At 43.2% G+C, this 72,089-nt stretch overlaps 2 protein-coding genes across 3 annotated transcripts; both read left to right on the top strand.

The window, feature by feature from the left end:
• Positions 1-11,634: 11,634 nt before the first annotated feature.
• On the top strand, positions 11,635-21,172 carry htatip2 (HIV-1 Tat interactive protein 2). Of its 2 annotated transcripts, none has more exons than XM_048262723.1 (6): positions 11,635-11,754; positions 17,527-17,710; positions 17,798-17,905; positions 18,554-18,691; positions 20,344-20,405; positions 20,607-21,172. In XM_048262723.1, the coding sequence occupies exons 2-6, from the start codon at positions 17,528-17,530 to the stop codon at positions 20,821-20,823; spliced, it is 708 nt and encodes a 235-aa protein (XP_048118680.1). In that variant the 5' UTR covers positions 11,635-11,754; position 17,527; the 3' UTR covers positions 20,824-21,172. The 2 variants fall into 2 exon arrangements, with proteins under 2 accessions (XP_048118680.1, XP_048118679.1); XM_048262722.1 differs by having other exon boundaries at positions 11,637-11,873.
• A 1,485-nt stretch (positions 21,173-22,657) lies between these two features.
• On the top strand, positions 22,658-71,332 carry prmt3 (protein arginine methyltransferase 3). Its single transcript, XM_048263488.1, has 16 exons — positions 22,658-22,789; positions 23,089-23,206; positions 23,320-23,402; positions 23,487-23,536; positions 23,644-23,752; positions 23,878-24,034; positions 26,097-26,241; positions 28,312-28,377; positions 29,206-29,327; positions 33,993-34,092; positions 46,036-46,114; positions 51,822-52,009; positions 53,201-53,287; positions 63,103-63,153; positions 63,755-63,842; positions 70,930-71,332. The coding sequence occupies exons 1-16, from the start codon at positions 22,759-22,761 to the stop codon at positions 71,037-71,039; spliced, it is 1,584 nt and encodes a 527-aa protein (XP_048119445.1). The 5' UTR covers positions 22,658-22,758; the 3' UTR covers positions 71,040-71,332.
• The last annotated feature ends 757 nt before the right edge of the window (positions 71,333-72,089 follow it).

Here is a 72,089-nt window from a genome sequence, read left to right as displayed (position 1 = left end):
GTCAAAGAAGTTTGAGAAAGGCTGGTTTACATAACCTGCATCAGATTGAGGTTTGCAGTGATGCGCCTGAAGGCACGGGTTGAGGACCCAGTCAGTTGCGTCACAATATGCACATTTGTTTAAATTCATAGCTACGTAATCACCATGACCAAAATTGTACTTTTTTTTTTTTACTTTGAATCTTAAAAAAAATATATATTGATCTACCTACCGACCCATTTTACTGCAAACAAGAATATTTTTAAGGATGGCCTCATGACTGTAAAAATGGCTGACATTGAACCACAGTGCTTTAAATGGGAGCCCCCAGTATCAGTCATCAAGGCATCAAAATTTGCCACAAACACTTACAACACACAACATCACTCATAAACACACACACGGACAGAACCACCACTGTTCAAGAGACCATTTTGGCTTTTTCTCATTTGGTTGTTTTGGCGCCACGAGTAGTTCAAGCAGACGTAGGACTTTCATGTACTTCGATCAGGGGGGAGGGGACGTGGCACTGTGCCAATGCCTCCCCCCCAGAAACAAAGTCTCACTCCTTGAAAACTTCAAAACTTGAGAGCCCTGTTTATGGAACCTTTCTGTGAATAATGCTGTTGATGGAACTTTTCTGTCAACTGAACTATATTTAACTCAATAAACTTGTATCAAACTAGTTTTGTCTATGCTGTCAAACATGGATGTTCCCAGTTTTGATATCGGACGTCAGGTCACTTTATATCATATATCAGAATATTCTATTACTGTTAAACCCACTATGAATATTAAAAATACGCTAAATCATGTGTCCTCTATCATAGCTACATGTATGACCTTTGCAGCAAAAAAAAAACGTGTGAGAATCTGTTCGGTATTCAGTGAGATATGATTGATTAAGTGCGCTGACAGCTCATCGCACCGGCGAAACAGATTACACTGAGTGGAGTGGATGACCGGTCCAAGATGGCGGCTCCACGTCTCGTCAGCGCTAGTAGGGAGTAGCGGTCGATGCAGCGTCTATGTATATTATGTCTATGATTACCAAGTGTGCTTTGTTGAATGGTCTCAATGTTTTATTGTTTTATTTCATGTGAATACTTAGGCTACTAGAGGAGTAACTTATTTCAAGTAAGCTGCAGTTGCAGGAAGTGTGCATTTAGTTTCCATGCTTATTGTGTTTCCACAACAATGTTAGTGAATAAATCTACTGAAATGGCCACCATCTTGATGAAGTGTGATGTGTAAGATCAGAAAGCAGAGGTTGATTTTAGAACGGTAGTCTAGGCGATGTGTTTTCATAGCATTTAAAAGTGTGGGCGGAAGGCAGTGGTGGAGGAAGTACTGAATCTCAGTACTTAAGTAAAAGTACAAATACACAGAGAAATATTTACTTTAGTAAAAGTAAAAGTACCACAATGACAACCCTACTTAAGTAAAAGTAAAAAGTACCTGCTTTTAAATGTACTTTAAGTATTAAAAGTAAAAGTATTTGCATAATGATTTATTCTCTTAATATCTATATTCTAAAAGAAAAATTAGTATGGGCTGTGGCATTTTAATTAAGCTAGTTTTAGGTTAGGCTATATTCGACTAGATAGTTTTAAGCTAATGCAATTGTGCTTACCATCTGTGGCCCAGTTTACATTCTGACCTACAATTCTAGAGACTGTAATTCTGGTTATCTACTAGGGTGATCTGCTGAGTATATCATTCAGCAAAACACGAGAGCCTGAAGTTTAACGGGGTAGACCAGGGAAACGTCGGGTGAATCGTAATGCCAATTCTGCTGATTGAACAGAAAAGTTGCTGAGAAAGGTGTCTTTATGATTAGGTTCAGTTTCACTTGCGCAGACGCACATAGACATTGAATGAGCGCTCACATTTCTACCCCCCAATTGTAGGCTATGCCTCTTTATTTGATCACACACAATTAAGAAATATTTCCTAATCTGGAAAATGCTACGTTTTTTTCGTCCAGCGGTTCTATAATAGTCTACCATTCATTTGTGCCGCAAATGATCAGACGTGTGACAGAAGCATGGGCATAGCCTGTAACTTCGCCGATCCGCGGATAGCAATCTCATCGGAGAGGAGGCCCTAACGCTGCAGATAACAGACAGAGAAAGGCACAGAACACAGTTGCATGTCCAGTGTAGCCTTGGGTCTGGTGAATATAGCCTACCGAATGCAGATGGTAACAAGCTCACGCTTTGCCTGGTCTAGACTAGAAGCTTATGTTTCAAAGATTTAGATTAGAAGCTGGGCACGTAGCGCTCTGTGGTAGCAACCCCGCACCCTGGTAAAACAAACGTGTTTGTCAGAGAGAGAAAAAAATCTGATCATAAAATGTATCGTAAAAAGGAACGATGGTGTTGTAGAAATGTAGCGGAGTAAAAGTACAGATAATTGCTGTAAAATGTAACGAAGTAAAACTCAAAAGTATGCACTATAAATTCTACTTAAGTAAAATACAAATACGTGGAAAATTTACTTAAGTACAGTAACGAAGTATTTGTACTTCGTTACATTCCACCACTGGCGGAAGGTATCAACAAATGGCTGGGGAGGGTCATGTCTTTATTGAAAATGCTGCTGGAGGGTCGTTGGAAATGTTCTAGCAGGCAGGGGGTCATGCAACTTTTGACTGAAGCACTCGAAATCCCTCCGGTGGCCCCGTTCATAAATAACGAACAGTCCCTAAGTTAAGTTATGCAATCAAGCAGTATCTCAAAGCTAACGTTAGAATACTGTTTGGATGTCGAATTTAGCATGCGTAGCCTACTTACAGCTGCTTGAAGGGCTCATTTTATTGACTGACACTGAATGTTTACAAAATCCCAATGTAAATGGAAAAGTGTTTTCCAAAATTCAAAAGTGCTTGTCCCAAGGAGAAGTACAACCTTTATTTTAAAGGGACACCAGGCAAGCCTGATGCTTTTTCTCTACGAAACTCCCCCCTCGCTCGATCTGAAGCTCTTTTTTTTTTTTTTTTGCGTCTTCCGTCAAGGTTTTTCGCTGCTTCTTTGCCGGCTCTGCCATTATACACACGTTTGCAACAATCTCTAGCGTTTTGTTAGCCTGCCCCTGTGCTGTAAACTGATCCTGCTTCGGTCGGCGGGTAGGATACACCGAACTTGCAAATGGGATATTCTTCCTACAGGCAGTAGGGGCGGGTGAGAGAGCCTTCATTCGCCCCGTAATGAGTCATTTAACCATATACCGACTTACGAAGATGATTAATTAACACGAAAACGTTGCCTGGTGTCCCTTTAACTATGTAGAAAATGTTATGAATTGCATCCACACATCAGCAGCCTTTTAACTGTGTTAGCCTACTCACGAACGTCTTATGTGAGGCACTCAATTAGACCTATACACTACCAAGACGATCTTAATACCCCCCCCGTTGTCCAAGTCAGCTACCGCCACAAATTTAATCCAATTCTGTGGGAAACACTGTATGCAAATGTGTTGAACTAGCTGTCATAACTAGTTGTCATAGTCTGCTTGTGACCTGACAGACGGGAATGTCAGGATGTATAGAAAGGTGTACAGTGGTGCACAGCTCTGACCAAAGGGTGTTTTATGGTAAATTGGTCATTTTTCATTTGCACAATGCTGTAAAAGCCTTGGTTTTCTTTAGTCACAATGTCTGTCAACAGTAAAAACTTTGAAACATATCCACTCTTTTGCAATCAACCCCCTCCACACACAATGTGTAACTTTGTAGTTTTGAAATAGAAAATAGTGCTGCCTTGTGCATTGTTCATTAGAAAATACTTACAGAGTAAACTGTCATAGGCAGGCCTTGCATGGGATAATGTTGACGTGAGTCAGACTGGTCAGTCAGAATTGAAGAAAACTGGTCAGAAAATAACTAGATGTACCGCATAGCGGTACAAAATATGACCGCCGCTCAGTCCTGTACATCCGTTCCGCGAAAATAAATCACACTTCAATTTGTCTCCATAGTTTACTCCATCCCCACTCTTGAAACTTTTGTGTATGCTTGTTTGGCATGCCTGAGTGTGTGTGTGCAGCTGCACAGAAAGTACCCTACTGGTGCTGAAAAGGTGAATAGATTGTAGAATAGCCAAAGAAGATGTAGAATTGTTATAAAACCTTTAAAATCTCTAAACAATCACAAGTAGGGCAGTTCATCACAGTTCATCCATTGCAACTGGATTGATGAAAGGTCACTTACACCTGTAGGCTACATTGTATTTGGGAAAAGCAAAAAGGTATTAGCATAATGTTATTATTATTTTTTTTTTTTTTATGTATTTTTAAAACAAAAACATCTCTGTCAGTTCCATGCCGTTTTCAACAGCTATCAAAAACAAAGGTCATTTTGGATGGATGGATTTTTTGTGAATGTTTCTTCTTCTACATAAGATTTTAGTCATCTTTAGTTCATGTAATACTTTATTGTCAATGCACAAATTAAGTAACAGTAGTCTGAAACGTTATTGTTAATGCACAAATTAAGTAACAGTAGCCTAGTCTGAAACGAAATGCTGTTTTTACATCTAACCAGTGGTGCAAATAACTGACATGTCCAAATGGGCCTTGATGAAATGCGTCGCTAGACTGTTCATACACATTTTAACGGGCCAAAGTTGAAGAGCTTTTTGTCCGTTATTGTTAGTGCAAATATAGGCTGATTCATGTTCCCTTGCATTGTTTAACTGAGGTCCATGGCTAGTCTGGCTTTCATCAGACCAAGCTCAATCTTTTAAGAAATCAAAAAATAAATAGCGGGCAGATCAGGCTGGGTTCACCCAGCCTAGTCCATAGGCACCGATATTGTTTAATTTTCGATTGAGATATATACACACTCTGGCTATTCTAAATGCAAAAAAAAATGCATCAGGGAGTTATGACAAAACGGTAACTAACAAACTAGATCCTAATAGAAAGCTGTTAGCTTCCCTAAGCTACAGGTAGGATTATAAGGTAGGCCTATTTACAACATAAATTGTCAATAGGCTATGCTGGCGACACAAATAAAATCTCCTTTGAAACCAATGGCTTCACGCCTTACAGTATCAAGCCGGACTTAAACTGTCATATCGTGGCTTAAAAGTTGTAATAACATTCATGCAGCTCCATGAGTCAATGAAAGCGCGAATGAAGTAGCCACTTCTAAATGGGACCCACTACACAGTAGCTTAAGGTGTTTTGCTAAAGCAGCCATAATGAAATGAAGGTGTCATTGTTTGGATACTTCACACACACGCTTTTTTTAATTTCACAGACTACAACTACCAAGCTGTAATCAAAGCACATCGATTCCCCTCTCACACCCTGCACGCACTTAAAACAAAATAAACAGGCGCCTCAGTCTCACGATGTATAGGCAAAACTGTATCAGACCGGGTGTAACGTTGGTAAATCTTCCATTGCACAGAATGATTTTGTAGCACGTGCAATAAATGACAGTCGAAAGATACAAACAGTGCTGCTATACATTTTGCTTGGTATAACCGCATTTATAGTTTTCTACAAATGCAATAAATCAAATGCCTCCATCACTCAACCAACGCTTAACGGTAACATTACCTAGGTCCTTATTGATATTACAAGATTAACGTACCTGTAGTAAAACCAAGCATGTCCGATAAACATCCTCAGATTTATTTCGCTTCAAGAAGAAATGGAAATTACACTTCATGTGAACATTGTCCTGTCCTTATTAGATGTTCGCCATGTAAATTACAGTCCTTGTATGAAGCCCGCCCATTTTTTTTCCAACCCACTTTTAACTTCCAACAAAATTACGCCTCACTGCAACGATGCGCGCCATCTAGTGGACAAACGACTACTTCTCGCCAATACTGAAAATGCAGCCATGATGATGATGATGAATATTTATTTTGGCTTTCTTTTTAATCCTACTGATTTTCATTTTTTTTACCGGGGGGGGGGCAAATCACAAATGAGTGATTATGAGCCAGGTTGATGTGGGCCCTTGAGACCAACATACCATAAAAAAGATTCACAGAGAACTGTGTCTGCCCTACCCTCCTTTTCTGGGGTCCAGTCCAGGGGGGGCTGCAGATGAAAACGAAAAAAATGACGGTTCCATGCTATCCATGTGGGGTACATGCCCACCAAGTTTTGTGTACCCCGGTCTTTCAGTGTCCCGAATCCTTGTTGGTGTACGCCACTAAATGTACACATAAATTATTTTATTGTAAGGCCCCCATGAACGAAAGTACACAAAACTTGGCATGCATTCAGAGGGTGTCATAATGATCCTACACTTTTAATTTCATGCAGTTTTGACCTTGTCAGCCAGAGATATTGAGATGAAAACACCTAATTTTTTGCTTTTAATTTTTAACTAGGTGGCGCTATACATGAAATAAGTGGTAATGGGATGGGTTGACATGCCCCTTAAGACCAACATACAAAAAAAAGGTGGACCTCCCAGGCCCTACAGTTCTCGAGATATTCACAGAAAACTGTCTCCGGCCACCTACAGGCCAGTTGGTGTATAGTAACATAAATTAATTTATTGTGTGGCCCCCCATGAACGGAATTCCACAAAACTTGGCGTGCATACAGAGGGTGTCATAATGATCCTACACTTCCAATTTCGTGCAGTTTTGACTATGTTAGGTCACAGATACCTTCAATTACACCACCTCATTTTTTACTTTTTTTGTGTTTAACTAGGTGGCGCTATACATGAAATGAGTGGTTATGGAATGGGTTGACATGGCCCCTTGAGATCAACATACAAAAAAAATGGTCCTCCTAAACCCTACGGTTTTCGAGATATTCACAGAAAACTGTGTCTGCCCTATCCTCCTTTCGGGGTCCAATTCAGCGGGGGCTACAGATCAAAACGAAAACGATGGTTCCATGCTATCCATGTGGGGTTACATGTCCACAAGTTTCGTGTACCCCGGTCTTTCAGTGGTCCGGGAATCATTGACGGAAATTTGGGCATGCGAAAAAGAAAAAAAAAGAAAAAAAATCTGACTAAACCTATGACCGCCGCTTCGCTGCGCGGCGGTCATAATTATCAGGGGAGAAACCCCCGAATCCCTGTTTAGCCTACAGTATATCAATGTCTGACCTGATGATTTTGATGAAATAGGTTCCATAGTCCCTGTCGCTTAGATGTTTTTGTCCTTTCACAAAACATACAGGTTGTTTTTCCTCATCACTAAATGAAGAAGAATGAATTGCATTGTCTACTTGTCTAGACATCTGCTACCGTAACTACGACATACAAGATATTTTGTTTCGGTTGGCTGACCCACTAACTGATGCAACTGACGTTGCAACTGCAGTCTCAAAACTAACTTTCTGGTTAGTTTACAACAAAATTAGATGCATTGCTGGATACACACACACACAGAGAAACACACACGCTGCACATGCACATCCACATAGGGATGGTTAATGTGTGTTTTTGGTTTCTGCTCTGGTAAGGTCACCTATAGAATATTCACCCCTTGCAAGTGACGTCACGTTTTGTTCGCGCCACAGCAAAATAGCCTAGTGGACGGCAAGAACACGAATCAAATCAATGGGTTGTAATGGGACATATCGCACAGCTAAGAGATTATAGTGAGATTTAACCGTAGTAATGCCCTTCCACGACTGTTGGCTTATTGTTTGGAATACAACAACATCCCATGTTCTTGCATAGATATATTTTGGTTTGTTTTCTTTGTGTTTCGGGAGTATTTCAACCACAATTGCATGCTTATCTCCTCAGTGTATGAAGCACAGCAGCGGTTGCTATAGCAACCATAGACTCTGAACAGGACGGCAGATAGCACTTAGGCAAAGTCTTTGGCAAGATCTGAATGTAAACAGATAATACCGCTCAAGTTTTTTTTTTTTAAATTTCCTATTTCTTTCAATTCTTTAACTTAAGACATGTAAGAAGTAAGTTTATTCGGCTGGGCAACGCATAAACTGACGAAGTTACATTAGCCCTAGCACTATGAGCTACTTATAAACGCTAGCTAGAATAGTTAGCTTCTAAGTGTGGCAGCTAGTTATTATTTCATGTTCTGATATGACATTCTTAACGCTTTTGACTATGTTACAACTGATAAAAGCAAGACAAATAAAGTAACCAAATCGCTTTTGCAATATTTTAGTCCAGAAATACTTATGGGTGTTCATTTACCATAATGTTAATTACAGTAGCCTAACGTAACGTTATCTCCCCTTGCTGTTACCACCAGTTTTAATAACTTTACATTTGCGATCATGACCCATTTCATCTAACAACACCACTGGCATCTTCTTTGACTATCAGACCCCAAACAGCAATACATTGAACTACAAAGATGTTATAGTAATGGTGTTCAGTTCATCATAATCTTTATGACATAATGTAATTTGCCATCCGTCTCCCATCTTTTTGCCGTCCAGCATGGAGCCGTCACGTGACTTAAGTCACGTGTCTGCAAGGGGTGAATAGACTTTAAGGGCCCTATCATGACATTCTAAAGTTCATCGTCACTCGTCAAAAGTATTCAAATTTAGGATGTCCAGTTCACATTGGGAGGGGTTTCGCTATCAAAAGTGGAGCGCATGGCGTAACAAGGTGTTCCTAGGTCTTTTAATCAGTCATATGGGTGTGTTTGGGGTGTAACATCATTTTAAACCAATGAGAATGACATCTGTCATTCCTTTAACGCTAACGCGATATGTCAAATAAATGCATCGGGTATTTTGGCATTCAAAGGCGATTTGAAGGAGGCTGCTTTATAGACCGTATAGAATAGTCATTCTTAAACCATGCTTTACTAAAACCTAGCATAGCCTTCACGCAATTTGCACTCGTCTATTTGAACTCATTGGCAAAGTGAAAATAACTTCACCAAGGAGTCAGTCAACGACAAGACAGTTATATGCAGTTACTTTAACTATTGACTGACAATGGGTTACCACCGAAAACATAGGCTGGAAAAAGCAACACTTACCCTAATATTGCTCAACTGACTGAATAAAACAACATTTATCCTGCAGAGGAGTTGCTTATATCTTGTGACAGTGCGTCTTCAGCTCCATACGTGTCTCTCGCCTCTCCCCTAATCACTTTTAACCATCATTACCAATTTGCAAATGATGGTGAATAACTACTCATTATGAGATGTACAGTATTTCGTAATACGTTTGTTCTAATTATGTTTCCCATTGTAATCGTGCAATTTGTAATGCTTTGCATGGACGTGCGCTGGTCTGCGTTCATGAATGATATGAAGGATGGTGCGTGCACCTGCCAATATGACTGGTGACATGCGCTCTTAAAATAGCATATGAACAACTCGCCATTGACTTCTGACCAGGTTTAGGTGGTGTATGATAGCGATTTTTAGACAACGCGCTAGGCCCCTCCCTAGGTTGTTAATTGCCACACCCCTGGGCGCAATGCTTAAAAAATAAATGTACAAAATACCGAATTCAACTTTGCGCGGGTGAATAACGAGTATTACGCCATGCGCTTGTGACCCAAAATACAGCCCTAAGTTTAACATTACTCTTGGCACATAATGATGGGTACTTTTCAGAATTGCTGTTTTTCAGATTTCTATTTTTTTTTGTTTCTTGCAAATATAGGCCTTCTGTATGTAATGTGCAATTAACCCCCCCCCCCCCCCAAGACCGTTACCGTTCGCCGCCATCTTGAATTTAATCACGATAAGTTGAGCAATGAGTACGAATGAACAGGTATGACAAGGGATCAGATTCCAAAAGTAATTCTGTGGAAATGCATGGATTCCATTTGCTTCCAGTAGCAGCAACTGGAATCCATGCAAATTTCCACGGAATTATTTTTGGAATCTGATCATACCTGTTCATTCGTAGGCCTACTCGTCGCTCGACTTATCGTGACTACAAATCATACTTAAGTACAGTAATCAAGTAAATGTACTTAGTTACTGTCCACCCCTGAACATAACCCATAATTGTATAGCCCCTTTGTTCTTGATAGACTTTAGCCTACAGTGTTTATTGATGCTGTGTGTGATCCCACTGTCCTTTGAATATAAAACTTTCTACCAGTTTGCTTGATCCACAGAAGACCCCAGACGCATGGCCTTGGCACTTCTACTTCAACTTATCTTTAATAATGCTCTTAATTTCAGCTCTACTATATATTCATATTGGTAATATGTTGCTCTCTGTTTAGCATATCGGCCAGCTCAGCTCATGAGCTGAGAAACTCAGTAGGGGTTAAGTCATTAGGCGTGTTCGACTTGAGGCAGATCTGTGCAGATCTGACTTGATGTGATGCATGCTGGGTTGAACACAATGCATACTGGGATGGACGCAATGCTTACCACCGTGGCCTGGCTTTCTACGTAAACGTGATCTTAAGAGGCTAGCCGGGAGGAGGTACAACAGAGGGCAGCTCATCCCGGACAGACAGGCTACAGTCTGCCTGGCGTGACTTCGGGGAGATATCATGGAATTTTGTTTGCAATAAATACAGCAGAACTTTCATTCTTACTCATTAAAATGAGCATGATGACTTTGTGAAATAAATTCTTATGATGTAGTTTAAATAAACCACTGTTGTCATACAGTTAACAGGCCTGCATTGTAGCACATAAATTCAATATCAAGTGTTTCCCCTATATGTGTGTCTATCTATTTAGCCAACAGAAGAAAATAACAGAATATCCAAACGTTTTCAGTAGGCAAGCCTATTATTGTTGCAGAAATCACGTATAAGAAGGTATCCCTTCGATTTCTGTTTATTTTCGCATATTCCAACATAAGGAAGCAGCATGACACTCCCATCAAAATCGTCATGAGGAGATTCCTCCCAAATGGCCCTATCACGTCTTTGAACTGACGTCATGAGGGCGTGTTTCAGCTCGCACAGCTCGTGGAAGGCAACTACAAGATCTGTCTGCAGGCTAAGACTCCTGCGATATTTTAAGGTCATGTGACATGGTGTCACGGTGGTAAGTCCCTCCCCGGCTGACAGAAGTCGGACAGAATTTCTAACCAGTATGCATTGCGTCCATCCCAGTATGCATTGTGTTCAACCCAGCATGCATCACATCAAGTCAGATCTGCACAGATCCAGAGCCCGTTTACGGAGAGCTGGATCACTCTCTATTAACTCCATTGTACCTGCAATCTGCTGCAGTTCCGCTAGGGGCGATCACGAATAAGTGCAAAAACAATGGGGGACTATGGAGCTAGACGACTAAATGTGTCTCTTTAACTGGTTGTCCTTGAAAAATCGAAGATTGGATTGTATTTTCTGCAAGATCAATATGGATTATAGGTCAAAAGTTGAATGAACGAGTACTTACGTCCTTTCGATTTCTTACAGGTTGGGTCGTTGTTGCCCACAACTCACTAGCTTTCTGCTAATGAATGACGTCATTTACACATTTGAAAGGCTTTTTAGAACAAATAAGTGACTCAAAAAATATCATACTCAGCGGTGTGTATTTTCTCTGCCCTCTCTTTCGCATGCAACATACAACAAATTTCTGGCCAAAAAATTATATCCCGAGAAAAGTGGATTTGAAGGGTACAGCTCCATAGCCCTCCATTCATTCTGCACTTATTCCGAGAGAGGCCGTTCTCCCCTTATTAGACATTCTCTGACAGATCTGCCTCAAGTCGAACACGCCTCCCTCTCGAGAAACTGCACGCAAGCGTTGTGCGCATGCCCAAATACTGAGGCTCACTAACCAGGAAGTTGGTTTCTCATGGGAATGGGACGAATGGGAGTATCTCATGTTTGACTGCCGTGTTTGATTGGAGGTGATGATCCTGTTTGAGAGCATTTGTGGTAGAGTTTCTTGTTTTTTAGCCCTTTTAGTGGTTTTAATCGCCGCCGCTTTACAGATTTTAGAAAATTCAGAATCCATTGACGTTTCAAGGTAAGCTTACCGACGCTAACAACACAGCAGCTACCATCTTTGAGTTTAGCATCTGGTGGAGAGACATGGGACTAGAGGTTAATCACTAGTTTGTCTTTTACCAACGTTTGCTACAATCTAACCGCTGAAAAATAACCTAAATGTATCCGTGTTCAATTTTTGTCAAAGATTCTTTCCCGGTCGGTCAGCCTCATTAGGCGTGTTCGACTTGAGGCAGATCTGACTGGGTCTGGCTTTCTACGTAAACGTTATCTTCAGATATGGAGCTAAATTTGTCTCAATAATATTTGTATATGCATGTGTGTTTTGATATCTACAAATAAAAAAAATCATATTTGTAACTCGTATGTTGATTTTTACAAATATAGATGTGCATTTGTAAATAAAATGCCATTTGTAAAACCGAAAATTTCATTTGTGAAATGTGATTCTGCATTTGTGGATCACCAGCACACGCATTCTTCGCTTTCCAAAGTTACGTGTTTTTGAGACGTTCTTCACATGAAAGTTACACAAATCCACACGTAAATAGGCCTGCTTTAATTCACCGGCACACAGAAATCGCAATCCAGTAGATGGCGACATCCACAAATATTTCTTGACTTGCATTGGTGTTTTGACATCCACAAATAAAAAAAATCATATTTGTAACTTGTAAATTGCTTTTCACAATAAGTAGATGTGTATTTGTAAATGAAATGGCATTTGTAAAACTGAAAATTGCCTTTGTGAAATCTAATTTTGCATTTGTGGATCACCAGCACACACAGTTTTCGTTTTCGCCTTTGTGGATCAGCAAGCCACCCAGATCCACAAGTAGCCTGCTGACACTTTCTAATCCAGTAGATGGCAGTGTTGTTCTATGGGACTCATAACCAAAGATTCTTTGCTCATAACACTCAGAGCTAGTGAACCTAGTTCTTAAATCTAACAAGTTATGCCTTTTACAACAAGCTTTTTGATGGAAAAGTGGTGTTTAATTTCCATAATCTTTGTTTAGTAAACGCATAAAACCGTCAGTTTGCAAGCGAAATCAAGAATTATGGTCTTTGAGTTTGTTTATAGTTACCTAGCAACCGAGGCTTTAAGTGTTAAAACTAGTGCTGCCACTAACGACTAATCTTTCGACTAATTTTTTCAATTAGTCGACTAATATAAACGACTAATTTTTGTGTTTGTTATTTCGTTGTGTCCATTTTATTTTGAACTCAACTGAAGGGGAAACATAAAATATAGATCACTCTACTTTTTTTTTTTAGAAGCTTATTAAGTGAACTGTTCAAAAACATTATGTGTAAAAAAAAAAAAAAATCACCCATTTAAAATGCTACCATCAGATCTAATGTCAGACCTTTGATATACTTTATTTGTATGCCAGTGTTGCAATGGACATAGACAATGTTCAATGTTTGTCAAACTTCTTTGACCTGAGGGCCGATCATGGCACCTACATGAACCCACCCCCTATCAAATTATCATTATATCACATCACAATTATTATTCTTATGCTATATTGTTATACATGCACTTCAAAGCAGCCAATGTTTAAAGTGCAAAAAGTTTGTGAAAACAGAGGACTGCTTCACCAATGTAAAATATAATTACAATAGTTTCATTGCTTTTGCATGGTTGCATGATAAATACTTCTCAAAACAACAGCAATTATATGGGTGCCATTGTTTTGGGATGTTTCCCTCATGCAAGCATTATACACTGGTAGGCAAATGGAAAGACTATTGACATGATATTTAATTATGCCACAATAGCTTTTGGCCATGTTTTTCAAATTTGACTATACAATACAATGCTAGATAGTGTATTAGTCTGTGCTCTGTTTTTATGGAAGTTGCATAAATCCACATTGTTCTATTAAATGTTGTTTCATAATTAAATAGCCTTGAGTTGAGGACTTTGCCAGGAGTGGAGGACTTTGCAAATGTCAGCATGTTCAAAACAAGTAGGCTACAGGCACTTTGTGCGTCTTACCACATAGGATACCTTTATCTGTTGGCTTGAACGCTAAAAAATAGCCTATGCATCGTGACTTATTGAACATGGGAAATAACGCGCACCTTGATTGTTGATCACGGGCAGCGCATATTCATTTTAACGTTTTTTCTTTTGTATGAATGAATAAAGGACACGCCGTTGCGGTGTCAACGTGAGCCACTCTCTTCACTTAATTTATTGCAATTTCCACAATACTATATTAGTCAGAGTCTGGACTAGCGTACTAGCTTAAGCTCCCCCGCTTAACTGCCTAATAATGAATCGCGCTGAAAGCAGGCAGGCAGGCACGCAGCTTTGCTACATGCGTTTCTACTTGCTACCTTAGCAGGGTTTAAAACATGACTGCCAAAGTCTAAGTAGCCTGTTTAACATCCAAAGACAGTCGTCCTTTTCGGGAGTTAATAACATTACAGTGAGCCATTTGAGACGGAGACCAAAAATAAATAGGTGGTCAATAGTAAAACGACTCTTCGACTAAAAAAATTGCCGGCGACTAATTTTCATGGTCGATTAGGTCGATTAAGTCGACTAATCGCGGCAGCACTAGTTAAAACCAAAGATTCTAGAACAGAGTTATGAACATCAGACGCTTGAGTGAAATCTCGACCTTATTAGTGATTGATAGCCTATCTTATGCGCTGTGTTTAAGCAGGCCATGAACAAAGGGTTAACTTATAGCCTACAGGTAGAAAAAAGAAAAAATGGTGATAATATAACGTTAGCTAAGTTAGTTTGCCTGCTAGCTAGCTATACAGTCTCTCAATGGGAATTTATGTGATCTATTTACCAGTGCAATAGCTACTTCTGTCTAAATAATAGGCCTATTTACCTCTCCTTATTCAGTGTAAACTTGGGAAAAGATCAATTGGGCCTTTCACACGGTCAGTTCTTGCAGTTCATTACCGAGTAAAAATAAACGCATAAAACCGTCAGTTTGTAATGTAGAAGCTAGGCCTACAAGAAATGTGGTAGCACAGTGGTTAGGGGAGTGAGCTCTGACCCCAAGGATTGTTGGTTCAAATCCAGGCTCAGCACAACATTTCATATACAGTTCCAATTCTATGAGCCCACCTGAACAGCTGTTTTAACGTTGCCAGCTGTTTTTTGTTTTGTTTTTTTTACTCTGTAATGAACTGCAAGAACTGACAGTGTGAAAGGTTGCTAGGTAACTATAAACAAACTCAAAGATAATAATTCTTGATTTCGCTTGCAAACTGACGGTTTTATGCATTTACTAAACAAAGATTATGGAAATTAAACACCACTTTTCCATCAAAAAGCTTGTTGTAAAAGGCATAACTTGTTAGATTTAAGAACTAGGTTCGCTAGCTCTGTGTGTTATGAGCAAAGAATCTTTGGTTATGAGTCCCATAGAACAACACTGCCATCTACTGGATTAGAAAGTGTCAGCAGGCTACTTGTGGATCTGGGTGGCTTCTCTGATCCACAAATGCGAAAATGAAAACTGTGTGTGCTAGTGATCCACAAATGCAAAATTAGATTTCACAAAGGCAATTTTCAGTTTTACAAATGCCATTTCATTTACAAATACACATCTACAATTGTGAAAACCAATTTACAAGTTACAAATATGATTTTTTTATTTGTGGATGTCAAAACACGAATGCAAGTCAAGACATATTTGTGGATGTCGCCATCTACTGGATTGCGATTTCTGTGTGCCGGTGAATTAAAGTAGGCCTATTTACGTGTGGATTTGTGTGACTTTCATGTGAAAAACGTCTCAAATACCCGTAACTTTGGAAAGCGAAGAATGCGTGTGCTGGTGATCCACAAATGCAGAATTTACATTTCAGAAATGAAATTTTCGGTTTTACAAATGGCATTTTATTTACAAATGCACATCTATATTTATAAAAATCAATATACGAGTTACAAATATGATTTTTTTTTTTTTTATTTGTAGATATCAAAACACACATGCAAATCAAGAAATATTTGTGGATCCCCCTCTGCGCATATACAAATATTATTGAGACAAATTTAGCTCCATATTCAGAGGCTAGCCGGGAGGTGCTACAACAGTGGGCAGCTCATCCCGGACAGACAGGCTACAGTCTGCCTGACGTGACTCGTGGGAGACATCGCGGGAGATATCGTGGAATTTTGTTTGCAATAAATACAGCAGAACTTTCATTCTTACTCATTAAAATGAGCATGATGACTGACGAAATAAATTCTTATGATGTAGTTTAAATAAACCACTCATACAGTTAACAGGCCTGCTTTGTAGCACATAAATTCAATATCAAGTGTTTTCCCTATATGTGTGTCTATCTATTTAACCAACAGCAGAAAATAACAGAATATCCAAACGTTTTAAGTAGGCTAGCCTACCATTGTTGTAGAAATCACGTATAAGAAGGTATCCCTTTGAAATCTGTTCATTTTCGCATATTCCAACATAAGGAAGCAGCATGAGACTCCCGTCAAAATCGTCATGAGGACATTCCTCCCAAATGGCCCTATCACGTCTTTGAACTGACGTCATGAGGGCGTGTTTCAGCTCGTGCAGCTCGTGGAAGGCAACTGCAAGATCTGTCTGCAGGCTAAGGGTGCATTCAGGGCACTTCGGAATGACAAGGACCACCCCCATGGCTACTTTAGGCGTATTCAACTTGAGGCAGATCTGACTTGGTCTGGCTTTCTACGTAAACGTGATCTTCAGAGGCTAGCCTGGAGGAGCTACAACAGAGGGCAGCTCATCCCGGACAGACAGGCTACAGTCTGCCTGACGTGACTCGCGGGAGATATCGCGGAATTTTGTTTGCAATAAATACAGCAGAACTTTCATTCTTACTCATTAAAATGAGCATGATGACTGACGAAATACATTCTTATGATGTAGTTTAAATAAACCACTGTTGTCATACAGTTAACAGGCCTGCATTGTAGCACATACTGTACATTCAATATGAAGTGTTTCCCCTATATGTGTGTCTATCTATTTGGCCAACAGCAGAAAATAACAGAATATCCAAACGTTTTCAGTAGGCTAGCCTACCATTGTTGCAGAAATCACATACAAGGTATCCCTTCGATTTCTGTTAATTTTCGCATATTCCAACATAAGGAAGCAGCATGAGACTCCCGTCAAAATCGTCATGAGGACATTCCTCCCAAATGGCCCCATCACGTCTTTGAACTGACATCATGAGGGTGTGTTTTAGCTCGTGCAGCTCGTGGAAGGCAACTACAAGATCTGTCTGCAGGCTAAGACTCCCGCAATATTTTAAGGTCATGTGACATGGTGTCACGGTGGTAAGTCCCTCCCCGGCTGACAGAAGTCGGACAGAATTTCTAACCAGCAAGCATTGCGTCCATCCCAGTATGCATTGTGTTCAACCCAGCATGCATCACATCAAGTCAGATCTGCACAGATCTGCCTCAAGTCGAACACGCCTAATACTTTTGGTGATTGTGATGACATCGCCTCTGACGTGTGCTGACTTGTAATTATCCCAGACTTGTTGTGATGAGAAGAAAGATGATCTGGATCTGGAAATATCGGAATCCATGCGCCTTTTCCCTGATTTTTCCTGTTTCCCATGGTTAAATTGTTTCTGAGTGTTAAAATATGCATATGACACCTAATTGTGACTACTTTGGTTTTGATTTCCAGCATGGACCTGAAAACATTAGATGAAACCTACAGGGGGAAAAATAAAAGCTGTTTTATTCTTGGTGCCTCTGGGGAATCAGGAAAAGCGCTGCTCAAAGAAATTGTGGAAAGAAAACTATTCTCCAGAATCACACTCATCGGTAGACGACAGCTCACATTTGAAGATAAAGCCTTTGAGAATGTGGTAATGTAAAGGCCCATCCATAATATTATATGCATTATTCCAAAAAATGAGTGTAGTTTCATTGGACCTCCATATCTTCTTGCACAGGCTCAAGAGGTTGTTGACTTTGAGAAGTTGGATGACTATGCTGCAGCATTTCAAGGCCACGATGTGGGATATTGTTGCTTGGGAACAACCAAAGCTAAAGCTGGAACAGTGAGTTTGTCATTTCATTTTCATGTGTGATTTTGAAAGTTTTTGAATTATGTATTTGTATTGTATTTGCAAACAAAATACAGTTTGATGCCATGTGGGGTACATAAACCGACTTTAGTACCCCCAATAGCACTCTTTTTAGTACCCCCATAGCACTCTTTGTAGTACCCCAATAGCACTCTTTGTAGTACCCCAATAGCACTCTTTGTAGTGACCCCAATAGCACTCTTTGTAGTACCCCCAATAGCACTCTTTTGCACTTTGTTCTGAATCTGGAGCCTTATAAAATCAGTGGGGATACAGTAAAAACGCTTACTGGTCAAGTTATACTGACTGAGAACATGTTTGTCTCCCCTACTACAAAGTTTGGTCAGGCTAGGAATACTACCTTTGAAAATATTAATGCCCAAACGTGGCTTCAAAGACATTTTTGAAGGCATTTTTGAGTGTGTAAAAATCAAAGGGAAAATAATATGAACACATTGAAATTGAACAAAGAACATTTCACAAGTGTTAGTTTTGGGGCCTAAACATTATGTAGACAAACTTTGAGCAAAATCTGAGATGGTGCAGCAAACATTTTCCTGGATTATGTCTGATTTGACACAGAATGACTCCTATGTGAAAGTAATCTATGTAATGTTTCAGGAAGGTTTCATTCGGGTAGACCATGACTACGTTCTCAAATCGGCAGAGCTCGCTAAGGCAGGAGGCTGCTCCCATTTTAATCTTGAGTCGTCGAAAGGCGCAGACAAAACAAGTGGCTTCCTATACCTCAAAGTCAAGGTCTGTTTCTCACCATTTACATCCAAAATTACTTCAATCATAAAATAGACATTACTCCTATTTTTTACTTTAATATTGAGTATTTTAACAGATTTTTACCTTCTAGAAATAGTATTCCCCATTGTACATTAAGGCTGTGTCTCAAACGGAAACAATCCTACCTTCGAAGCCAGTGTTTTTCAACCACTGTGCCGGGGCACACTAGTGTGCCGTGAGAGATCATCAGGTGTGCCGCAGAAAATTACCCAAATGTTACTAACTGGTCCAGAAAAGCAACTGTTGCATCAAAGAGTTTATAACCACATGCTCTCATTGATTGTATAATTGCACTATTTGTGGTATGTAGGCATTGTACAACGGGGGCCCCATATCCAGTATTCACAGAATCATCACATATCCAGTTTATAACAACAATTAAATTAGATATAGTCACCAACAAATGAAACAGAGGGCGCATGTTTTATTGAGCAGGTCTTGCATAGGAGCCATAATAAGGCCATATCTGTGTATTATTTGAATTTTTAGGCTATGGTATGTTTATTTTGTCTTCACACTGGATGTTAGTGTGCCGTGGGACATTTTAAGTGTCAAAAGTGTGCCGTGGCACAAAAAAGGTTGAAAAACACTGTTCTAAGCAGAGGTGTAAAGCGCTGTGGACACTAGCACCGACATGAGTGCGGCGAACTTCGCTTTCGACATTTGATTGCTTAGACCCCATTATTATCAATACAACACCACACACCAGCGTCAAACTCTGCCGCCACCTGCACTGGTGTGCGGGGTTGTATTGATAATAATGTTGTCAAAGTAATCGAATGTCAAAAGTGGAGTGCGCTGCACTCATGTCGGCGCCGGTCTCTGCAATGCTTAAAAGTCCGACTTCAGAAAGTAAAAGTCCTGCCACATTTTTGTTCCAATCATTCACTTAATCAGCTGATTGTAATTAGCACAAATCTTAAGCCAGGTAAATCAGCTAGTTTGTGAAATCACCTGTTCTAAGCGCACAGGTAAAACCAAAACATGGCAGGACTTTTACTTTCTGAAGTTTTACATCTCTGCTTCTAAAGTAGCATTGGGTGGCACCAAGGCATTAAGGCGTGCCTCAATCAAATATTTGTATGAAATTCTGCTTTCTAAGATACCTTTGTTGTACTGAAGGCACCTAACATGTATTCAACTAAAAATTCTTTAGAACCTCTCAGCTTCAACTCTGATCCACTGATTAAATCAGTTGTCGATTCGGTAACCTGGCAACGGTGTTCTATCTTGCTAGGTTGTCTGAAACAAAGTTCATAGCTGGCACCTTGATGCCTGCTATGGCAAGTGACTTGTTAGACAGTTGAAGGCATTGAGGCAGCAGGCAGCAGCCTTCCGTTTCAGACACAGCCTTAGTCACAAACCATGGGACACATGAGGGGAAATTACCCAGAATGATAATTTTACTGTTTATGTTGTGTAGGTGCACAGGTGTCTAACCTTTCATGATTGTTACAGGTGGAATGTGTTTGATGTCTGTTGCTGAGGGATATTATCACCACTGTTCTGGAAATAATAGCATAAATAATGTACTTTTGAACCTAATGGCTTAAGGTGGATGCATTTTCTTATATCTGGGCATTGAAATTTGTTTGGTTGTTTGTTTGTTTCAACAGGGACAGGTAGAGGCTGATATTGAGCAATTGGACTTTGAGCGCTATTCCATCTACCGACCTGCGTAAGTTAGCTTACTCACTCCCATTTATCAAGCTTCTTAGAGATACAACTATGTGGACTATAGTAGTGTTTGGGTGAATAGACTTGATTTGATAAAGGATTATATTCTATGCATTTGATCATACCTGACAATATTGACCTTCATGGTTATACTCTATTCCACCTTAGCGAATAATTTTCTGCACATTGAATGTTTCCACAGAGTTCTCCTGGTGGACAGACAGGAGAGCAGAGCAGCAGAATGGATGGCAAGGAAGTTCCTTGGTGCGTTCTCTAGTGCGTTTCCGACAGCAATGTCCATTCCTATCACTTCCGTAGCCAGAGCCATGTTGGCCAATACTGTTATCCAGGGAGAGAAGAAAGTAGAAATCCTGGAGAACAAGGCAATGTATGACCTTGGGAAACTGGGGGTGAAATGAAAAAAGTTGTTGTATTTATATACAGTTAAACTTAAAAAAAAATATATATAACATCTGTGCCTAAGGCCTGATATGCACTTTTTATGTTGGTGAAAGGGAATATAAATATATTTATATGTGATGATTTCACTCCATCGCACTTCAAAGGCTTTCTCTTACAGTATAAGGGAAAAGATGAATACATTGCCATGTCATTAATAATTGGACTACCACTGTTTTACATATATATATATATATTATATACATTGCCACTAATCTTACATGCAGCTAAACCTTGGATAATGCAAGACATTGGTATGTTACCTGCATTTTCATTTGGTTAATAAAGACTTTGTAATACTACACCACTGCTGTAACTTTTGCTCTGAGTTCATGCATTCAGTATTCATTTTTGCTTTACTGCAAGGCATCTCGTGCTACTATTGCTACTCTCTTAGAGATGCAATCATAAATATATCATCATATTACAGAGATGATTGAGATGTGACTCAAAACGGCAACTGTCCTGAAGGTTGCAGCAAAGGGGTGATGATCAGCACAGCAGTGCCCAGCAGGTACATGAACCATCTCCCCCTGACTAAAGATAACGCTACATTGGGTTTTGAATGACTATCCGCTCTATCATTTACATTGATGTCTTACAATTGAGGAACAACAATTAAGCTGCATGATTAATGTATGTTGTAACAAGCATTGATATTGTGTGTGTGTGTGTGTGTGTGTGTGTGTGTGTGTGTGTGTGTGTGTGTGTGTGTGTGTGTGTGTGTATGAGAGAGAGAGAGAGAGAGAGAGTTAAGTGAGAGAGAGTTAAGTGCATAGACCATGCTCATGACAATTATTTAGCATTGGTTAATGAATTATCTTGCAGATTGACATGTTACACCTGGCATTTGTAAATAGTCATGTGTGAGTAAATGTTTATTTGACATTTGATATACAAGACAAATAGTGTTTGTAGGCCTATGCCAAAGACAGAATTAGGCATTGACCAAATGTATCATAACATTCTATTCTATTTGAATTTCCCTTGAATTTCTTTGAATTTCTCCTTGAATTTCTCCTTGAGGATCAATAAAGTATCTATCTATCTATTTTCCGGAGTAGCCTAATTGAACTGTTGCAATGTGTGAAATCTGATGAAAGCACTGATCCTGTGTGTGAATTCACTTGTCTTTTGTGAAGACGAGGACCTTCCCTTGCAAAAAATAACTGCAGTTATGTGACACAAAACTGCAGTTATGCTACAGTCTTTCCAAAGAACATCACAGTTTCAAGTGCAATGCAATTTTACATCAAAATATTACATTCCTGCAAATTAACTGCAAGGAATTCCTCAAACTGCCGTTTTTATAAAGAACTGTAGTTTTTTGTAAGGGCTACCCTACATACTCAAGGAGTGTCTGTTATCTTTATCTTTAGGTGTCTGGTACATTATAACCAAAGATCTTAAATTGGAATGCAGACAAGCCTGTGAAGGTCCTGAATAACTCCTTGTTGTTATCAAGACAACAAATAAACAGTTGCGGCAAAACTACTTTGAGACTCCGGCATTCAATTAACGATCATAAACACAACACAGAGCAGACCGTTACATTGTGTCACCTGATTCACTTCCCACTGTCCCAGAAGGGGGCCATAGAGACAGCTCACACGGAGATTCCTCTTTAATAATTACTGTTCACAGTTGACTGGGGTTACGAACCAGTTAAGCCTGTGGCCCATAGACCTCATTCACTCCTGCAGGATCCAAGGGGGTCAAGCGGGCAGCTATCAATTAAAAACTGAAAAGAAAAGCTATTATTATTATTATTATTTTGATAGACAATGGACATTCTGTGGTTACTCAGCGACCTCCTACGGCTACAGATTGAACTGCTGATGCGAACCTCCATGACCCGGAAGCAACAACTTCACAGGCGAACCTAAGCCGACAGCATGGCGGAATACACAGATACACGTGAAATAAGTAAGTTTATGGTATATCACCTATTAATGAGTTTGTCTTCAACAGCAAGATATTTCAGATGTGACTGATAAACTGAAGCTATTGTCATTCAGGATTTCTTAACGATAGGCTACTTTAATGTTTTACTGTGGTGGTGATGATCTCGCGTGAGGCTCAGTTAGCCATCATTCAGTCGCTATAAGTAGCCTAAACGCTGAATTATTGAAATCACAGTGGTTAACTTTACTTGATGCTAAAGTTTATAACATCTCGGTATGTGTTTGCTGTAAGATGCATTTAGCTTTGCTTTTTTGTCGCAGACCACGAAGGAGGTGCCGGAGAAGAGGTGCCTGATCTGTCAGACAGTGAAGATGATGAGCAGTGGGAATGGATGACGGAGAACTCTGATACTTCAATTGTTTGCTTGTTTTGTGACAGGTGGGTTATGCTAAGGCCTACTAACGATTGCTGAGTTTGTGCACTTTTGAAATTTGAAACAGAAGTGGAAGTAGCTGAAACTGAAAACCAAATGTTTCACGTTTCTTCTTTAGGTCACTGAATTCCATGGCAGCCACACTGCAACATTGTTTGTCTGAACACTGTGTAAACATTCCAGAATTGGTGAAGAAATTTAGTAAGTAAGCATTTCTGTTGGATATTTTGGACTCTTTGAAAGGGACTTTTACCATATCATCATTTCATAAACATCTTTTGACAGGGCTGGATGATTATGGCTACATAAAGATGATAAATTACATAAGATCAGAGGTAAGGTGATAGCTCATGATGACATTGTGATGGTTAGGGTTAATTACAGTAGGCCTACTTCCTTTTACTTGGATGGTTTAAAACTATGCTACACTGTCTCACTGCAGAAGTGTACTGCAGAAAAGTTATTGCAGAGTTCAGATAATGGAGTCCTTCCTTGGGACAGCGACGATTACATGCGACCTGCTCTCCCAGACGATCCATTACTCCAGATTGGTATGTACAGACACTTTAGCTGGTCGTTTATGCACCACATATACACAACTCCGACATTCCTGTTGTGCAGCCCTCCCATAAGTGAATCTCTCCATCAAATGTCTGTGTGCCTCCATCTGTCTCAGACCTGGAGGAGCTGTGTGGCGTAGAAGCGATGGTGGTGGGCCAGTCTTGTGGTGGCCCTGCAGCAGACCTGTTGCGAAGAGCCCAGCAGGCGGAGGAGAGAGCTGTGCGCTCGGAGGAAGCACTGTCCAGAGCCATGGAGGACCTGCACAAGCTCAAGTAAGCTCTTCGAGAGTCGAGACCTAATGCCTGTTCTGGAGCACTGCTCACATATTCCACCAGAACACTAAATATTTGATTGAAAAGTATCATATTATCAGAAAGAGAAACAACATGGCACATTAGCAAAATATTATGATTACATGGTGGTTCTTAAATACAGCAGTGGTTACACATTAATCAGAGCCATATGAATTTCTATCTCGGGCATTAATGGAAACCTTGGTAGATTTATGACAATATATCTGTCTCGTGCAATATTCTAGAAGCTGACTTTAGATATGATCAAGAGTAAGAGTAACTAACTCTATTAGGTAAAATTTATAACACTGCAGCTTTAACACTTTTGCTATTTGGGCATAATTTTTGAACCAAATGCTAGGCCTGTCATGTTATATGTAGTCATGTTTTTTTCATTAGGACTGTCAAACGATTCATTTTTTAAAAACTGTGACTAACTGCTGAATTTCAATAGTTACCTGTATTCGCGATTAATTGCACATTTTATCACATGATTAAAATTCTATTGTTTTGCATCTCAGAACTGTTTTAAAGTCCATATTAACAATGTAAAGCAATTCTTATCAGTGTATCTTGATTGGATGTCATGAATGCAGTGACAGTTACTTTATGAATTTTAAGAATTTCAAAAGAAATGCAGTTAGTCTGTGGCAACGCAATGTCTTCTTTAGAAATATACTGTAGCTTAATATATATTGCTTTAAACTGAAATAAAGGCTACAGCAGAAGTGCAAGCACAAAATGTAGACACATTATAAGTGCATAACAAACAAATCATTATGTGAGTTCAGTTGAAAATAAAGGAACTTGCACTATTGAAAAAATGTACAATAAAGTGCATAACAAACAGAAATAATCCATATCTCCATTAACTATGTTCAGTTCAGGCAGCAGTATAGAAGTGTAAACAATGTTTACCTCGTAGATGGTAGCTTAAATTTGAAGTGCTTCGGTGATATTTTAATTCCACGTCGACTGAGCAGACCAGGAGTTAAAAAAAATACAAATAAAGAACTTTGAACTGTGTTGCTGTTTATCCTCTCCATGACTGCAGCAGCTTGAGAAGGAGGTAGTAGCCTACTAGGAACTAGTGTCTGTGTCAGCTTGATGACAAGAAAGTCTGCATGTAGTATGAGTACCTGAAGGGATCAAACAGAAAAACATTTGGCGGCATGCAATTTAAAAAAACAAAAAGCGTTGAAAAAAATGCTTGTCCTTAATCTCACCACGATTAATGCGTTAATGCTGACAGCCCTAGTTTTCATAAATAGCCTGTGCGTTTTCAGCCTCTGACTGGAGCAAGGAAACATGGCAATATAAGCATCCATCTTAAATGAAATAGCTTAATCTTAAACATCACCATTACATCCAGTTTCATGAGCTGGGAACAAAAATGTGCAGTTGCAGGTGGAGGGAGGCCTTGTAATGACCTTAGATAGATAGATAGATAGATAGATACCTTATTGATCCCCAAGGGGAAATTCAAGATTATCAACATTATAGGGTGGATAGCATAAAATAGTCTAAAATGACTAATATTGTTTATCACAATATTTTCTAGACAATGTATTGTCCAGCAAAAATAGTTATCTGGGACAGATCTACCCAATAAACCCTGTTAGTCTAGTGGCCACTATATGCTTTATATCTTCTTTAGAGACACTTGGAAGGAGTTTTTCTTCACTCTGCACACATTGATTCTAACTCTCCCAAAGGAGAGCTCAACTTTACAGATTTATCCTCTTAGGTTGTTTGGCCTCTTTACCAGCAGAGGGTAGCATAGAGACTTGAAACACAGATGGGTGCAATGAAAGTAGGCGAGGAGAGTGGAAAAGTTGAACCAGGGGTAAAATTCCACTGCAGTAACTGAGAGTGAATGGGTGGGGGTGGGAGTGGGGGGTTGCAAAGAAGAGTGTCCAGAAGAGAAGAGTGGCTATATGTGTCGTGACTGTTGTGTGTGTGTGTTTGTGTGTGTGTGTGTGTGTGTGTGTGTGTGTGTGTTTTTTTGTTATGTTTGGTGTGTTTGCACGTGCGTTCACAGACTCCTGGCCCAGGGCTTGGTGTTGAACGCGGACACTAGCCGTAGCTCTTTGGCTGGCGGGTCCATCGCCGAGCTGAGGGAGGATGAGGACGAAGCCTACTTCAGCTCCTACGGCCACTACAGCATCCATGAAGAGATGCTCAAGGTACGTCTGCGTACCACCTCGCCACCACCTCACGGCACCTGGGCATGATCTGAAGTTCAGTGCCTCTGAAGTTAGTAAATGCAAGTAGTAATAACCAGTTTTATGAGAGGGTCTGCATAGGAAAAAGCAGCATAAGCATTTGCATTGTGATCAAAGCCTTAACCCCCCCCCCACACACACACACACCACCTCCCAACACACATGCGTACACACCTCTTTCACTGCAGTGTATGTAGCGGGCTGTGATTGTGATTGGAGCTCAGTGCACTGTGTGCGTTAATACTCTGTTTACGTCAGACCTCAAACTCTCATCACACCCCAAAGGAGATGTGAGCTGTTGGCGCAGGAAGCTGCTGACGAACATTTAACGGGGCCCATAAAATACTCAACTCTATACGTCGACATTTACGTCTACCAATGTATAGAAAATGCAGGCGTCATACTTTTCTTAACCCGTTCCTCACCTCCTGACCCCTCTGCTGTCCCTCACTGTCCAAGTGCAGTTTGTCTGTCATATTCTACAGTAACAGACTGTATTCACCACCATGTAAATTACATAATTGTTAATTAATTGTTAAAAGCAATATCTTTGTAAAGCCCAGAAATTACAAAATGTAGAATCACAATGTCTCCAAAATTAGCCCTAATTTTCGTGTCATATCTAGGAGTTAAATAAGAATATTCAATGGAGTTTGTTCAATTGAGAATATTCGCCATATAAAGTCCTGGCTGAGTGTTTGTACCCTTACAGATTATGGAAATTAAATGTGATAAGAGTTAAAGCAAATGTATAATTTACAGCTGCATGCCTTTGAAAATAGATTATTTGTTCATTTTACTATCCTAAAATAGCTTGAACAGATTTGTATTTGATCTTGTATTCAATCATTCAGCCTGTTTACACCAAGACCAAATAGTCACTCTGCTGTTCGGTTTCATTATGTGCACCTAAATGAACATGGGCCAGAGAAACCAAAAGTATGAGTACCTGAAGGGATCAGACAGAAAATTATAGTATTTACCTTTAACATGCTTGACTATCAGAATCTCACTGGATGTGGCTGCAAGAGAAAATTGACCTCAGACTGACATTTGACCCCAGTTGACATTATCCTACAGGATAATGACCCAAAACATACAGCTAAATGCACCCAGCAATGAAGTGGCCTTCTATGGGTCCAGATGTAAATCCAATTGAACTGGATTTACCTGGAAAAACTCCAGTATTTTGAATAATGGGATATAATCTGTCACCCTGCTTTAATTGTCTTTTTTTCTGTTCAAAAGGGGGTGGGTCGGGTTTATGGTCAGGCATCCTTTCAAAACATTTGCACAGTTTTTGTTAGATTTAGAGGCAATTGTGTGAGATGTTATTACAGTAGCCTACAATTTTGACTAAATTGTTAGCAATTATTAAGGGCGCACACCTGCACAGCCCTCATGGCACACCGTTTGGGACCCACTGAGCTAATAGATCCTATTAAGGCTCCATGATTTTCTTTGTAAATTGTCAACTTGATCTGTGAGATTTGGACTGTTATTTCATATGATATTAACTTTGTAATCCTAATACTTTCCCCATATTGAGCCAATCTAGTGGTTTATTCCTAATGTACATATGCATAGACTGAGACATAACTCCCATAATGCATTGGTTCCCAAAGACTGGGTCGCGACCCACGGGTGGATCGCAGGAGGTTTTATTTGGGTCGCCAGCACAATTTATGTTGTGTAATAGGCCTAACTTATACCATTGAAAAGATTGAGAACTTGTGGCCTAAAACAATATTGGTGGTTGCATGTTAGATCTGAAGTGAAATGGTCTGTCATTTTTAAAAAGTGGGTCCCTAGGAAAAAAGTTTGGGAAACACTGCCATATTGAACCAATCTAGTGGTTTATGCCAAGTGTACATATGCATAGACTGAGATATAACTAGTTGTCCTGACTCATTGACCTCTCAGTAACAATCCCTCTTGCAGAGAGACACGTGCTCCATCTTTTTAATGGAAAAACTATGACAGTGTAATCATTTATAACCAAGCACAATGCTTTTGTCCCACCCCACCCAGGACAAGGTGCGTACGGAGAGCTACAGGGACTTCATGCACCTGAATCAGGACGTCTTCAAGGACAAGGTGAGCGGACACAGAGGGCCTGGCCAGTCCCTTCCCTCCTCAGGGTCCTTCCTGTGCATTACCCGCTATCCTCTCTCTTTATTGGGGCTTGAGTGCAGGAGTACGATGGCATGGCCACGCTTTCTGCTGGAAAGAGAGAGGAAGAGAGAGAAAGGGAGAGAGAGAGAGAGAGAGAGGTGGATAAAGCTGGATAACGATGTGATGACAGCGCTGATTTAAAACCCTCTGACTTTATTACATGCCAAAGCGTTTTTCAACAGCACCTAACCAGTGGACTGCACAGAGCTGATAACACGGAGAGAGACCCCCCCACACACACACACACACACACACACACACACACACACACACACACACACACACACACACACATACCTCTGTAACACTCTTACATACACACACACACTGACGCATAGCAGCCTATACAGGCCTCATTTGTTATATGCTGATGGCGGCTTCACCAGGGCTGTTATGAGTGTCTGCGTGATGGCGGGGGATGGCGCGGGGGGGCATGATTTGGAAGTGGGGTTGGGGCGGGTGGGGGTTGGGCGCCGGGGGGCGACGAGAGCCAGGGCTTATCTTGGCCATCGGGGCAGCGGTGTTGGCGAATGGGGGTGAGCTCGGCGGGCCGATGCGACCCTGTCAGCATGATAAACGCGCCCCGCTCTCTTCTAGCTTGGCTCGGCAGCGGGGGATGGCAAGGACAAGCTGGTAGATCAGGAGTGCGTTCACTCCTTGCTTTGGCAGCGTGCTCCCTCCCTCGGTCCCTCTTTCACTCTCTCACTCACTCCTTCTCTTCTCCGCCTCCTCCATCCTTCTGGCCTTCAGGTGGTGCTGGACGTTGGCTGTGGCACCGGAATCCTCTCCATGTTCGCGGCAAGGGCGGGTGCCAAGAAGGTCATTGGGGTTGACCAGTCCGAGATCATCTACCAAGCTATGGACATCGTAAGGTTAGTGTGGTGTTCAGAAATAAGCAAGGAATCTAAACTTTGGATAAAAGTAGCCAAGCAGAATGGTTTTTCCCACACAAATCTCAAAAACTCATCAGACATATTTGGAAAACCATGTCAAACATATCTATGAAGCTTCTTCCTATTGAAGCTAAAAGATGAAGGGTCAACATTTGTAATTGTGGATATGTTCATTAGATTCCATCATGTCTATTTGTCTGATATCTGAGTTGGTTACTCAGTTGGCTATGTATTGGATTGCATTAAATTCACAATTAGTCATTCCCTTGTCTCTAGCACCCATAACCATGTCTCGCTGGAGGCGTGTTATCTCTCTGAGTGCTCGTCAGTAATGTCCCCTTAGACCTTGCTGCCCTTGACCAGACTCATCTCTCTGGGCTGCAGAAGCTGACTTCCAGCTCTGGGTTGGTGCGGGTGCTCCAGGGTCAAGTTCCTGAGGTGGTGGGTTTGGTGTTTCAGCAAAGCCCCCACAGAGGACTGCCTGACCTCCAGTGTTCTTGTTATTTGTTCCTGGAGCACGACTCCAGTAAATCCGATTGTTGTGAGCTCGACGCGCGTGACGCTCGTAAATCGAAGCCCGCCACTGCGGACAGACAGTCGCCTCGCGCTGTCCACACAGTAGAAGCTCTCCACCTATCTCGCGCTTTGCGGGTTTTACGGTGTCATTCGCACCACCTCCATCCCAACCTCAGAGTCATTATGGCTCATCTCATTTGCCATAAGAGCGGAATGGGAGTCATTTACTTTGGGTGGTATTCACCTCATCCCCCCACCTTTCTCAGCTTGCGCTGCTGCTTCGGCGGCACGTTTCTGGTAGCGGTGGTTATGATTGGGTAAGGTGTCCCCGGTGGAGGAGCACACTGGGCCGGGCCGCGCGCGGGGAAGCAGGTTTAATTTTACAGTCCAGCGGCTCGCCATGGGAGTCGCTCGGCCCGTGGTTCGTGTGGCTCGCCTCTGGTTTAGGTATGCAGCGTTCATCGCCGCGTCCCCTTTTTTCTCTCTCTCTTTTTTCTCTCTCCCCTCTCTCTCTCGCTCTCTCTCTCCTTCTTTCTCTCTCTCTCTCTCTCTTTTTCTCTCTCTCTCTCTCTCTCTCTCTCTCTCCCTCTCTCTCTCTCTCTCTCCCCTACATGCCCTCTGGAACTCGGTGTCAGCAGTAAAAGATGATGTGCATTGAGTACACTCATCATTACAATAGAGCTTGTTGTTTGAGGCGTCGCTGACTGACGACCAGCCAGCATGAACACCTCCCCGCTGTGTGTATGTGTGTCTCCAGCCAAACGTGTGTGTGTGTGTGTGTGTGTGTGTGTGTGTGTGTGTGTGTGTGTGTGTGTGTGTGTGTGTGTTTAGCCCTCTGCATTGTTCTCTCCGGGAGCTGAGAGCAGTTCATTTGCGTTTCACAGTGAGTTAGTGTGTGTCCTCTGATTTTATTGACTGAGTTAATTTGGACTCTGTCGCTTCTTCTGTGATTAATTGTTTACCTCAAGAGCATGCAGATTTAAGGCTAATCTTAGAGCTGGCTGGCGAGTCCATTTTCCTGAGGTTGGAAGCTTGTTAAATAAAAACTATAGGAAGAGGTTCGTGTGAATGGCTAATCCCAGTATCCTCCCGTGCTTGTAAACCTCTGTAGTCTGGGCTCCTGAACCTGTCCCTAGGGACATGACACCAGTGTGTCCCCAGGGATGAGAGGGAGAGGCTGGCTGTGGGGCTCCAGTGCAGGGCTCTCAGTAGTCTCTCCCTTACCCCCCACCTTCTCTCTTCCCCCCTCTCTCTTTCTTTCTCTTCCGTATCTGACATTGTCCTCTAAATTACCCCTGTAATGAGATTACAGCCCCCCCCCCACTAAGACAGTCCTGAGAGGGGGGTGGGATGGGGGTAGGGGGGTGGGGGTGAGTGTGAACGCCACCGTGGGCCTCTGGGAGAGTGTGATAGTGAGGAGGGGCACAGATAAGAATCGGCCGGGCAAGAGCGCGCTCTGCCGCCGTGAGTAATCGCTCTGTCCCCAGTAACATTAGCTGTCATGGTAATGGAGTATTTAGAGAGATTGATACCCAGAGGCGGCTGGTCAAAAGAAGGGAAGATTGTTAAAAAGTTGGTTGTCTGTCACACACACACAGGCACATAGGTGCTCAGGTGAAGATGGTGTTGGGATGGTGTTTGGAGGCGTATGAAATCCACTGTAGTGTACTGCAGTGTTGATGAATTGAAATGAAATGAAATGTTGATGAAGAGTGCTTGTCTCCATCTGCACTGTAGGATAGGATGCAGTTGGAGTTCCCCATTGAGACCAAACAGTCACAGAAATGTCTCCGCTGTGTTGACGCTTGTTTGTTTGATTTTGTTTCTTTATAGATCTTTTAGGATGAACCTTAAAGGACATATGAAGAGTTCAAATACAAAACCCTCTAAATCCATCAGACCACTTAAAGGACATGAAGCAATGCTTGTTGCCTTTGTAGAGTCATGATTCAGGTCCTTCAGGCTGTCCTAGACGTGATGGGGCCTTTTGGCCATTTTAGTCCTGTAAGAGTTTCCATAGTTTTGGGGCAGCCGTGGCTAGGCTTGGGTATCGAATATTGAGTATTGGTTGGAACCGGGACTATCTTTGCGATTTTCCTGGAATCGTTCAAAAGTTAAAATTTCGATTCCTAGTTTTGATTCCCAGTCCGCCGACCGGAAGAAGAAACAGCTGAACACCAACGAAGAAGCGCATAGTTCGTAGAAAATAAAATTCATGGAGAAGGTCAGACTATTTCATTCAGAAAGCAGGGTTCCCGCGGATCCTTAAATAGTCTTAAATACAACTGAATTTTCGAAAGAGAGGTATTAAATGTGCGTATGGGAGTGCAAGAGAGCGAGTGATGTCTCAATCCAGTTTTGTTTATTTAAAACGCAATTGCGGGTGTGGTTAAAGGAGTGAAAACGGTAATAATACAGTAGGCCTATGTACAAAATAATATGCCTGACGTTTTCGTGGTGTAGCTGAGGCCAGAGAGATATACAGGTAGCCTACGTGGAATGAGGAAGCCTACGGTAGAATGAGCAAGAGAAAGAAAGAGCGATAGGTTGGCCATACGTTCAAATTTAGGCCGGACATATGGATTTTAAAAGCCCTGACCGGCGCAGCCTCAAGCCGGACGCTCATTTGTTCTCCTTTTTGGAGTTGCGCTTGGCATCTAAAATCGTTGCTCGGACGCAGCATCGTTTCACAAACTATGGATGCGAAGACTGCTGGTCAAATTATGTGCAGTGCTTCGCAATCAGGAGGAAATACTGTATATGTTAAGTTGATCTGTTTGCATCTTTCCAGCGTGTGTTGCTGGCCTAGCCTAGGGAAGAAAATATCTGTCTAAGTTATAATAGCCTACCTGTAATATCTGCCAGCAGCTTGCTTGCCAGCGTTTCCCAGTAGGCTAGGCCTACTTTGCAAAAGTTGTGAACTATAACCGCATATTTTTTGAATGTCGGCGACTGGCTACAAAAAAAAAAACGAGTGTTCATAATACGTGCGTGCTTGAGATGAAACCAGCGGTTTTCAGCAGGATCATGCGAGGAGGACCTGTCTCTTTTAATGAATTTAAAACAAGTCAATGGTTTTACAATGTTTCAGTCAAGCTTTGGTTGGTTTAGATACAGCTGGTATGCAAAATGTAAAGTAGTGGATTAACTTTAATTTGCTGCATATTGGACAATAGATGCACATAGTAAATTATATAAAGTAGGCTTATTAAAATATGTAGCTTAGTCTAACTCCAGTCCAGTGCACATGTCTTTGGCAAGTAGCCTAGGCTACTACAGACACAGGTGAAGAACAGTCAGCCTCAGCAGTAAGCAAAACCAAATATGTACAGCCAGCTTCAAAAGCAAGCAGCCCAGACCCTAAAATTGGGCATTTATAGCTTTGAAGGTAATTCACACACAATTATTTTTCTTTCGCCAAAATATATTTAGTAACTTCTGTAGACATCCAAAATGGGGTGGGGGTTAAAATTAGTAGGAAAAAAAACTATTGCATAAACAGTCATGTATATCTTTTTGCCATGGTATAGTCTTAAGTTTCATTTAGATGTCTTGAAAAGGTCTTAAAAGTCTTTAAATTTGCACTTGAAAATGTGCAGACACCCTGAGAAAGACCGTTGGTTAGCTAGCTCATTTAAAATATCCTAAACTTTTTTTTGACCCTGCCTCTTAAAAAAATAGGAATCGAGAATCTCTAGGAACCGGAATCGAAATAAGAAATCGGAATCGGAATCGGAATCGTTCAAATTCAAACGATACCCAACCCTAGCCGTGGCCTACTGGTTAGCGCTTTGGACTTGTGACCGGAAGGTTGCTGGTTCGAACCCCGACCAGTAGAAAGCGGCTGAAGTGCCCGTGAGCAAGGCACCTAACCCCTCACTGCTCCCCGAGCGCCGCTGTTGTTGCAGGCAGCTCACTGCGCCGGGATTAGTGTGTGCTTCACCTCACTGTGTGTTCACTGTGTGCTGAGTGTGTTTCACTAATTCACAGATTCACAGATAAATGCAGAGACCAAATTTCCCTCAAGGGATCAAAAGAGTATATATACTATACTTTTACAGTGTACTTAGTGAAACGGTTTAGTACTTTGTGACTTTGTTTATGGTCTTATGCCTTTTCCCCTCCCAGATCCAACAACTTGGATGAGACCATCACTCTAATTAAGGGCCGGATAGAGGAGGTGACGCTGCCGGTGGAGAAGGTGGACATAATCATCTCGGAGTGGATGGTGAGTGTCCGCGGGAATGCACGCTGGACTACAGTCACTTTACAAATCACAGTTCACAAACACTCAGTAATTGCGGTTGAACACTATGCACAAATATATATCCAGGCTCTCTAGGATTTTTTGAAATTCAAAGATTTCCTTCAAATGTGGGCAAGTTGCTCTTAGTGTTAATGTGATATTTCTGCACACTATTTTACAGTAGGACTTCCCACAGGAAATAGTACAAGTATGGTATGCGTGTGTAATTCCAGTGCAGAGGGGAAACTGAACTTACAAATAAATAATGTCAATAAAGGAATACCTTATTTAAGAAAAAAAAAGAATTGCCTTAAATAAATCTATAATATGATATGAATACAAAGTAGGGTGCATTAACCTAAGGAAAAAATAGCAATTTCATGGTTGCTTTGTCATTACACAACATTGCGTTGGATGCACATGGTCAAAGTAAAGATACAAAAATGATGGTTAATGAAAGAAATGATAATGACAAATTAGTTGTTTTTTCTGTATTCTTTTTACATGCCGGAGAAGTACTTTGTAAGAAAAAAAAAATTAGTAGTTTTTTGGTGAGCATGACATGAGTGTAAGCTGCAGTTGCACAGAGTGAGGAGTTGGATTATAGACCCTTTCAAAAAGGTAAACAAAAACCATGCTTGAACGTTTTATTTGGTTCCCAATCTACTTCCTCTGCATTAAGATAACAAATGGAATGTTAAAACGGAAGCCTTGTGGGGCCAACTATGATGCTTATAATGGAACTCTCTTGAAAGGGTCTATATCACACGCTGATCAGAGGCTCCTGCAGTGAGCAGTTAATAATAATTACACATACTCTTACGGCTCCAGCATGCACAGATGATGACTGTAGCTGGTGCAGGAATGCACTCAGCATTTATGGCATGATCCCTTCTGGCATACTGGTAGAAAACATGGTACAGACCCCAAGCTTCCCTCTTGTACAAAGAGATGATTTCATATTCATGAGCCGTGTCTCATCTGACCATCTGATGACTTCCCAGCATGCTCGGGGCAGGCGCATGTTTCACCGCCACGGCGCTCGGCAGTGTGGGTAAATTGAATTTCTGCTGGGGCCCGAGTGCTGTGGAAAAATGAGGGATAGTGGACGTAATCTCCAGTGGCATAAACTCTGCCGGCGTTAATAAATTTGCGGATTCAGCCGTCACTTTTCATCTGACCACCCTGACAAGACTGATGATGATACGGTGTGGAGAGTGTGGCCCCCTGCGCCAGTGGCCGCCTCTGCTCTGAGCTGGTCGGTGTGGGACCGTCCAATACTTATGACATGAGACAGTGACACGAATGACACAGGTAAAAAAAAATGGTCAAAAAAGTCACGATGCCTCGAGTCCGAGTCCAGGTTCGAGTCCCCAGTGTTCAAGTCCGAGTCAAGTCCAAGTCATTAAAAAACAATTCCAAGTCAAGTCCGACTCGAGTTCACTACTCATCCGAGTCAAGTCCGAGTCGAGTCACTATTGATCCACGTCGAGTCCAAGTCCAACACTAAAGTAAGCATAGCCTACATGTCGTTCCATTTTTTCCCATTGCAGATGAAATCCTTAAAAGCAAAACGGACAATCTTCTGTCTCCATGCAGGGGTGCCATCACTTGTGTGAAAGTAGTATTGCCAAATTTCTTGCCAAACCTTGCAAGTATTTATTATATCGGAGAGAATACCATACCATAGCCATACCATAGCCTATAGGCCAACTCATAATTAATGAGCAATCCACATCCCAATCACACAGGCCATTAAGTCACATTGTGCTGTTACTAACTGCTGACAATTGTACTCTGTAGGCAGTGTTGTAGAAGTTCATACTTCACAAGAGCTAGATGGACGTTGGAGTAGGCCTATTTTGTAAGAGGTAGTGTGGATCATAAAAAGTCCTCCCCCGGGCATTTTTAAAAAAAATTCTGGCTGTTAAATAGCCTACACAATTTTAGCGCGGTTTGGGAGGGACAGAAACAGAGCAGGGGCCCGTCTTGGTAGCTTCTTTCTGACTCCTGTGACGTGAACACTGGCTACCTGCAACTGCATAATGTTATCACTTCACTGACACTATGGAGACATATTTCACGTCAACAATGGAGATGAAAACTAGCTTTCGATTAACGGAGATGCAGATCATCTGCCTAATTAATTTCTTTGTGCAACAGGCCACATTCTACGTTCATTTCAGCGAGATGAGTGAAATAAATGTTTTTTTAAGCTGCCATCGCCATAGGCTACTATTTGCTACGATATTCATCTGTTAGAAATAGAACAAGTTGCTATTTTCTTTTTTTCCGTGCAGTGGATTAGGCTATCAAATCGCTCGTTTGAACAGTAACAGTAATCCACTTCATTCGTGGTTTTAAATATAGTTGTTTCTGGCCTACCCATGAGAGGTTCAGTTTGTCAGTTTCACTTGCGCAGACACGTAGGCCTAAATTGACACGCTACATGGACACTACTAGGCAATTTAATGTTATGCTTCTAAATTTTATGACACCAAAATTAAGAAGTATGCTATATCTTGATCGGGAAAACTTTTTAGTTTATTTTTCTTTCGATCCGATAATAGCCTGCTGCAAATTAACAGACAGAAGCTCGGCAGGGCACGTCCCTCGCTTCTCGCGTCAGTCAGGAAAAACACTGTTCACCAAGTCACGATGATCAGCTATCCAGCAGCAGTGTGTGATGTTCAGCCTAGGTTGAATGTAATCTTAGGGAATGTCATGTCATTTATGAGAAATAATATTGCCTGGCAATACTACATTGACATGGCGGCGGTCATGTCTCCAGGCATTTTGCTGTTAAAGTTAACGTTAGTTTGCTTTGCATGTGAACATGACGTGACTTGTATGACATATGACATGAAGCAGTAGCCTAACATTCCCTTGCACTAAAATTAGCATTATAAATAATTTAGGTATTAAAATCATATAGCCAATTATAGCCTAATGACATACTACAATTATAGCCTTATGATATATTACAAAAAAAAGTCGAGTCCTCGACGAGTCATAGCAATTGCGAATGCACGAGTCCGAGTCCAAGTTCGAGTCATTCAGTGCTCAAGTCCAAGTCAAGTCACGAGTCTCTATTTTATTTTATTTAGAATTTAGCTAATGACTCGTACTACGGCACTGGTTTTCAGTCTAGCGATCTAACAGATAAGTCACGTATTATTGAGCTCTAGTTGTTTGTTGTTGTCACCTAATGGTCCTCATTTCCACACTATGTGCTATGAAATGCAGCGTCATGTAGAGCATAAACTGAGGAGAGTCTGCTGCTGGTTAATTACTGCATGTTGATCTAAGAGGAGTTTTCAAGTGATTACATAGGCAGTGAAAAATGGAGGCGAGTGTGTGTGTTGATGCGGACACAGACTGGAGTAGCCAGTCACGCTCACATCCGTCCAGGTGTTGGTGCCTGAGGGGGGCGTTTGTAGCGGTTTGGCTGGGAGTGTGGGCCAGCGATGAGCTGTACTGAGCTGGGACGGCCTGCCGAGCAGTGCAATACATCACTGCTTTGCCCGTGAATGACCCCAACACCCCCCACCCACACCCAACTCCCTCACCTGAGGCAAGATGCCAGCCATGTCCTCTTGTTTTTTTGTCCAGTGTGTGTGTACAGAGCTGGATACAAAACTGGGTCACGTCGCCTGCCACAGGTGCCAGCCAGGCAGCCCGAGGCCTCTCACAAAGGACGGCCCAGAAAGTTCAGCCCTAAAATTAGCAACTTTCCAGTGCTGTGTTGCTGAGTCCCTCCTGTCACAGCTCAGATGTAACCAACGAGTCAAATTGCCATAAATGAGAGAGAGCGAGAGTGAGAGAGATAGTTGTGTGTAATGGCATCCACCATTTCAGGAGAGAGAGTGATTGTGCACTGCAGGCAGGTCATGTTTTTCCATTCGTCTCGTGATGTAGGAATATTTTCTCAGCTGGAGGGTGCATTACTGCCGTCTACGGAGGTGAGAAATGGACTGAGGGTCCAGTCCAGACGTATTAAAGTAAAATTAGGGTCAGTAGAGCTCCATGTCCACCGCCACTACCACCAGACCCCGGCCCTGATGGATTGAGAGGGAAAACGCCGTGCTCTGTCACAGAGACTGTGCGGTTAACCTCCACGCCCCTCAGCCCTGCCCCGGCGCACTCACCCAAGGGTGTGAGTTTGTGTAGACTGGCACCATGTCACGCTGACTCTCCACTCAAGGTGTTATTGGAGCCTTTTGAGTTGTGTTTCTGGGGTAGGTTGGCCTCAGTGGGAATATGCCTTTATGGTCTTGCATTTCACTAACATTGGATGGAAATGCCACCGTCTTAGAGAAATGAATTGCGTTGGCGGGTGCTTGGGAGAAAGTTCACTCCCTTTGAGGAGAAGCCTATGACTTCCCTCCCATCAAAAACTTCTTCAGGGGCTGTCAGTGTGTGCATTAATTAAAAATGCAGCGATGTGTGTGTGTGTGTGTGTGTGTGTGTGTGCAGTTTAATAAATCAGAGGGGGTAATTTTCGGGGGGACGCGTCGTTGTCTGGCGGAGAGGTGTTTGAAAGACGGCTCAAAGGCGCTGCCTTGTCATTTCATAACTCACCGAATTGATCCTCACTTGAAGCACAGGTAAAAAAAAACAAACATGCCACTGGAGATAAGAAAGGAGAGAGAGAGAAGAGAGAGAGAGAGAGGAGGCACTAGCTCTGGCCTGGAGAAGTCAGTGGAGAGGTTAGCGGGAGGCGGAACACAGCTTGTCACAGACAGATCCATCATGCCTGGCTGCATCTGAGGCTGGTCTGTCCCACTCTTTTGTTTCGTTCAGACATCAGGAAATAAGACTGCACTCTCAAGCCTACTCTCAGGTGAGAGGTGACGAATGGACTAATCCCAGACCGGGCCAGACAGAGTTCTGCTGTAAACACACTTGCACAGAAACACGGGTCGATGTCATCGATACAGGTCTTTACAATGGCAGGCTGCTTAATGTGGTTTCAGTTCTTTATTTGCTTGTCTTAAAATAGTCTGCTTAGGTTGTTTGTATTCTGTCCTGTAGTTTTCTTGTTTTGCTGAAGTTTGTATACTCTCTGTAAGGCCTACACAACATGATGAAAATTTGTGTAGTGAGAACATTCTTTAGTATTGTGATATTATTTTCAATTAAATAATGGCCTTACAGTGCTAACGTAGACCCCAAACATTGAATAGCCCATGCCTAAAGAAATAAATGGAAATATAAATTAAGGAAGACATATTCGTCTTTAAAAACCTTCAAGATATTTTTCTGATAAACTCAACAAATTTGTGGAAATCACAATCTGGTACAAGTATACAACAAGCAATCTGGTCCAAGTATACTGTGATGTGTCACTGTCATACAGTATATGTCTATCTTAGTCTATCTTAGTCTAAGGCCCATACACTTCTACTATGCTTCGTTTCAGTGGCAAGTATGTGCATGTGTCCATTTTAAGAGTTGTACTTTACAAACTCTGAGCCTGGAGTGGCATGGTGGAAGTGGCAGCCATTTTCTAAACCACTGAAAGACACTCACAAGCCTGCGAGGGAATACAAATGTAGGGGAGGGTGATGTGGAGCATGATTTTGATTAACCCAAAGCCCAGACTTACTTTGAAATTGCTCAGTGTAATTGCAGAGCTCCATCTCATTGGTCATTGTTTGCATGCAGAGGGTGAATCCATATGTCCTGTAAATAAACTCACTTTTCTTATTCATTGCAGTACAGACAGTCAGTTGCAGTTTGTTTATTCCGATTATTGTCTGTTCAGATTGCAGTGATGATGAAAAAGTGATTTATCGGTCAGCACTGTTTTCTCTCTCTCTGTGTTGTCCTGTACATCCCCCTCTTTCTCTTTCTCTCTGTGTTGTCCTGTACATCCCCCTCTTTCTCTTTCTCTCTCTGTGTTGTCCTGTACATCCCTCTCTTTCTCTTTCTCTTTCTCTCTGTGTGTTGTCCTGTACATCCCTCTCTTTCTCTTTCTCTTAATCTCTCTCTTTCTCTCTGTGTTGTCCTGTACATCCCTCTCTTTCTCTTCTCTCTGTGTTGTCCTGTACATCCCTCTCTTTCTCTTTCTCTCTCTGTGTGTTGTCCTGTACATCCCCCTCTTTTTCTCTTTCTCTCTCTGTGTTGTCCTGTACATCCCTTTCTCTTTCTCTCTCTCTGTGTTGTCCTGTACATCCCTCTCTTTCTCTTTCTCTCTCTGTGTTGTCCTGTACATCCCTCTCTTTCTCTTTCTCTCTCTGTGTTGTCCTGTACATCCCTCTCTTTTTCTCTCTCTCTCGTCTCTGTGTGTGGCATAGCTTAGCGTGTGGTTGCTCTGTGTGTGATTGTGCAGTAGCTGAATTAATGGCAGATTCCCATCCGTGGCCTCATTACCTGCTGATAGGAGTCTTACCTGCCGCAGGAGAGGACAGCTGTAATCACTCATCCAGTCCCCAGGCCCTCACGGCCTGTCTCTCACTCTCTCACACACACACACACACACACACACACACACACACACACACACACACACACACATATACACTACCTCAGTCTCTCTTTCTCTCTCTCTCCCTCTCTTCCTCACTCTCTTTCTCCCTCCCTCTCTTCCTCACTCTCTCTCTCTCTCGCTCTCTCTCTGACACAAAGAAACACACACACACACACACACACGGTTTAGCTACAGCATTTCACTTCTGGCACAGGTCAACCAGAGGCCCTTGCTGCAGTTTGTGCTGCGCTGCCTGAGACCACCACGGAGTCGCTCATTTTCTCTGGGAACTTTTCTCTTCGCGCTCTTATCAGCCAGACGCCTCACGCCTCACCTCAGTAAAATAATAGTCAGTGGCCTCGCCGGGGGACTTCGCTTTATTCCCCTGTCTCATTCTGCACTCATTTCCTCTCCTCCTGATATCCTACAATTCATCCCATCCATCACTTCGAATGGAACTTCCACGGCCCATCCACGTGCGCATGTCCGCCGCATGTTCTTGCCTCCTTCCTCTGCTCTGGTGGCTTTTGCCGGCTGCCGCCACACCACCAAACAATGCATCTCTCACTGAGCTTTTGTCCTGGGAGAGGAACCCCCACCACGCCGGGGCATTGGCTGTGATGGGAGCTTGTCTCCATTTAATGGCCTTATATGCTATGGAACATTGCCCTCTCATAAGCATTCATATGGAAATCAGGTCCCATCGCTGCAGGCGGAACAATGGGCTACCCAGAGCAGTTTTGGCTACCGCACACTGTGTTATTTAGGGAACATGCTAGTATGCTAATGCACATTCTGCTCTCCAGTAGCCTTCTCAGGCAAACACTCAGATAGCATGACATTTGACATGATCAAATGACTCAAATTCATGACTTTTGAATGGCAATGGGTGCTGTAATGACCTTATGCTGCTTTTGGTCAGTACAAGTTAGATTATGTTTAGGGTCAAAGATCTATTACCTACGCCCAAGGAAGTATTCTCACAGTAAGTATTTTATCAGTAAATCCTGTTGGTGTTGCCATTGGCATTTAGTATATGAATTTAGCCAACTGTGAAAATGTCATGGGAAATCCTGCCAGGATGGTTAGGACTGTGTATAAAATGATCAAGACGAAATTTATTTCCAGGACAATTTGTAGCTGCCTCTTTTAAAGTCTGAATTTCCACTATCTAATAACATTTGGCTGTTCAAAACTGAAAATGGTAATGTATGGTTAAAAATAGGCAGACTTCCTTTAAGGTAAATTGGTCAGAAATTAACCAATAAGCTGTATGGGGTGAGTGAAGTTCAACAACAGCTGGCAGTGGCATTAGAATGTGGACTTGCTCCCCTAGTATCACGAATTCCAACAACAGAATGTTTTTTTTTATACGAACAGACATAGCTTTCACTTGATGCCATTTGATGTGTGTGTGTGTGTGTGTGTGTGAGTGAGTGAGTCTCCACATAATCCCCCTGGAACAGGGTGTGATGTTGTTTGGCAGTAATTGAAAAGATTTTACAACGGAATGCTTTGGGTGTGTTGAGAGGAAAGCTGTGCTGATGGCAGGTTTTTCACGAGGCCTGAATGACAGCCCAGGGCATCAGGACAGTGGTTCACTGCAGTCCCATTGACAGAGGCTCCAACAGTGCTGTGTAAACTTGCCTGTCTATTAGACAACATGCCAGCTTTCCTGGGAAATGCAGAAAGAGCGTACCTTTAGGACAGAGAAGTTTGATTTTTTAAAACATCTGCCAATCAGACATGACTTTTTTTAATTGGTGTTTTTTTGTATTGTATTTGTAAAAATGCTCACTCAGAACTATTGCCCCCAGTCATTATGAAGCTTAGACTATGTGAGAAATCGTAAAATGACTCTCAAAATGTTTCTGTGTGTGCGCATCTGTGTGTGTGTAGATTTATAAGATAATTAATTTAATGTGCACAAACCGTCTCATCTCATTTTCATTAGGCCTACTTCTCTCATTAGCTGCCTTCATGGAAATCTGCTCTGATTCGGCGTTGGTCAGCCCGTAAATCAAAGCGCCACCTCACTCCTCACTAATTCTCTGCTCTCAGCACCATTACGCCTCCCAGACACACGTTTATGTGGGGAAGGAAAGACATCAGGCAAAACCAAACTACAGCAGCTAACTCTGCAGATCTACTCTTCTGCTTTTGGTCTCTTTTTTTCCCCCGGGACATAGCGCTTGCCTGGAAAACCATGATACTGACTTTCCTGAGTGACTCGTGTCGGTACGGCTTAGAGGTGGTGGCTGACGTGGAGCCTGATCACTCGGGCGCGGAGGTGAAGGCAACACAGAGAGCAATGCGGTTTTAATGAGCTTTCTCTCCACACAGGCCTGACGTGCACCACAACAGGGGGGGCCAGGGAGTTGGTCTCTTAACACTCGATAGGTGTTAGGATTTTACTTTCATCTTCCTCACATTCAGAGTGGTTGTCTGATTTAAAATTGGTTTACAGCCAGTCTGCAAACATAAGAAAAAAAAAAATTTAATGGAGAGGAAAGCATCCTTGTTCTGTCGTACTGAAACTGTCCATTGGGCCTTCGGAACAGCATGGCAATTCCACCTCTACTCATCCATTCAGCATTCCGTGCAGATTTCCATGTCTCGCTCTATGCTTCTACCTTGGCCCATGCTGATGTCCTCCTCTTCGCTCTCGTGGATCCCAGCCATAGATTTCCTGCCAGGGGCCATTATTTTCCTATTGTTTGTGTTCAACGCTGACCTCCAGTGCCGCCACTCAATTAGCCTGGAGTTGTCTACGGCCAGCTGCAGCCATGCACACCCTGATGAATGTGTAGAATGGCTCTTTAGTGCTGGCCGTCGCGGCCTCTATTCAAGCCCTCGAAAGAGTCGCAGGAAAGGTGCCATTTTAGTGCAGGAAGCTCTGTTAAGCCAATAGAACCTGTTCCAACGTGGACGAAGGTGCCATTCAACTGCATTAGACTTTTCAATGTTGTTACAAAATAGATGTGATATAATCATTTGACTTGATTTCTTTAATGCTTGTTGCCCACTGGCTTTGGTGGTGAGAGTAGAGGTTTGCTTACCTAATTCTTAAGCTACTTTGAGAAGCCGACAACTGTGAAAATTGCTAACATTGCACTCCACTATTTAAGCTATAGAATTGCACAATGAAGCAGTTTTTGTTGTTATCGTGAGATGGCGCTGGGAGAGATTGTGCTGCTTCTGGTTTGCAGCGTAGCCATCAAACTTGACTTATTATCTCCTCCCGACCGGCATCTGTGCCTGGAGATGTTTTATAGACCCTTTCAACAATAAAAAAAACATTCTATTTGGTTCCCAATCTACTTCCTCTGTATTAAGATAACATATGGAATGTTAAAACGGAAGCCTTGTGGGGCCAACTATGATTCTGATAATGGAACTCTCTTGAAAGGGTCTATACTGTGCTGCAGCTGTGAGATGCTCCTCAGAATGGAATGAACTACAAGGCCTTGTGTACAACGGCACCTGCAGAGCTAAGTCGTAGTCAGTGTGTTCGTCATATTCTATCCAGTCTCATCGTTCATGCTCCGCTGCCTTTACTATTCTCCCCTAAGCCTCCATGCAGTGCGGGAACGCCACCTTGTTTCAGTAATTAATGGTGAACATGCAAAACGTGAGAGAGAGAGAGAGAGAGAAGAAAAGCGCGTCACGATGCAGGGGCCTTGAACTGGAGGGCTTGGAGGATGGGTAATTCAGCTTCCGGAAGGCTCTCTCCCTGCAGTGGAAGCAGCCGCCTGTGAAATTGGGTTCTAAATTACAGCGTGGGGAAGATCGGCCATCAGTCCAACGCTGCGGCTGTTTAAAAATGACCGGGCGGGCCAGGACCAAGGACAAAAAGCAGGTGTGCTGCCGCTGCTGCTGCAACTGCTACCGGAGGCCCCCCGGCACTTTCAGCACTGACATACAAATAGAAGAACACAACCAAATCACCACAGCTGTGCCCCCCCCATCCCACCTCTGTCTCTCTCTCTCACTCTCTCTCTCACTCTCACTCTCTCTTAGAGAAGCTACCGGAACTGGATGTGATCAGCATGGCCAGCTAAGTTCACTCAGAGGACAGAGATACCTTTATTGGTCCATATATTTACACTCTCTACCCCCCTCCCACACACACACACACACACACACATACACATACACACACATCCCCCCGGTAGTGAGCTAGTCCCTGGTTTGAGTCATTAGGGGGCTTATCGGTGTGGCCTGACCGTCACTCCTCTCCTTTCTACTCTCTCTGCTTGACTGATGAGCTAAGAGTGCTAAAGTGAACAGATAAAGCCATGGAGAGACTGCCAGTGGGTTTCTCTCTTCTCTCTCTCTCTCTCTCTCTCTCTCTCCTCTCTCCTCTGTCTTCCTTCCTTTCTTTAATTTCTCTCTCTATCTCTATCTTCAGCCCTGCTAATAAGGCTCTCAGCCACTTTTAGCTCCCTTTCTCTGTCTGGATGCATCTTTGAGTATAATGTGTTCACTTTGGTAAATAAACGTACAAATGGAGGGAGCTATCGATGGAACTTTTGCGTATTCCAGCACCTTTACGTACAGCAGAAGAATTGTTTGAAAGGATTAGCTTTCCCAGTCTTTTTTTGTGGTGCTAAACCTAAATTACGATCCCAAACATAACTACAAACGTTATGAAGTTCCATCTGGCTGAAACAGTGGCATGTTTGAGTGCCCACTCACTCACTTCTTTAATGAGGACTTGCCTTTGGGGAATCTTTATGCACATCCTAGCCGAAGAGATTCCTGCACTATATTCTTTAAGAACCACCACAAAAAATTTAGTTTTGAATTATAGTGAATTAGAAATGTCCAACTATGGGAGCGCTTATCTCCTGGCTTGCACAGAACTGGCCTTCCCAGTGGCGCCAAACACATTCAGCCTAGCAGTCACCAGACGTTTAGCCAGTGGTCACCAAATGTAGACATTGTTGTATGGGACCAGTAATGTTGGTGTGTGCTCTTTATACACAAGCTGAGAGCGGTGTTGAAATAAATAAGAGCAATCGACACGCTGCCATTCAAACGGAGGCCCAAGGAGAAGTGGCCAAAGCTCCGTCTCAGCAGAAATGGAATAAAGGCGAGGGTAATGCGCCGGCCACTCAGGCAGAACGCGGGGTCAGCACGGGGTCGCCTCCAACCGAGGGTGCAGTGAGCTGCCAGCAGCTACTAGCCGTCCAGTCTCCGTAAACCCAACAATCCTGATTTCCTGTGGGAAGTGTGTGTGTGTGTGTGTGTGCATGTGCGACCCAGTTATGCCATTTCAGCAGTACTGTCAGCCTTGTGCAGTGTTTAATTATGGGACATTTAGGCATATCTAAATCCATTCAGTCTTCAGTTTAGTGTATAATGTTGTAATGGGGTTTGTAAACATCTCATTATTGCACTTAAAACAGTATTTGAGTAAGGTTTCAATCTCCCCTTGCGTGTCTCCTCAGGGTTACTTCCTGCTGTTTGAGTCGATGCTGGACTCGGTGCTGTGTGCGCGGGACATGTACCTGGAAGAGGGAGGCTCCGGTAAGTCAGTGCTTGTTTGTATTATATTACCGACACACCACTGCGCCGTCCGAGCTCATCCTGGAGCGCGTATCACACCGCCGCGCTAAACACGTCTACTGCAGCTCGGAGTTGACAGGCCCATCTGTCTTCCGTTACTGCGGCGTAAACTCCGTTAACGCTCCAGCTCTAAACCACAGGAGCAGGAGTCTTCAAAAACGCCTTCCCTATCACCACCGCTTGTTTGTGAACCTCTGTGTTTCCGGGCTTTTTGTGCTGGCCTGCGTTGGTCATACATCTCCTGAGCGCTTAGGAGTGGAGTGGACGTCCACTCAGAGTGCGCCGGAGGAGTGAGCGCAATGGGGATGGCATGAGGATGAAAAAAGGGCTGGCTGGTTGGCTAACCATTGGGGTGTGTGTGTGTGTGTGTGTGTGTGTGTGTGGTGAGGGAGGGGGGAGCGGCGGCTGTGTCCAGGACACCAGCCGACTCATCTCCCAGCAGCTGGCCGAGGGTAAACACATCCTCCCCGCCACATGACTGATGGAAATAAGAGTAACGCACCGTTACCCTGCAGCTAACGGGCCACTCATGGCGTTTGTGCTGCTAGGTGCTTGTGTGTGCATCCTTTGAAGGACTGTCGTCTGTTGTTAGAAGTTATGCAACTAGACATCTAGTGAAGCGCCATCCTTCTTTATCCGGTTTCTGCCTCTAAAAAGGTCTTGGGAGTGTTCTACCACAGCTATAGGTGGATTGTGCTTCCCTGCTGAGGTGCCGTTATCTCAGTCTAAGTATGCTATATTATACAAGCTATTGAATTACGCTATAAAGATTGTGAATTGAATTAATTTGATGCAGGAATGGCCTTGCTGCTGAAGAAATGCATTGACTTAATTTCATGGTTTGTGTGTTGGGCTTGAAACGCCCTTGGTTTTCATTATTTGCTTTCAATTACGTGAAGGTGTGCCTTGTTTTGGTGTGTGTGTGTGTGTGTGTGTGTGTGTGTGTGTGTGTGTGTGTGTGTGTGTGTGTGTGTGTGTGTGTGTGTGTGTGTGTGTGTGTGTGTGTGTGTGGTATTTAGCTGCTACCTCTCCTGTCTGTGGCCAGGCTTAATGATTTGTGACAGACTGGGCCCTGACACAGGAGAGGTTCCGAGACGCTGCCTTTTACAGGCGCGCGGGGATGGAGAAAAGGTCACCCCCCCCCCTGGACATTAGCAACGGAACAAGGGAAGCAGGAGACTGAAGGAGAAGAGTGAAAGGAAAGGGATGGTAGAAGCAGAAAGGCAGAGACAAACGAATGAAGCCAAGATGGCGGGCCGACGCTTCACCTGAAAGGCAGCCAATCAGGTCATCCATTTGTCGTTCTTGTTCTTTTCTTTTCTTTGCTTTTTTTTAAAACGTCCCAGCCAGACTGCCAGATGGTGGTGACGGTGGTCCCTTAAATGATGATCAGGCTGGGCAGCAGCACCCAGACTTCTCGCTGCGCCTCCTCCTCCATCTCAAACCCCTCCGTCCGTGTTCTCCCAGCAGGGTGCTCCTCAGTACATATGGCTGGCTCCCTCCGCCTCCTCCTCCACCCTCTCCTCCTCCTACTCTCACCATTAACCTCTCTCCCCATCCTTAAATGTCTCCTGATCTGTGAGGCGTTTCGGGGGCTAGGTGGTAGTAGTTATTTTTGTGTGTGTGTGTGTGTGTGTGTGTGTGTGTGTGTGGTTGGGTGAGTGAGAGTGAATGAGTATGGAGATGGGGGTTGTGGTGGAGGGGTGAGTGAGAGTGAATGAGCATGGAGATGGGGGTTGTGGGGGGGGGGGGGTGTAGCGATGACAGACGGGGCCATGGGTACCGAGTCGAGAAGGACACAGATGTCAAAGCTATGAATCTTGGGACAGCGGCTTGGCCCGCCACTGCGGACTGAGTGGGACAGTCCCGTTTCTGCCCAATCAGCAGTCACCTGGTTCCAGGGGCCGTTACTCATGGCTGCTGTAATCAGGGAAAGATGAGTGTGCCGGTGGCCCATGATGGGTTTTTGTGTGTGTGTGTGTGTGTGTGTGTGTGGTGAGGGGGATCGACCAAGCCAATGGTGGCTTCACAGAATGACACCTGCAGGGTCACAGTGAAAGCTTCAGCCAGTCACACAAGGCCTCTGTTTGCCTCTGTCAGTGTGCCGTCATCATCCGTCCAGCCAAGGTTGAGTGACCTGAACTCGAGTGAACTGTTAATGTCTGCAGTGAGGTGCAGGCTGTCGAGGTCATGGCAGGAGCAGCCATGTCCTTTAGGGTCAGTGGGTGCCTGAGAGAGCAAGGACAGGATGTGGACGGCTGATGTCACATCATCTGATCCCATGCTGACAAACTGTTATTTGCTCAAATTGACAACCTGTCCACGACAGTTCTATGTAACCGTTGAAAACTACTGTATCTATGTAACAGTTCTATGTATCACCAATGTCAAAGAATAAAAAAAATAATTGCGGAAATTGCTCTGTAATCTTACAGTTGTATGTAGAATCATTTAAACAGAAAAAACAATACATTGCTGTTTTGCTAAATATTAATTCATGGAATTTCCTTATCTTAAGGAATTGCTCTAGTGTGACTTTCACAAGTATGTTTTTCTCCTCTAGATATCAGATATTAGATATCTTGGCGACTCAAACTAGTTTCATTGTTAAAGAACATTTACATGTTTCATTCATTTTAGCAGATGCTTTTATCAAATTAAACATAGGCCTAAGCTTAATAACTACATAATGAAGTGATGTCACATATTGTAGTCAGTTTGCAGCCCCCTACTTAAAACCGCTTCCAGTGCACCTGTCCCATAGTGAGATACTTCACTCCTGTTATCAGAGGAGCAGGTTTAGGTTAAGTAGCCTACAATTTTTACCTTACTCGCTAAGGCAAGCAACCTAAAATTCTGAGATGTAGGTTTTATTCATTTGTGTGCGTAGACTTGACCTTTGTCGAGCTGCAAGAATATACAAAAGTAATTAAAACTTTTAAAATTGCTGATAACAGCGCCTCAAACTGAAAGATCTGTATTTTCCTCTTGTGTGGTAGGCCTAATACATTTTCCTCTGTGCCTGCATGCAGTCTTGACCCCTGGCAGGTTTTAGGGCTTTATGCTAGTAACATTAGTGTGACTTTCTCATTAGCAGTGAGGGGGGAGCTCGCTGCAGGAAGTGGTGGTGGCTGCAAGCATTCAGGAGAGTGGGTCTAATGGCTGATGAATGTATTCATGACCGTTTGATTCTCCGCCTCAGTGTCCATAAAGGAGGAGGAGTTGTTGTGAGGCTGTCTTCTTGACTGCCATAACTCTTGTCTTTGTCAGATTACTGGGAGCAAATGTGAAATCGAAGAAAAGAGAGGTAAAAGTAGGACAAAGTTGCCATCATCTTCTGTTATTGAATGATAAATATCCCCATTATGGAGGGGATATCAAATGGATGAGGTGTTGAACACCCACAAGAATGGACCTTCGGTTTGTTTTCTGCTCTCAGGGACGATAATTGAAAGTTTTTTATGTTTTAAATACATATTAAAAAATACACTTTCCCATGGCTCAGCATTTGTTTGCTGCAATATCCTTAGTTTTTTTTTGTTGAAATTATTACAATGAGCAGTTAAGAGCAGTACATAACCTGCTCTTAAAGCTCTTAAAGGTACACTCTGCAAGAATTTCACCTTAATATGACCTTTACTTTATTTGATGGTAAATGAACTTGTAATAGGTGAATCGCTCACCTAGCATAGCCATACAGCATAGCCGTAGCGAGTCGCTAACGAGGGAACCAGCCATGCAACATCAAGAATAGTCGACCTGGAGACCTGAAGAATCTTACGAGAATCGTAAAACATTACCATGTCCGTAGATATAGCTCTGGAGATTAGGTTTTGCCTGTTGTTAATCCTTGTGTATAGGGGGAACAAGCCAAGAGAAGTAGGCTATTTACAATGGCAGAGTAACATATAAGTGAAATATATTGCGACTCTAGGGTGAGCTCTACAGTTGCCAAAAATACATGAAACTGCATAGTTTGGCTTGTAAATCAACCATGTAGTGTCTAAACCTTGCTTCTAACTAGCATCTGCTTCACTCATAAAAGAAACAGATATTTGGTAAAAGGCAAATCTCATCTTTGGGACATGAAGTTATATAATGTGCCTGTTGATTGATTTAGATTGATAATTGAATTATACTGAATTTCACTTTTTTTCAATTAAACTTTTTCCTTACAGGTGGTATTTTTCTTTTACTCAGTATGTTTACATGACACTCAAATAATTGTGTTAGTCCGACCAAAACCAGACTTTTTAAATGTAAACACGTTAGTCTGACAAATTTTAAGTTGTTTTAGCCGTACTAACACACCCAGATAATGCGATGGAAGCCTCTGGATGACCCTACAGTGGCACTGTCCTCAGCTTTTTTAGTTTGGTTAGCACATGAGTGCGCTCGTCCACGAGTGCAGAATGAATGGAGGTCTATGGAGCTGCATCAAAGTCCTTTTAGGGAAGTCCCTACACTTGGCGGCCATATTGCAACGCTTTTTGGGCACTCATCGGGCATCCTATTCTGCAGAAATGCGAGTGCGCAAGGCTTCACGACACCAATCTTGCTCCAGCGGCGAGTTCAGAACACATGATTGGCTCAACGTATGTCGACGTTTTTCCGAGGAAGGGGTGGGATATGTGTAGGCAACGGCCATATTGGCGTTACAAACTAACCCCATGCATTTCTATGGAGGGTTTTTGAGTGCTGTGTCTCCTCACTAGAACGTTTCTGGCTGTACCCCTCAAAATACACTTTTTTGTTCCCATTTTTTTTCAAGTAATTTGAATATTGTATTCGAAAGGGGAGGCAAAGAAAATACACTTGGTTGAGTATTATATCATTTTTTAAAGTCACTTAATTGTTCTAAAAAGCCATTCAAACGTGTCTGACGTCATTCATTAGCACAATGCTAGCGTGTTATGGGCAACAACGACCCAACCTGTAAGAAATCAAAAGGACATAAGTACTTGTTTATTCAACTTTTGTTGAACCCATGTTGAAGTTATAAAAACTACAATAAAATATGAGATTTGTCAACGACAATCAGGTGAATGAGACTAATTTAGCCGTCTAGCTCCATTGACTCCCATTCATTTTGCACTAATGGCGATCGCCCCCAGTGGAACTCTGGTGGAACTGCAACCAAAATTCGGTACATGGGACTTAATACGGAGTGGCCAGGCTCTCCGTAGACGGGCTCTGTTAATACCATATTAGCTGCCCTGTTGATTAACCTCATAGCTGAAGAAATTTTGCTAAATCAATGTATAAACCGCGGCTAATAGTTGGGAAATTACGGTATTTCGACTAACTGTGGTGCATGTAAGCATACTGTATTTCAAGCACTGGTACTCTACCTATTTATTTGTTGCCATGGTTTTCTTTAGCTCCAGTCAAAGTGATGACGGAATGAAATCCCGACCTCCCACCTCCCATTCCTATGTTCCCTCTGGCTGCATGCTGTGTCAGCTGTTTTACATAAATGCTTGTTGTGTTCCTCACTTTTGCCTGTGATCAGCCTCAGTGCAGAAAGGGATTGCTCTTTGAAACTACTCTAGCTGTTTGGTCACTCTTTCCTACTCTAGATGAGTAGAGTGTCTTGATGTTTTGCCTACCTGTGTTGCTCTTGTGTGTAAGGACAAGACCATCTTATCCATCCCTTATGTCTCTGTAGTCTATCCAGATCTGTGCAACATCAGTCTTGCTGCTGTGGGCGACACACAGAAACATCAGGACCGCATTGCATTCTGGGACGATGTGTATGGCTTCCAGATGGGCTGCATGAAGAAGGCGGTGGTCCCAGAAGCCGTGGTGGAGGTGCTGAACCCCGATACGCTCATCTCAGAACCTGCAGTGATCCAGGTATGTGGTCTAAAAGCATCACCTGGATATTCAAGAGTGGGCATGCATCACGGAACGCATCACATTGACAGAACTCAATAAGTGCAAAACAACAGGATTTCAGTTTGAAGAATTTGTTTTGAAACTAGTACTAAATAATTGGCTGATGTCTGTTTAACAGACATGAGAAATAAACTCTGTTGGTGCAGTGAAGTGCAGTGCATAACTCATTCAGATTAGCTTTCACTCTGTGTGTGTGTGTGTCTGTGTGTGTGTGTCTGTCTGTCTGTGTGTGTGTGATTTAGAAAAAAAGGGGAGGAAAGGAAGGAAGAAAGCCCAGTGAATAAGGATTAGATGATGGGAAGTAAATAGCAGGCCCAGGGCAGAGCGGGAGACAGTGGGCGCCGAAGTGAAGAGAAAAGGATGATCGCCCCAGGGGCAGGATGTGACAGGAGAATTGATGGAGAAGTGTAATCCTTGTTTAAGTTGCTCTTTAGTAAACTTCATTACTCCAGTGCCTACCCTGTGGCCTCAACGCATCAAAAGCACAACTAAAAATACAGCAAAGATTGGGGCAAACATACACACTTGTTCTAATGGATGGCTATTCATTTTTCAGCTTTTATTTCCTGTCTTCATTAACATTGACTGTATTATTTGATCATATATGGATGATGTCCTTGTTTATACATTATTTATATATATATTTATATATATATATATATATATCATGTGTCAACTTTGCTGCTCAATGTCGTCATCAATTTATGTAGTTAAGCCCCTGCATTATGTGTGTGTAGTTTCATAAATGTCCCTTAAATCACGAGTCTGTGCCTGTGGCCTGCCCACCATAAGAAGTGCATAGGCCTATGGTGTGTAAAGTAATGGATGCGCTAATCGATCACTGCTGTGGGAAAGTGAAAAATGAGACGCATTTTAATCCATTATCTTCCAATCCAATGAAATTCTTTTTTTAATGGTGGTCGGAATTCTGTAAAATTACTACCTTCTTGCATGGGAAACTTTGCTTGAAAGATTAAATGATTTTTCTCCTCTGAACACAAATGGCTATTCCACATTCTACTGAGGAAAAAATGGAAACTGCTCTCTTCCATAATGTGGTACATAGTATTGACAACAAAATTTGAACTACCAGAGCTTAACTTTTTGCATTTTGAATCACATTGTTTGATTATTTCTGATCTCTTGTAGACGATTGACTGTAACAAAGTGTGCCTCTCTGAGCTGGAGTTCACGGCTGACTTCACCCTGAAGGTGACCAAAACCACGCAGTGCACAGTGAGTAGGATCAATTCTCATGTTTTATTTTTCTTCCACTTTCACTCTGCCCATTTTTTACACACACACACACACACACACACACACACTGCAAAATGTTCTGAGGAAAACACAACAGTAATTTACCTCCCCACTGGTAATTATAGAATTTGCAGTCCACAAGAAAAGTGGGGTGCAACCCAAACCCTCCAGCCGAAGTATTTCTGTGAACCTGGACTCCTAGACTTCCACCCAATCCTCTATCTCCTCACCTAATCACGGTTGTCAGGTGTGAAGATTAATTAGAGGTGGGGAGATGGATGGAGCACTTGATTGGCTGAGATGGGTCAGGTGTCTAAGACACCTGGGTGATTGATAGGTGGTCCGTCTCCCCATCGGTGAAGGTAACTTGAGGCATCTGGGGGGGATGGGGCCCAATCATTTGCTTTGATTAGCTGATGGAGTAAACTCTGGAGTTTGTGTTGAGATTCAGTGCATCAGTGCCAGCAGAACTGCGTACTGCATTCTTTATTCATTGTGTGTGTTCAGTGTATATTAGATGTGGGTTTGACTGTTTTAGGGCAGTGGTTCTCAAATGGGGGTATGCGTACCCCTGGGGGTACGTGAAGGCACTCCAGGGGGTACGTGAGATTTTAACCCTAAGAACCCGATTGACGCAAAGTGTGTCAAAAAACACACCCTTTCTTCTCTGTTGCATTGCTCCGCAACTGTTCATAGCAGCGAGATGAAACCTTCATTGCGTGACAGAGCAGAAGTGGGGCTTTCCAACGAGACAACGCACTTGTCTGTACGTTAAAGGATAAAAATAAAAAAAAAATCGCATAGATATGGCAAGCATATCAGATGAAAGAGGAGACACAGGGCTATCCTATAGCAAGTATGTTGACCCTTCTGGCTTATGAAATCAGACGAAGTAATTACAAAATAATAACGTCATGTACAAAAACCAATGCTGCATACCCATTACTCTCGTTTGAATTACTCGCGGACCTGTGATCGGATAGATATGCCACGCATGCCAGATGAAAGAGGAGATACGGAGCTATCATTTGATACCAAGTACATCCTTCTGGGTTATAAAACAGACAAAGTGACAGCAAAATAATTAGGCTACTTCATATAGCTCGACTTACCTCACGTTTTTGTCTGTTTTTGTAGAAAAGCATTTTCCAACGCTATTGTGTGTTTCTCAAAGAATGGCAAAGAATGTTCATAATCCGTTTTTGAGATCCTACCAAATTCCTGCATGGCATCCAATTCAAGGCTCATATTGCATCCCAATTTGTTTGGCAAAGAAACACCTTTTTTGCCTTTACTTTGTTCATGGCAATGCAGTAAAAAGTTGTAGAGAATCATGAGTGCAGACACCAAAGGCACACACAGGCTATAACATGTAAACTCAGGGCAAGTCAGGTCAAATCAGTTCGTGTCACAGATATGGAGCGCAGAAAGGTCATTAAATCACTAAATAAAAAAAATGGCATTTATTTCTGTAAGGCACACACCACATATGTCTGTAAATTGCTCAGCCCCAGAGAATTCCTCCACCATGGCAATGATATTGCCAGATTCAGGAAAGTCTGCCCTACACACACATGAAATGCATGTAGAGCTATGAGCTTGCTGTGGTGAGATACATGTCAAAATATAAGAATTTTTATAATACGCTTTTTATATTTTAATTCTTTAAAAATCCAAATAAAATCAATGCTAGAACATGAAATGATGATCTGGATAGTCTAGACTCTGCTGAAAAGAACAATATATAATATGTGTGTGTGGCACTTAAAATGACCAGAATAAATCCTTATGAATAAAGGTAGTGAAAATGCCCTAAAAACAGCGTAGGGTTAAAATATACATAGATTTAAAAAGTAGAATCCATGCAAAAATACTTTAAAAACAATTATTTAATAAATATTTCAGGAAAATATAAGTTCATAAAATTAATTTTATATTTCAGTATAGGCTATTCAATTTCATTATCCTAAAAACCCAGAGTCCCCCCCCATACCAGGGTGGTTCGACCCAACCTGTCACATGCCACCCGCCATCACCTGTCAATCACTGTCAAAACTCAAACGATGGAGTTGAAGTTTATGGATGAAGGCATGTTTCCAAAGTTTAATAAATTAGACACTGATGTCACAGTGCTCTGTTTTAAGTATTTTTTTCTGAACTAAAAATGCTTTGCGCTGTTTAGGGGGTACTTGGCTGAAAAAATATTTCACAGGGGGTACATCACTGAAAAAAGGTTGAGAACCACTGTTTTAGGGGTGTGTGTGTGTGTGTTGTGTGTTTTTAATTGTTGGTTTGACAGTGACAAAAGCTCAGGGGTGTTTGTGTGTGAGTTTGCGAGCAAGAGTGGCCATAGAACGTCAACCTCTCAGAAGTCTGAGGGTAATCTTTCTTTTGTGTCCTATTTCACTTGGAGTCTGTGGTGTCTGTTGTGGGACTCCTGTGTGACGTATCGGTTTTATAGATTAATCAATACCATGTTATTATCTCCCTTCCCTTCCAGGACTCATTTTTCTGTCTCTTCCGTAATATAAAGTGTTTTTTTCTCTCGCTGTCTTTCTCTGCTCTTACCTCCTGTAAATACACATCACCTGCATGCTATTTTTGGAAGTGGGTAAGGAACGCTGTCGGGTGTGCTTGGTGTCTACTGCGGGATATTCGCCAGATAAGAGCGGCAGGCGGGATTGTGCGCCGTGCTTGCGGCATCTTGCACGGGGCTTATTGAGGCCAGAAATGAGTGAAAACACTGTCGGTCCTGTGATTGAGCGCATGCTTTTATTCTCCCCACGACAGTCCATTCATCACATCAGGCTGCCTAACCTTGCATTAAATGAACAGCGCAACCCTTCGCTCTTGCGCTCCGGCGAGGGAAGACAAATAAGCCTCCTCTCCCGCTTGCACCACGAACACACACTTGCTCCATAAACACACACTTGTCCAGGACGGGGGGGAGGCCTTGGTAATGTTCTTTTCTAGAAGGTTCCTCTCCGATCTCTTATATCTTCGCTCTCTCAAACATACTTATGCAGTACATGCTTGCATTTGAATTAAAGAGATGGGTAATGCAAGCGTAGGTCTAGTGCACACATGCAAATAACTAGTTAAAGCCAATTATTTACTGTTGCAGATGAAATAAATGAGTGAAGCAAACGGCTGATTTATTTTAAGTGCCGGTTGCATTTGATAGATTTCAGATTCAGACCCGTTCAGAAAGACTGAATACTCTCTTTAAAAAGTCAAGGACATATTTTAATGCTTTGAGTTAAGCAGTCTAGCGGTTTTCATCAGTCACTCTGTGCAGCTATGTTACAGTGTGTGTGTGTGTGCCCGTGTGCCCGTGGTAAACGCGCAACGTCCAGCATTCCCTCATAATTAAAAGGCGCTTGTCCTCTTCCACTGCGGCGGAACGCCTGCACGGCCCAGGAAGGCAACCGCAGGATAGGATAGGGAGCTAGTTAGGCGTTGTGGTGTGGTGTGGCTTACCAGTCAGTAACCAGAGAGAGAGTCCGAAAGGGGGCGGGGTGGTTGTTGGAAAGGGGGTTTGGTGTGTCCGAGTGTGACGCCGTCCACGCGTGAATAAACCCCATCAAAAGCGCATTAGCCTGCCCTCTCCTGCAGCCCCGGCAGCATAATTGTATCAGGCTGCACCACACGCTGCTCCGACATGATAGTGGTGGAAAGGGCTCCATGATGAATTGCTCCCCACTGGTGTTAGCCATGATGATAATTATTAATTTCCCCTCCCCTCCCCTCCCCGGCCCTGTTCCCTGGGAAGCGGCATGCAGAGTAGAGCACCGAGCGCCTCCTCCTCTTCCTCCTCCTCCTCCTCCTGGGCCGGCGGAAAGCCCTCGCTCATCATTTATCCACGACACACCCCGGGTCTGAAGGCTGAACACTGATGAGAATAAAACGCGCTCCTTTTGATTTGTCCCGCGTGCACTCCCTCAGCCTTGTGGGCCGCTCGGCTCCTGACTGGACACTGATGCTGGACACGCTGGTTTTGGCGCCATTGAGATGAGAACCTTTTCCCTGGGTGCAGATAGTCTTTGACGGGGCAGGATGTTTCTTCAGGTTAAAAAGAGAACGTTCATTTCTATTACTGAGATTGTATTCATCAGAAATGATTAATTTACCCTAAAATCAAGATGCGACATCACAATATTTCTTCTTGCAATACATTATCAATATGCTGACACCAAATATCAACACTTTTTTTTTTTCAAACTCAGGACATTTGAAAACTAATATATTGATATAAGCATTCAGGTTTTCCAAAGCATCACTACCCTCTATACCAGTGTTTCCCAGACCACGGGTGGGTCGCAGGAGATTTTATTTGGGTCGCCAGCACAATTTATGTTGTCTAATAGGCCTAACTTATACAATTTAGCCAGGAAAGCTATCCGTTTTCTATTAGGATATAGTTTGTTTACCACAGTCACGGACCTCAAAATGCAATTTTGCATTTATAATAGCTCTGAAATTAAAAAAAGCGTGTCGCCAGAGGGACAGCGTGGACATCTCACTCATAAAATTAAACATTTCTGTGGGGGCCTGCCATGAACCTCGCGAGTTGCAAAACCAGGGACATGAATCAGCCTATTTGACCGAACATTAAAATCAGCTCTTCAACTTGACCAAATCTAGTCAACTAAATCAGACATCCGTATACCGGACATTGCAATTCAATTTGCGTCATAGGCTGTAGATAGTTTCGATTGTAGATACTCTTTAAAGTTAATAGCAACCTCATCACATTCCTTATTATTTCGGATTTAAAACGCTCAACAGTGCATTATATTAGGTAGGCTACAATTTAAATGAACATTTTAAACGCTATTATTTCCTCTCGTTTCCCACCTCGCAAACCCTTGTAAAGGTGCATTATCTTTTGACTATCGCGCAAAAGCCATTGTTCTGATCTGTATTCATTTCACATTCTGACAACATAGCTTGTCACAACATCAATACACAGCCTTGGTATATGGCCTACAAAGAAACGTTTAACTCCGGAGGGAAATGCGGATTCAACTTTCCAAATAAAGAAACCTCCACAAATAGGTTACAATATAACGACATGTAGCAAATAACGAGTTATTTGCTACATGTTTACATAGGAATTGACTGTGTTATGGATCCATTTGTCTGCAACGCAACGTAGCCTACAACATCTCTCTTTAGAAATACAGGAACAGCTTACTATGCTGAAGAGTGACGACGCCTGCATATCCCCAAGAAATGTTTGAGAACCTGTGGCCTAAAACAATATTGATGGTTGCATGCATGTTGCATGTAAGATCTGAAGTGAAATGGGTCACGATGGTCTGTCATTTTTAAAAAGTGGGTCTCCAGAAAAAAAGTTTGGGAAACACTGCTCTATACATCTCCTCGTGGGCGTACTTGATGAAGTGGTATCAGTCCAGAACTGCTATTGTAACTGGCAGCAAAGAAGAAAAATAACTTTGTTTGTTGCAGTCACAGGCAGGGAGCAGAATGCACTTTCATTCTTTGTTTTTTTTAAATATATAAAATGGCATACTCATATTTTTAAAATGAAAATCTTTTTTTATATACGTTGGAAAAATAAATTACAGGCTGCCATTTATTTTCAGCAGCTTATGCTGCTTTCCAGTTGTCTCGTAAATCATCGTACACTTTAGGAACGCCTTTCTCTCGAGCCACGAGGGGCATTAGCAGGAGGCTAGTCATTGTTATTTTTTTGTGCTATATGTAGCCTCTAGCTAAACAGCTGGAAAACAAATTGTTACATTGTATTGCAGGCACAGCAAGACCGTGCAATGCATGAATTGGTGACCGGATTGAAGCAGCAATGTAATCTAGTGTGTAAGAGCATTACATCAACATTAACATGACCAACACAGTACATATGCAAAAGAAATACAACTATGGGCGCAGCCATGTTTGTTGTAAGGTCGTACGTCCACCTCGGGGTACCCTCAAGTAAGCTGGGTAATTTACACTGTCCAACTTAGGCGGGGATTTACAAGACAACCGGAAAGCACCATTATAGATGCTGTGTTGAACTTAATTAATTGTTACAAAAAATAAACAATTTATTACTAAGTTATTACTAGCTTATATGGAAGCATTAATAGTTGTCTGTGTATCTGAGGAGGGAAGAGTGTCGACCTGGTGTGAGTGTTTAAGTCACGGCTTTGTATCTTTCCCTTTGAAGTCTCCTGGGTGCTATAGCTGGAATGAGACAGATTATCTCTGCTGTGACCCTTGGGATTGTGCTCCGTGTGTGTGAGAGAGAAGGGGGCGGCAGAGTGTGTGTGTGTGTGTGTGTGTGTGTGTGTGTGTGTGTGTGATTTAGATTTAGAGTGCAAAGTTGTCATTGTGCTCTCCACACTTTGAAAACAGTTTCTGTGTTCAGACCTGATTATCAGAACTTTGCCACAATGAAAGCAGAGACATGACTGTGGTTTTCCAATCAATCATGTTTATGAGATGCTGTCAGTGGCGACGGCAGGAAGTTGATCTCTGCCACGGAATATCAGCTAGGTGACTCCGCCCTGCCTGGCGAGAGCCTGACGAGCAATTAAGGCTAATTCCGTAATTACTGCCCCACTAAACACCCTGTACTGTTCATTAAAATCCATAATTACATCCCGGTGACACAGTTTGTCTCCCGCGCGCTCCTCTGTGGTTTGGCTCCCTCTTAACTGTCTGTATCAATAAAGGCTGATGGGAATGGCCATCCTGAGTGGGCACAAAGGGAACCGTGCAATCTTGTTTCCCTGAATGAACCAAACGTTTTGCCACGTAAGGTTTACACATGCATGTTGTGCATCCATGGATGGAGTTTGGTTGTATTTATGGAAAATACAGTTAAAGTAAGTAGTTTGAAATGACTGGAAAAGACTGATTAAGGCTATTTGAGATTTATGCGCCAATAGAATGCTAATGAAGATATAATTGCATGTATTTGTCATATTTATTATATTACTCATATAATCGCTCTTACTTGCTCCATTAGCTTTTTCCTTGCAGTGCTGTATGTATGTAGCTTCAAAATCAAAAACTGAGCAAACAAAGTCTGAGTAAGGACTTGTGTCCCTAGGTGTCACATGAAAGGTGTTAAACCACCTTTACGTATTAAAAAGATACAATTTTAAAAAAAAGCATGGGGGACAGCCGTGGCCTACTGGTTAAAGCGTCCTACATACTCGCCACTCCCGACCGGTAGCGCGACAATGTGACGTCACAGGAGTGCCGTAACCATTACTCGCGCTTGGTGGTTGCGACACTAGTTGCAATATTCTCCTGAATAAAAAGTAAAAACTACCTCTGTGATGATACTTCAGACTTCGGTTGCTGCTATTCACAACTACCATCGTTGCCATCTAGTTTCCAAGGTGTTTGCAACTAGATAGATAGATAGATACTTTATTCATCCCGAGGGAAATTTTAGCTAGCTAGCTGGTGCTGAGAGATGAGTTTGTGTAATTTCCTAAGGTGGAAAGAGATATTTTTTCAGGTCTTAGCAGATATCCTTTGGTTGAAAATAAATATCTTTGTTACCTTTTGCTGGATTATTGGCATATCCCTGGGTCCTAGTTCTTTCATCTTAATTCCCTGTGTTACATCTCTCTCTGGTAGCTTCATTAACTTATCCAGCAAACTATTTAAAAATCACAAACTCTCGCTGGTAACGTAGCCAGGTTAATTTCCCTCTCTTCTCAAACTGACTATTCAAACATCATGTTTATGGTGTGGGCTAGGCTATATGAAATGCCTGAACGTGGTTGATGTCTGTATAGAGGCACGCATGCTCCCTAATCTTGGCTTCAAGCTCATCCTGCTTGTCACGCTTCTGAAAAAAAAACTCCTGTGCACGACCTGCCTGCACAAGGCTGAAATTTCAGGCGTCAGACAGAAAAAATGATGCAATTTTGACGTCGCATTGTCGCGCTACCGGTCGGGAGTGGCGAGTATGTAGTAGTACCCTTAAGGCTTCGGGCTTGTAACCGAAGGGTTGCCGGTCCGATCCCCGACCCAGTAGGAAAAATGTGGGCGGGGGAAGTGGTTGAGAACTGCTCTCCCATGCCCACATCCACGGCTAAAGTGCCCTTTAGCAAGGCACCTAATCCCTCACTGCTCCCCGAGCGCCGCTGTAGCAGGCAGCTCACTGTGCCGGGTTAGTGTGTGCTTCATCTCACTGTGTGTTCACTGTGTGCTATGTTTCACTAATTCACAGATTGGGATAAATGCAGAGACCAAATTTCCCTCACGGGATCAAAAGAGTATATATATATATATACCGGTACTTATACTTATACTAAACCACTAAATCTAATCGGAAGCATCTAATAGACTATGCTTTTTATATTGAGTTTTGTTCTATCCGGCACCTAGACTTAATTGTGCATACCCCCTTTTTGGCTTTTCTCCTCTGCACTCTCTATCAGTGCTTATCTGCTTTGTTTGTTTTATCTTTTATCTCCTCTCCATATCTGATCATCTCGCCCTCCACTGTTTTATAAGCACTCTTTGCTTAGTACTTCTCTCTCTCTCTCTCTTCCATGTTTTCTCCCTTTCTTTCTGTCCCCCATTCTCTTTCTTTTCTCTCGCACTCTCTTTCCTTCGCATTGATTGTGCTCTTTGTGTGAGCGGGCCAGCCCTTGTGTTGTCAGCTGCGTCAGGATTAAAAGCTATTAGTTCTGCATCATTGCCACTACAAGTATGCTCCTGAGATTGATAGAGTTGCTCCTCTTTCACAGCCACCGGACTGGGGGGAAAAAACAGGCTGTGTGTGTGTCAGTGTGTGTTTGTCTCAGTGTGTGTGTCTCAGTGCGTGTGTGTGTCTGTGTGTGTGTGTGTCTCAGTGTGTCTCAGTGTGTGTGTGTGTGTGTGTGTCTCAGTGTGTGTGTGTGTCTCAGTGTGTGTGTGTGTGTGTGTGTGTGTGTCTCAGTGTGTGTGTGTGTGTGTGTGTGTGTGTGTGTGTCTCAGTGTGTGTGTGTGTCTCATGGCTCTGAGAATAGCGGTGGCCATCTGATGATTTTCACTCTGTAATGTCAGTTTTCACCTGAGATGTACTCCAAATGCCCACTGCAGACATGCATTTCTCTGATCTCCCTTCTGTCTCCATGCTGCACATGCACAGATATGCCAGCAGGGTTTGTGTGCACAGGGTAGGGAGGCAGTCTGCAGGATTTAAATATCCAAAATGCCACTGTTAAATGAGTTTTGTCACAGGATCTTTTCGCTGGCTCAGCAAAAGCTGTGGCACGTTTGTAGCAATACAGTATCAGAAGTCATTTGAATCCCTTTTAGATGAAGCCAAAATCAGCCACCCACCCCTCCCCAACACACACACACACACACACACACACATACATACATGTGCATGTTAGGTTATTCAGTTGCATATACCCAGGACACTTACAGAGGGGCAGGGAGTGGTGTGGTCAATTGTATATGGTAAATGCATACGTCTGTATTCAGACTAACGAGTGCTGCTGTTTAACTAAGTGCATTGTTCATATTGATACTCTTTGAAATGGTCTATCGTTATAAATGTAGATGTCATGTAGTGATGACACATTGATGATCATATTTCAGTCACAAATGTATGTAATGTTAGATTTTTTTTATTTGTTTCAATGTTAATGTTTACAACAATCTGTACATTGTAATATACATTATTGTATTTGTGTGCACTGTACGTCTGTCTCTTGACCATTCTGCTGCTAATTATTACCCAGATAAAGTAAACATTCCCAAGGTTTATTTGTAATGTCATGTTTTAACCTCCCCATCATATATCATTCCAGGCTGTTGTCGGCTACTTTGACATTTTCTTCGACAGGAGCTGTGGAAACAAGGTAAGCGTTACCGCGGTGCTGTTAAACAGCCAGCCAATTACAGTCATGCTTTAGCGTACCTTGTCCCTGAGGCAATCAGAAGGCAGTCGGCAGCACGCCTGCACCCTTCCTGCTGAAATAAGCATTTACTCTCCACCAGTGATCAAATGGAACGCCAGGAAATGGCCAACGCTTTAATTGCATTTTCCATTTCTTTGCCACACTACGTTTGGGTTGCTGCTGAGAAGATGTATGGACAGTCCTCGGGCTTTGCTCGAATTTGATCCATTATATTACTTGCAGTTTCAGCATACACAAACTATTATTTTGAGAGCAGTTGAGCTCCATAGCCTTGGAGACGAATGAGGAGTAGGAAAGGTGTTCTAACGTGCAGTGGTGCTGCTGTTTTTGCCCTTGGTTCTGGTGCATTACCCAACATGCCTTTGAGAGAAGCTCTTTATATGGTCTGTAAATGATGCGTGGTGTAATGCAGCAGTGTAAGAGCTGGGGCTTTAACTACTGTACAGCAGCCCTCGTCAGGAGTGTAACGTCTGCATTCAACATTACATTACATAGTACAGTTCATTGAATTAGAAGTAAATTGATAATTTTCTTATTCCAGGTCATGTTTTCCACTGGACCACAGTGTCCCAAGACTCATTGGAAACAGACGGTCTTCCTGATCGAGAACCCCATTCCAGTTCAGTCAGGTATGTGACTTTTGGTAATCAATCCTACATCCCCCTCCATGCCCCCAACCCCCAATCACACACACACACACACTCCTGTCCCTAGCCAGCGCAGCTCTGGTGCAGCTCATTTGTGCGGTCCCACTGTAGGTGATTCTCCTGAACAGACTGGCCAGCTGTTTCTGAACCCAATTAGATGTGAAACGCAAGCAAGAAGCCGCAGCTGTGTGGCTGCGCAAGCCTGTCACCTGCTGTTTGTTTTACATTGAGATCTATGGACGTCAGTCGGAGGTGCGTCTTATCTGTCTCAGGGCTGACAGAGGAGTCATGGAGGATGACGCCTGTTATCTGTCAGCGATAAACAGACAGGCCGTGCTGGAGAAGGCCTCCGATCGTGCTCTTTCATAGACTCCCTTTAAAACTTCATCAGTTTTTTTTCTTTCTTTTTTTGTGTGTGTGTGTGTGTGTGTGTGTGTGTGTGTGTGTGTGTGTGTGTGTGTGTCTGGTCACTTTTGTGATTTATATCACTTTATGTGAAAAGTAATAGATCAACCTGACACCATCGCATCAACTGGCCATTCAGAGCCTTGCTCTCCTCTTGTCAGTGGACGACAACAACAGGACGACATGATTGCTGACGGCAATGTGGATATGTGACGAATGCTCTATGACTTAATTTTTTTTATAATTATTTATTATTTTGCTTTGAACTGCAAGAGTGTACAAATACAGCTTTGAAAGTAAACCTCCAAATGCAGACAGTATGCAGACAGCAATGCAGAGGTCAGCCAGTATCGTTGAGCATTGCTACCAGCAGCACAAGCCCCAGTATAAAATATGAGGAGGCTGGTGCATGTCTGCAGCGTTCCCCGGCGGATGATGCGTGTCTTATCCTAATGGAAATCTGAGAGATGTCAGCTGATGGCGCGATGGATGAGGCCTCTCCTCAGCACCTCTCCACAGTCCATAAGACTGTCCGGCGTTATAAATGGCCCTGGCCCGAGTGCTGCTGTCCGCGCGTGTCTGTACCGGGCACCCCTGGCCAGAGCCCTCTGATGATAAGGGCGCCGTTCTTTTGAGCCTCCACTAACGGCTGTCGCGGCGCCGCTGATGAAAGCTGTCAGATAAAAAGAGGGAGAGTCCCACAGTTATGCTCGCTGCTGTTTTCTGAAAACACCTTTTTTTTTTTTTTTTTGGCGGCCCCGCCAGAGCAGTGAGAGATGGTGCAGGCGTAAATGGCCACGTACTTCCGTCCTTATCTTTCAGCTCATACGGAGGGAAACGGTGCTCTCTTCTCAGAGTGGATGTATATTAGGGCTGGGCAGTATGTATTAAATACAATTTTATACAAGAAATGATCTTTCTTTGTAATGTCAAATCTGTGTGATGTAGGATCACATGTTATCATGGTAGAACGCCTCACCCCACGATATTTTGCTACTCTAGAAGGGGAGTTTTTCTAAAGGCGCATGAGTTAATGTATACAACTCCCCATGTCGTAATTATGAGTTCCATTTAACCGCCACATCTACCCCAGCCCTGTGCTCCAGGCACACACATGCACGGTGTGGTCACCGGAAACAGTGGCTTCATGCTGCAGTGGTAGGAGCAGTGGCAATGAACTGTGTGCACTAGCAGTTGAGCTGTACTGGAGGAGAGGTGGAGGAGACGAGGAGGAGAGGAGCTGTACTGGAGGAGAGGTGGAGGAGAGGAGGAGGAGAGGAGCTGTACTGGAGGAGGAGAGGAGCTGTACTGGAGGAGGAGAGGAGCTGTACTTGAGGAGGAGAGGTGGAGCTGCACTGTAGGAGAGGTGGAGCTGCACTGTAGGAGAGGTGGAGCTGTACTGGAGGAGAGGTGGAGGAGAGGTGGAGCTGTACTGTAGGAGAGGTGGAGGAGAGGAGCTGTACTGTAGGAGAGGTGGAGCTGCACTGTAGGAGAGGTGGAGCTGCACTGGAGGAGAGGTGGAGGAGAGGTGGAGCTGCACTGTAGGAGAGGTGGAGCTGCACTGGAGGAGAGGTGGAGCTGCACTGTAGGAGAGGTGGAGCTGCACTGGAGGAGAGGTGGAGGAGAGGTGGAGCTGTACTGTAGGAGAGGTGGAGGAGAGGTGGAGCTGCACTGGAGGAGAGGTGGAGGAGGAGAGGAGCTGTACTGTAGGAGAGGTGGAGCTGCACTGTAGGAGAGGTGGAGGAGAGGTGGAGCTGCACTGTAGGAGAGGTGGAGGAGAGGTGGAGCTGCACTGTAGGAGAGGTGGAGGAGGAGAGGTGGAGCTGCACTGTAGGAGAGGTGGAGCTGTACTGGAGGAGAGGTGGAGGAGAGGTGGAGCTGGACTGGAGGAGAGGTGGAGGAGAGGTGGAGCTGCACTGGAGGAGAGGTGGAGGAGAGGTGTAGGGAGAGGTGGAGGAGAGGTGGAGCTGCACTGTAGGAGAGGTGGAGGAGAGGAGGAGGAGGAGTGAGGGAAACGTCAGAACAGGGAGAAGGCTGAAGGCCGTGACGTGCTCCCGTCTCTGTCCCTCGCACGCGCCATGTGGCGAGAACTGCGTCATCAACGCGCATGCCGGGAGTTTCATGTGCTTCCCAACAATTGGGATCGTGCATCAATGACGCAGGTCTTCAACACGCGCAAATGTGCACGGAGGAGGATGCCACTTGCTTTAGGCTATAACTAGTATCCCCATACCTATATCACTGTGGAGTTGGCAAGTGGTTCTGACAGAAGCGGTAGTGCTTTTTTTTTCTCTCGTTGCAGCCCAACCTATCGGACATCCCTCTCTGTGTCCATCTCTCCCTCCTCTGCTCCCATTCTGAGTTCAGCATGACTGGACTTGGCCTTGGCCTTGCAGGTTTCCGCGTCCTCTACTACGCCACTCTCATGATGAGAGTGCTGGGGCTGATTCCCAAACGGCTCCACCCTCCGGTGGGTTTGTTTACCAGGATGCTCCGGACACAGCGAGTGGTCAGGGTCTGAGTGCCGGAGTCCATGCCAGTTGAAGCCCATTGCCAGTAATGAAGACAGATTCACCTCTAAGGCCAAGTGTGGGGGCTTTGTGGAGGACCTCACCTGTCTTCACCAGGTCTTCTGTGAGTCACTGAAAGCGGTGATCCTGCATCAACCCCCTTCCGTGCAGATGCAGGTGTCTGTGGTCACGACTCACCCCTTCACTCTCATTGGACAGACTGGGGTGCTTTTTTCCCTTCCAAATTTGAGGTTTAAAGGGAGCGATGAGAGACTAGAGAGAGAGAGGGAGTGGAGAGGAGAGGGGAGCAGGAGATTTATCGACTCGTTTGTGGCTCTCATTCTCTCCAGTCCAGTGGCCCGCTCGTCCCAGACCTCCCCTCTCTGGGTGTTAAAACAGAAATGAGCTCCCTCTCTTTTGCACTCTCTCTCTCGCTCTCTCTCTCTCTCTTTCTCTCTCTCTCTACTCTCTCTCTCTCTCTTTTTTTCTTCCCCTCCTTTCCTTTAACAGCGCTGGGCTGGCTCGCTGGCTGGCACCCTGCCACGCTCCTGGAAGACTACTTTTTTTACGGCACGAGGTCACACACACGTTCGCCGGCCTGGTCCCTCTTGTGTGTGAGCACGCTCTGTGGGGAGTGGAGTTCTCAAAGTCAGCCCAAAGGCAGTGCCAGAACTCACTTTTTCAGCCACCTCATCACCATCGCTGATCGCCTGTGATTTTACCTGTAACCACACACAAAGAAAGATTATTCACAGTGAAACTGTGTGTGTAGGGGTTTGACCACATTCATCTCTTGTCAGATGGGCATGGACATTGTGTCATGAACCTGATGAATCCCACTCTATAAAACATACTATCTCTCTTGTTCTGGAAATACTTGACAAGGAACCTCTGTTGCCATTTAGAAAGGAGATTTAGAAACAGTGCTGTAAAAAGATTTATTGCATCAACTATAACAAGTCTGAAATCCTTCTGGTTTATGATGGTCAGCTCAGCTGGGTGATGTATTGGGAACAGAACGCGCTCTAATTGAATATGTTTGCGAGAGTTGGTAATTAATTTCCTTGAGTCGCAGCCAGGAGAGGTGAGCTATGAAAAGATCGGCACGCAGCATTCTGGTACCTCACCTCCTCTAGATCCGCCTCATTCTGGCAGACCCATAAATTAGACAGCACATCATTTGTCTTGCTTTGCTTTGTTTTGCTTCTGTCCTATTAAGAAGCGTAGATGATTATTTTCTTGCTCGGAAATCAGTTGTTTCGGAGAGTCACCTACTTGGGTGTGTGTCTTTGTGTGTGCACATGGCTGTGAGGTCACATATTGTGCTTGCCTTCCCATGATGCTTAGCGTACCACAGAAGGCAGTCTTAATGTCCCGTGTGACCAATGATGTGGGCTAAGAGCAGGTTCTGCATAATTCACAGGAGCGCTGAGTTTTTTTTTATTGGACCATGAGCGACAAACCCAATCTTCTCGCTGTGCCGTAACTCCCAGGAGCGATAGGACCTGTCGTGAGGCTCTAGGGGTCCTTGAAGTGTCCGAGCCCGGCCGTCTCTGGAGAGAGGAGGGAGGGATGGCAAGAGGGGAGGTGGGGCGAGGCACCACTGGGAAGTTAGCAGGCCGGCTTGGTGATTCCAGCAGCCTGTTTTATGGCTCCCAGACAGGACTGGTGAATATACGACTCGGCGTCTGCGTTGTGCCGCAGAGGGCTGCTGGAGCTGAATGCTGATCCCCCTCACCGCTGCGGAAAGCTCGGAGCAGAGAGAGAGAGAGAGAGAGAGCGCGCTAAGGCCTCTGGCTTCCCCTTTAGTTCGTTCACTTTCACTCAAATCCAGTGCTTAACTGAACTCCTGCCACGGTGACAGTCGTGTGCCTTGAATGGTCATGGCCATCTCATCCCGGCCATGGCTGCATTAATATACAGTGATGTCAAAATAAAGAACCGTTTGCCAATATAATTTAAATAGCTTACATTTGTTAAAAATTCCTTGACATTTCCGGAAGTTTTCCAGAATGATTGCATTTACTCTTGACTACTGTTTGTATAACACATTATCATACATATCATTCCAAGATATTATCTGCACTGAAGTGTATTATATTTTTGAGGCGTCAGACAGCCCCATTAGTTGTTATAGGTGCTGTATCTGAGCACTGGTGATTTGTAATGGAAATAGAATAGTCCTAGTGCTGTTTGAAGGCTCTCTGAGACGGGCTGCATTTCTTTTCTTCACTTCCCCACATGGTTAACTTCCTCTCATTGTGGGCTTCCCCACCTCACTCACCAGGCACAATGGCTTTCTTAAGCACTGAATCCACTTATGGAATGGTTACTGTCTCTGTTTCATTTTATCCATCCATTGTCGCCACTAAGTCATTCTGCTACCTCCATGTTCCAGGTCTCAAGGCATCAGGCTTCTGACATGCTGGATATGGATACATGTTTATTTCTCTCTACTGTTTTCAAACTTTCCGCAACAGAAAGCGACTCTATCCGTTGGGGATGTGTCACAGGCATTTTAAGGTCAAACAATTACACTTTTGTCTGGCTCTGGAGCAGAAAATGCAGCGAGTTGGCATCACATTGTGCTTGCATGTCGAGCCCTGTTAACAGAGGGTGACCGCACTGTTTTATATTTCTTTTGTTACTCTGCAACTTAACTTCAGTTGCCTAACTCACTTCACACACACACACACACACACACACACACACACGGTTATGTTTGATTGGGTTTAATGGATGCCTAACTGTCTGACTCGTACAGTCTTTGAGTGATGACTCAACGTGTCCGTCTATGGCTGATGGAAGAAATGGATAGTCCTCTGCCAACATTACTCTGCATGGCTGATTTTAATTAAAAGATCCGGCAAGTGGTATTGTTTTTGCTAAATGTTCTCTTTCTTCCATGCTTGCTCACCACTCATCTGCACAGGGGGGGACCCTGAGGAAAGTCCACTCCACTGCTTCAGCACGGGGTCCAGGTTTTCAGTCGTCCCACCTCCTCGTTTGGAGTCCAGTGTTGTCCACAGAATGTGTTGTGAATAGTCACCGTTATTCATGCGTGACCCTCTGTAAGGCTCAGAAGTTCCCCTTTGCTCTCTGGTGCCAAATTAAATGCTGTGTGAGCTTGGAGAATCTAATTTTAAGTTTGTGCTCAACTTAGTTGCCTGAGATGAACCCCCTCCTCCCTCCAGCACCACCATCGCCTCACTGCTCTGGGCCTCTGAGGGGGTTTGGTGACGGATTAATCAAGAGGAGGGATGCAGAGTGCAAAATACATGGTGCTGATCTGAGAGGAATAACTCAGAAGCAGCTATCGACATCTTCCTGTATCAGAAGTATTCGTGGCATCGTCAGTCCTGCTCTGAGTGGCTTGGTTTTTATTTTTGGTCCTCTTTGTTTGGTTTTGAATTTGTCTTCTATGCCATTCACCACCACCACCATCATCACCCCCCGGCTGATTCAGGGGAAAACGGTAGATTGCTGTGCTGCTCAGTGACAGCTGTGTCTGACTGTTCATGTCACAGCAGAGAAAACGCTGCACTCAGCAATCCCCCCCACCTCTAGCAAGGGAAGGGGAACATGGGGGAGAAAAAAGGAGTGCGACAGACAGACAGAGAGGGAGGGAGAGAGAGAGAGAGAGAGACTCTGCACGGGGCAGGCATGGGGGCTTGTTTGCCAATTGGGTAAACATTAATTTATCCCCGGCAGTGAAACGTGAAGTTAATCAAAGTGATTATCTGCTGTAATTATTGTCATTGTCCCCCAGCCCTTTTGAACATGTCTCCTGCAATTGAGCAGGGCTCGCGTGAGCTTCCTTTGCCATCTGGAACTGATCTGCATATGTACCTTGCCTCCCAAGACCTAGCAGCACCAACAGCTCGGACAGAACTGAGCCAGAACCAGTGTCCTATTTGGAACAGCGTGTTCAGCCCACTTTTTCAGCTCGAGGCCAAAGCCAAAAGTAAAAGCTATGTGGCATGTTCATTGCATCTTGTCTTTTTTATACTAGGTGGTGATCTGCTTCAGACTTCCTGTTTCATGTCTCTGAGATGCACATTTGAAATTACCTGGATTTGTACTTACCTCACTCCAGGCTGTGTCCCTGGCCAGTCATTTGTACCTGTGTGTGACCTTCTCTTCTCTCCATGCAGGTGAGGATCTGCCTGGGAGGATCACCGTTCGTAAGAACAGGAAAGACCCTCGCGCTCTCCTGGTCACCCTCCACATCGCAGACAGGAAGCAAACCTACAGCCTTCAGTGAAGGTGGTGTCCATTTTAAGCACTGGGTCACACATCAGTTCCTTCACAGACATTCTAGCGTCAAACAGAATGCTTGCTTTTACATGGCTATGCCATCTACATTTCTTTGTGGCAGCCACCCAACTATTAAATGTAAGGCTGGCTCCATTTAAAATGGAGAAGTTATGCATGGAAGATGGTTTCCATTTCATTATGAAACGCCCCCTATTCATGACTGACATGAGATGATGTTTGAACAAGGACTCATACATTTGTGTCTGTTGCTGTTGTGGAAATAAAATAATTAACCTTTAATTGTGTGGATTTAGTGGGGGAAATACTGTAGTTCACATGTCCGTATCATTGCAGACACTGGAGAATTGCTGATATTCAGACATGCATACACCACTGAACGGCCCTGCTGACACAAGGCTGGGTTCAGGTCCAAGTTCTCTGCCAATTTCTCTGTCACAGTAGCAGTGTCTTTGATGGTTCCATCCTGTAGTTGGTTTTGCCTAATAAAGTTTTTTTTTTTAAGTACAATTATTAAATGGCCATTATTTGTACGAATAATTAATAATATACTGTATAATGCCAGCATCCAGTACTTCGATTAGGCACAACACGTACAAGTGTTGGCGCTTAATAATTCTGTAATTCGTGTGTAATTCCGTTTGAGTTGTGCTTGTCCTGACCTGAGAGAAGCTATCGTTCCCCTGATGGTAGTTGTAGTGAAAGTCCTACTCTGCCTCGCTGCCTCTAACCCTCCCTCCCCTCCCCTCCCTTCCCTCCCTTATCGCGCTCAGTCGTGTTGGGGAGGGGGGAGGGGGGGTTGAGTGATGAATTAATTATATTGGTCGCTTGTTTAATTAACGACCATCTGATCACAAGGACTATTATCTCGGGTCAAAGAGGGGTGCGAGAGTGGAGTCGGGTGGATTTGTTGGCCACCGCGGGACTGCGCAATCTCTTGCGGTTCTGTGAATCTGATTTGTGGAACGTCAGGACATTTTTTGCCATTTGACAGATTCCAATAAGATGTTGAAGCCTACCCGACGGTCCCGTCTTAATA

Source organism: Alosa alosa, chromosome 14 (assembly GCF_017589495.1).
Source record: "Alosa alosa isolate M-15738 ecotype Scorff River chromosome 14, AALO_Geno_1.1, whole genome shotgun sequence".
NCBI lineage: Eukaryota > Metazoa > Chordata > Actinopteri > Clupeiformes > Clupeidae > Alosa > Alosa alosa.
Note: the sequence above shows the minus strand (reverse complement) of the source record. Positions and strands in the feature narration are given on the sequence as shown.

What these genes read in the sequence shown, in the direction of transcription:
- prmt3 (XM_048263488.1), top strand. Translation starts at nt 22,759, where the DNA reads ATGGCGGAATACACAGATACACGTGAAATAA. An exon ending in TAAATTACATAAGATCAGAG is followed by an intron (nt 23,537 to 23,643) that starts GTAAGGTGATAG and finishes GTCTCACTGCAG; the next exon opens with AAGTGTACTGCAGAAAAGTT. An exon ending in ACAGGAGCTGTGGAAACAAG is followed by an intron (nt 63,154 to 63,754) that starts GTAAGCGTTACC and finishes TTCTTATTCCAG; the next exon opens with GTCATGTTTTCCACTGGACC.
- htatip2 (XM_048262722.1), top strand. Translation starts at nt 11,758, where the DNA reads ATGATCCTGTTTGAGAGCATTTGTGGTAGAGTTTCTTGTTTTTTAGCC. An exon ending in GAATCCATTGACGTTTCAAG is followed by an intron (nt 11,874 to 17,526) that starts GTAAGCTTACCG and finishes TTTGATTTCCAG; the next exon opens with CATGGACCTGAAAACATTAG. An exon ending in ATAAAGCCTTTGAGAATGTG is followed by an intron (nt 17,711 to 17,797) that starts GTAATGTAAAGG and finishes CTTCTTGCACAG; the next exon opens with GCTCAAGAGGTTGTTGACTT.